Genomic DNA, 60,305 nt, shown 5'->3' with positions numbered 1-60,305 from the left:
ACAAGGCGCCTATAACGTGTTGGGCGGTGACGCTGCGCTTCATCAACTCCCTCAGAATTATTACCTTCTAGTTTCACAATATTAACAACTCCACAACTTTGAATATGATTGTAGTCCATTACTGGCAATGAAATATCCAATCTACATGAACAATGTACGAGAGACGAATAATATGTGATGAAATACGACAAATAGTGTGGTGATAAAAATGATTATTGTAGAGGTCGAAACGCATATTGTAGATGTATAGGGTTGCTAAAGTTTACGTCCAACCTAAGTATGTCGACAACATACTTAATTTCAAACAATAGCAAAATTAATAATTTATGTAATATGAATGAACCTATTTAACCAAAATATAAAACAAGCAAACAATCCGTTTATTACGACAATTAAATTAACACTACTTAAACGACAAACTTCTAATGCAAGCATTAACTCTTAAATAGCCGACTTGCAATGATCCGAAATACCGAAATAATAATAAACAAACAAGTATATGAGAAGACAAGACGATACAAGATTTTGTTTACGTCAACATGCTTATTTTCGTCCCACGAACAGGAGATTAAATTGCATTAAAGAGAGTAGTCTATGAACGGTCATTCACCAAAAGTACAATGGCCGATAACTTTCAAAATAACCTCGGACCAAACATATATACGGAATAAAACAATTAAACTTTGTCTGTAGCTGAGGAAATGAATCTTACTATTAGTATGTGTAACCAATTACATGCTATTGTGGCATAATAAGGGATGTTATTCGATATCATACGAGTTTTTAATGTTTGCAGTAAAAGAGTACATTGTTTTACAACATGTCATTTGATACAATAACGCATGGAATGGATGTCTATTTTAAACATAACATTAACGTCCATTACATTATACTAGAGATTCCAACAAGAGAGATGTACCGATACCACTTGTCGCCGATACCGATCCGACAACAACGATAAAACGCCGATATCAATATTTTAAAGCAGAAATTGCCGACAAATTATATGCTATGTAATTATTATTTCAAGTGTGCAGTCCAAACTAGTTGAAGTAACAGTTTACAAGCATTATTCATGCCACACAATTTTTCAGTTTGAAAGAGACATATTTCAGATAATGATAAATTAATATTTGAATCCTGATACGTTTTTTGGTTTAAATACATTGCACACTGACGCTAATAATATCGGTGTTCGGTTAGAAAACTCATCGGGTTTGGCTACAGTGGGGGGGGGGGGGGGGGGGGGGGTGGTAAAACAAATAAATGTTTACTCACTCTATCTAACTGATACATCGAGTTGCGTGCGCAGAATTTTATGCCATTATAACTTTGTATTTTGTATTTTACAAATCTAAAAATTACCATTTGATATATTTCCTCATAATTTCCATGTAATGTTAATAATGTCAATATAAAAAATGGGCTGCAAAAATAGCCAAATTAGTTGGGCTGATGAATGGCTAAAATCAGGTCATAATCCTATTCCCGTTTCTATTCGCGCGGTTGGGAAACAGCATTGCTCATACTTAACGAGGCTAATACCGTGAAAGGAAAAAATAATTTTCCTATCAGTATTTCGAGCTACTTTTTAAAAACATTCTGGAATTGATCAAAAAGTTACTTATCGTGGAAATATCAGTCTACATGTAGCCGATATCAATACGAATGCCGATACCAAATATTATCACCGATGCCCGATACCTTTTACCGAAAGCCTTTTAATTTAGTTTTGACCAGCACTGACTGTATAACGACATTGAAGTTTGTTTTAAGCAGAAGGTAGAACACTCATTTAATCACTCCAACCCGAAATTGAAATTAATGAAAAGCCAATATACCTCAATTAATAATGAAATAAAACAAGTAAACAATACACGATAGTAATATGAACATTCGTTAAAAAATTAATATTCGAGCCAGACGATATTATTGCAAAATGAACCTAGCAATTTTTAGCTGCCCTCAGTTAATATTTGGACGTGTTTCAACTTAAAATTATTCTAATTTGAATCGAGCATTAAAATTGGAACCAAGTTGAAGTAATAAAAACGAGACTATCAGAAGACGACCCGTAAGTTACAATTACATTATATTTTCATGGCATCGTGATTCCAGGACAAGTTCATAGATGACATCTTATTAGGGGGAAAAGGAGAACAAACGATAAGCAAGAGACTCAAGTAGAAAATGCGTGTAAACATTAACAATAAATGGTCTTTTTAAAACCAAGAGAAAAAAAAACTGTAAAATCAAAAACGATCTTGACAACAACAAAAAATGAATAAGTCGGAAACGCAAGGAGCTACAGAAAAAAATGTGGAATGGACAGACATTTTTCTTCTTTACATGTATTCCATATTTTCCTCTGCATGAAAGCAAGTAGAATACGCATTTTTATTTTTTCAAATGCTCAAAGTAGTATAATTTTGTCACAATTACAACCAACAAGGCTCATTTACGCAACGAGCGTATTTTTATTTATTTTTTGGCGCTTCAAATTTCATTAATGTGAAACGAAATGAATAAAAGCAAAGAATTTCCGTCGGCGAAATTTAAAACTATCCAACGCCAAAACTTTGTCTTTCCAAACACAGTTTAGCGCCCGAGCACATTCTGTCTCATAATCATTATTTTATCTCGGCTTTAAATTATGAATTAGTTTCCTTTTGTGTAAATTTTTCAGTGCACGCACAAGTTTAACCAGTGCTAGGCATTTGTAGCAGAGGCATTATCCAGCATATTGGGTGAATATAATCGCCTTCAGTTAACAGTTAGTTGGACGTGTTTTAACCTAAAATTAATCTAACACTATCCAACATTGAAATTAGAAACAAGTTAAAGTAATGAAAACGCGGCTATTTGAAGAACTGTATGGTAATACGACATTATAGTGGCATGCCCTTGGTATACCCAAACAAGTTTTTAAATGTCCACTTATTAGCAGAGGATTAGCTAAAATAGAAGAACAAACGATTAAGCGAGGGCTTAATTAATATGACTCGGCATGTGTGCAGTCTAAATTGGATATTTTCTGGCCTGCCAGCCTGTTTGGAACTGTTTTCTATGCGCTCAAAAATATGAATATCCAGTGTAAGCGTCAAATATGCAACATTGCAGCCTTCAACAGATTTAGCAACCAATCACAAGAAATCACATTTCTTTGCTACATTAGATACCCGACATACGGACTGCACCTTTTGAAAAGGAGTCAGAAACATCAACCATTGGAATATCAAGCGCACAAACCCAGGATAAACAGATCGAGTAATAATCAAACACAACAATTTGATAACAATCAAAAACTATATGAATGTATGTATTATTATTCCTGTATTATAATTTGTACACCCCAGCTGTTTGATTTACATTTTTTACCACCAAAACTATGTCGTGTCTGACATTAAAACTTAACGGTTCTAATGAATTTACTAATGGAGACAAAATCCGAAAAACTTTCGCTTTCAATTAATATGTTTTCAGTCAAATATTTGCACCAATAAATTGGTCTTTTTTATGAATCTGTTGTTGTGCATGGCTTTCAGACATCTGATCAAGCTTTTTGTTATGGCGGAGATATAGTGTGGGGAATCTTGTATAAATAAAACATGGTATTAGGAACAAGAATTATGCAGTTCATTTTCATCTCTTCACCACGTAGCTTAAGATTTTTGCAAAATACCATTGTGTAATAAAGCATTGTACTGCAAAAGTACTCGCAAGCTCTAATGAAAAACAAACTGATCAGTATCAATACGACAAAATTAGAAAATTCTAGAAAAATAAAGATAAGTCCTCATGTTGCGTGTTTTTAAATCTACCAATTTATTACGCTTTATCAGAGAATTTGAAGTGACCATTTCATTTCTTTCTTAAATTCGTGGAAACGTTCAGCGCTTTTTTGTTGATACGTTTGCTTGCATTTCTCCAATATTTGGCTTAACATTATTACTTTCCATCTTTACTGTTTTACTTAAGTAAGAACAATAAACATCATTGGGCACTTTCCAATGTATTTTTGTACGGCTAAGACATCCATGCGACAATGACTTAGAAATAAATTATTATTTATCAGAATTTTTTTCTATTTAAATAAAAATTCTAATTCACCAAACACAAATCTGAGTCGGGCATTTAAGTTACGACAGATTTAAATTCAATTCAATGGAAGAATTAATTTCAGAAAAAAAAACACATCCCTGAATAAGATTTTAAATTTTTGAATCATTCCTAACCCAAACCCAAGCTGAACAACTACTAATTTGTTATGCCGGGAAAGCACTTAGGTGCTCATAAAAATGTGACCCTAATATGTTTGTTGAGTAAGAGTTAATATCCTTAACGTATACGTCTCATCGTGCACTAAGTCAAAAGAGTAAATCAAAACAAAAGCAATAAGAAACTTTTGCGTCGTTTTCAAGCATGATATATGCTTGTCCGATTGTTTGTGGCCACGGTAGCACGTAATTTCTCTTTATCATATTTTCAATTCTCCGAGTTTTATGTCTGTAAGTATTTCAAAGTTAGAAATACACAGAGGTATATGTTATTACTTGAAAGAAAGTAATTTGAGCTAGCGAGCAATCGTTTTCAGCGCGTATATAAGCTAGTAATCATTACCCGCACAATAATAAACAAACATTAAATGCGCTCGCTCGAAATTACTCGCGAAAACATGCGCCCTTTGTTAATTGAATTTTCACTTTGCTTCAAAAGCAAGGTTTGGGCTTGCCAGAACGGTGACTTAATTTTTTCTTCCGTGAGAGACTTTGTTGTCGAGTCGATTTCGCTTGTATTTATCAGAGCGGTACCAAAACAAAACTTTTAAAAAAAAATAAATAAAAAATTTCTCTCATTTTCAATGCGACACGACTGAGCGAAAGGCACACGCGTATCGGGAAGCGTCTGACACAAAGCGCCCTAATCAAGTTTTCCGTTGAGATTTGGCTCAAATGGAGGGCGGGTAGATTGAGTTAAGTTAATGACAGATTTAAATTCAATCCAATGGAAGCATCAACTTCAAAAAAAACACCCGAATGCAGATTTCAAATTTTCAAATCATTCCTAACCCGAACAATATAACCCAAGCTGAACAACTATTAATTTGTTATTTTAAAGCAGCGGGGGTGTTTTCCGAAATCTCATTTTTCCAAAGAAACATTTTCAACTGTGGTAGTATACTTAAATATTTAATATACAGTGCAAACGAAATTGAGAATGAAACACAATAGCGGGGGGAAATTTGAATATTTCATTAAATCGAGCACTAATATAAAAAACTTGATTCAACAAAAAGTTGTGGTGGCTCAATGTGATTAATTTTAAAAAAATATTTAATTAATTTGATCTAATTTCGGCTGGAGGGTAAAAATTTGAATGTACCAATAATTTTTCGAACTATGTCATTATGTGAACTATATGAACTATTTCAAGTTTTGGGTTTATGAATGACAGAAAATGTAATTTGATAAATTAGATATGAATTGGATATATTAACAAAGCAGAAAAAATTATTGCATACCGGCTAAAACTGCACACCTGCCCGTGAACGTAGAGGTGTAGCCCGGGGGTGGTTTTGCGGGTCGACCCCCTCCCCTCTTTTGAAAAGAAAAAAAAAAGATTTTTCTGTATCATAGATGGCAATCTTCCGTACATTGAAACACGCGTATTCTAGCGTTCGATCGGATTCGCTAGCTGTTTCGATCTAACTTGGCTAACTAACAATTATTCCATGTCGCAATCTGTTTCTGAATATCAATAATTGTTTTTTCATTGTTTGGTCACAATTAATTTCAAACAAATTTATTTATCGCCATATTTAAACTGCATGATTGCTCTTGTCTTGTCATTGTTGTAAACTGCTTGTCTGAGGAAGTCTGATTTTGGTCAGACGAAACGTTACAGAAATATATTTGTGTTAGTGTGCACAGCAGACTCTTGAATTGCATATTATGGTATTTTATTCTTGCTACAGCATCCTTGCATTACATGCATACGGATCCACTAGCGCAAAGGCATAGAGAAAGGATTGGGAGTTAGTCTGGCGCAACCTCTACTGATCGTTATATTAGCCTTTTCGCGTGACTTCTGTATCCGAATGGATCCTGCCAAATCCGGACTCGACAACTACCACAAGAAAAGAATTTAGAAGCAATACTAAAAAGAATTCAACGCCTTTAAAAGAATCACAATAAAAGGACCCTGGCTATCAAGATCTGAGCCTAGAACACATTGATAAATGTTAAACACATTGGTAAATTCCACTAGCGCAAAGGCATAGAGAAAGGATTGGGAGTTAGTCTCGCGCAACCTCTACTGATCGCTAATTTATTAGTTGTTGAACGTGTAAGTTCTAATATCTGAGATGAACTGTAGCTACATTTGCATAATTTGTAGACGATGTGATAGAAAAGTGCCATAATATAAAACTGTGTTAATTTGAAGGACCCTCGTCGAACCCCTGGAACAGCTCCAACGAACACCAAAAATTCGATTGAACCCAGGTAAAAAAAAACTACTGTTCTAGACCAGCGTTTCCCAAACTTTTTCGGCCACGGAACTTTTACACTTTTTATCTCGCCTCGCGAAACCAAAATGAAAGAGTAAAATTGATAAAGGAAAACGGTCTAATGTAGTGGTTCCCAATGGATAATATTTTGGACATCTTGTGCGATAATTGAAATATTTGCAGCTCTTCCTGACTAGCGGGATTGAACATGATATATATATCAGTTTATACGTGACAAAATATTGCAGATATTATTTATTGATAGATATACAAGTAATTTACACGAGACGCGAGATATTCCAAACTTGGACGGCTTAAAATGTTTGTGTACCACAGGCATTGTGCGTTATATTTACCTAATATTGAAGTCCTCTAAATTAGCCACAGGGATTGTAGACATTCTACATTCATTATAAGAACATAACATATTAATACTCGAAATAAACTATGAAGAAATAGGGAATATATTTCTAGATTTGAAAACATATGGACATGAGGGGCATGGGTTCTAGGAACACTACCAATGAAGGTCTATACTGGTTATAAGGTATTTGCGGCTATAGTATATCATAGGAAATTTAATTTTAGGACACGAATTTTGGGAGAGGGGATTAACAACTACATTAATACCCTCTGGTGAAAACGGGTTCCAAGATTAATAAAAAAAATGGTATATGGTATGCAGAATGATAAGGACATGCTAGCTTTGGTACCTCATGATAAACGATTTTAGAGTCGTAATATTTGCAATAATAAAGCGTCATACATATTACATACACGCATGAATATAAGATATGAATACTTGCACTTAATAACAGCGCATGAGGAATATTGCCAGCTTCGAACACTTATCAACCTACTTCGAACACTTGGATCAATATGAATCGTATGGTTACTTGGACTACCAAAGATTGTCAGCTTCGAACACTTATCAATATGAACCGTATGGTTACTTGGACTAACAAGAATTGCCAGATTCGAACACTTATCAGTATGAACCGTATGGTTACTTGGACTACCAAGGAATGCTAGCTTCGAACACCTATCAATATGAATCGTATGGTTACTTGGACTACCAAGGATTGTCAGCTTCGAACACTTATCAATATGAATTGTATGGTTACTGGTAGTACCGAGGATTGCCAGCTTCGAACACATATCAACATGAAACGTATGGGTATTGGCTACTAGGACTACTAAGGTAAGTATAAGTCGGGTGTGTAGGATTTACGGCTACATTTGTGCAATTGGCCTAATTTATATATTATCCTTATTGAAAATTTCAGTTTGGGACACAAATTACATGGTTAACCAGTACCGAAGTTAGTAATATTCACGGTTATATTAATGTACTTGATTAAACTCACTCCAATATTACCAGTATTGAAAATTTATTGCGATCCTGGATTGGAACATGAATGGCATGGTTATTAACTGTTTACTACCAGGTGGTATAAACCAGTGATTCCCAGAGTGGGCGGTTATAATCATATTATAACTTGATAATTTAGTGAATAGTTAAATGTTTAACGATCCTACAATTTAAATATAATTATAGACGAATGGGAACACGCTGCACAGGGCAGGGTTCCAACAGCGCGGAAAATATTTAATTCAAATGGAACTCCATGAAATGCAATGAAATGAGGAAATAAAATCCATATGTTATATTTGAGAAATGCATCGATACGTGATTTTTATAAAGATGTATCTTTTTAATGAAAATCTCTCATAATTTGACAAACCATGCAAAAAAGGCAGAAGTCAGAAACCTGGATTCTTTCATTTACGAACTCGTTTGTAACAATGATACAAGTGCTATCAAAAAAAATTGCCATTCAATTAGTAAACGGGTTGAGTTGAGATTGTGGCTGACGAAAATGTCACCAAAAATTAAAGAAAAAAATACTCTCTGGAACAGTGATTTTTCAACCTTTTTTGTACCGCGGAACACTTTTTTCAATTTAAAATTGTGGCGGAACTCCAAACGAGATTTTTGAAAATAAACTATATTATGCAATTAACTGACGTCGATCATTTCGGCATGAAAATAAAATACCGAAATCAATAATATAGCTTGTCAACTTTAGCTTGGAAAGACGTGACACATTCCGATTCAGAGCTACAAATAAATGTTTTTGCAAGTTTGCTCATGAATACTATGATTACGGTAGCTAGAAACAGAAATGGTATTTTATTGTGATATTTAGGTCTGTTTCGATGATTTTCAAATATTTTATTCTGTAATTGTGGAGAGACAAACACGCAGCTCTTTCTCAACAGCTCTCCATCTCTCGCGTTTTTTTTTATACGCAACAGGAGTTCAGAAAGAAGGTCGGAGGTCGATTTGGAAATTATTAGAAACAATGAAAATTGGCAGCAAAGCGATTTTTACTGTTTAATTTCGTCATTATCGTTACTTTTTTGCCCCCTGAACGTTTTCATATTACCACCTTTGTTGTTCTTGTGCGCACGTATTAATTCTTGCCGATCGGCGGAGATCGAAGTTTCAAATTTTTGTAGAATTATATGCGTTCACATCGGCGACAGATGTTAATGACATTAAGGAGCGCTTTTAAATTCCAATTTTATTCTAACTTTTATCTTTTGCGCTGGCTTGGATCTAACTCATCGCCGTTGGCAAATTAAACGTCCCAGTTTTAAGCGAATAATATTATCGCACAAATTTATTGAGACGGTAATTGAGTTTCTTATGGTCCATACTGGTGTCAGTGTTATTTCCGGAATAAATCAATTAGATACTGTGATAAGATAAATCTGTGATTACGTGAATCCTGAATGTTGATTTAAAAGCTGAAATAAAGGCATTTCTACGTGGTCATTAGGCGAGATGACGATGAAGAGCACTTCTTTAACGATATCTTACATGCGCGACCTTTTTTCCAAAAAAAATTGCTTGGTGCTGAATTGCCCAATTGCTTTTGTGCTGATTAGAATTAATCACCTCGAATTTTAACGTTTTCTTTTCTAACAAAACAATACCGCGACCATTATCATAGGTAAAATCGTTACCGAGAAATTCACAATTTTATTTACGGAATTTGCTAATTCAACACTTCACTTGACGATTTTGATGATGTCACACCCTAATTATTACAGCAAGAAAAGCTTCAAAATGCAACGAATGTAATATACTCCGATGATGACTCCATCCATAGTCGAGTAAAATGGTCACATTTTTGAAACATTATTTGGTCAAGAATGGAATGGATCACTAAAAAAAGGAAAGAAGATAAAGTCCATTAAAAGGGAATATGGCCTGTCATTTCTTATCTGGTTACAAGTTTTTTATAACGACTTTCCAAAACTCTGACTCCCCGTTTTCAAATCGACGCTATTTATATTATTCAAATGACGTCATAATACCTCGAAAGAGCAATTTTTCGCGGAACACCTGGATGTCTCTCGCGGAACACCAGTTGAAAATCACTGCTCTGGAAGACCAATAAGCTAAAATATCTCGTTGAAAAAAACACTATATACATTTCTGCGCTTAGTCGGATTCTTTTTTTAGTATGATACTATTTTGTGGAAAAAAAACAAGTGAATTCTACGCAGAATAATCAGAACCATGTTATCAATAACGTAATACCCGTATAAATAAAACGTAAGAAATATAGACAAACCCGTGTATTTATTCTATTGCATCATATATATAGATGTATACACATAATAACCTAACATATTAGTACCTGCAATCAATGATATAGCAATAGTAAATATATTTCTAGATTCAGACAGTTATGAACATGAACGAAGTATTACCAATAGGATTTACGGCTATATTGATACGTTACAGCAGTGGTTTTCAAAGTGGTCGTCGTAATTTTTTTTTTCGCGGAATCTCTTTTGCGGCGCGTAGAAAAAGTAATAATACAAGCGTGAAAATGATACTAAACAAGAAAAGGCTGAAAACGCAAGTATGACGTAGGCTACATTGACTTTGGATCGTTCAAGAAGTAAAGCTCCGTGATTTTTGTTGCAACTGGGAATGCGATGATACAAATGCCGTTTGGGCTTATTAGATAACATGTTTCACTGGCCAAAATCTTGCTTCAACAATACATTGCTGCTTTTCTTCCCCGTTTTTGAACGGAATCGTTGTAAAAAGAAATTTGGATTTTCTCAAATAAGAATTATTCTTCATTGGTAAAAAAAAGCGTTGCGCACTCTGATCCCTTTTGCGACTTCGTATTCATGCGAATCAGGTTTTGCGACCATGGTCGTAATACGCACAAAATATCGATCTCGAGTGAGAGAGAAATGCGTGCGGCTCTCACAAATCTTACCAAGTAACAGTTGTAAAAAGACGCAAGTATTCCCATCCCATTAAATGCAATTTCACTGACTTTGGTTTAGTTTTCTTTGATCGTTTAAAAAAAACTCATTGCAAAAAAGGTCCTTTATTGGAAGGTATTAATACGGTTTCCACGAAGAGTCGCAACTTGAGCATATTTTTTGGAGGGTGTCACAATACGAAGAAGTTTGAGAACCACTGCGTTACAGTATCGCAACTGGAAACGATATTTTAGTTCGGGGCTTGCATGGCGTGGTTAACCAGTGGCAAATGGTATAGAATTCACATTGATACACTCGGTTGGAATTACTTATATAACATCGTTATTGGAAAGCTAAAGTAATTCTAGCTTGGAACACGAATGACACGGTTAACTGGTTACTACCATGGTCATAGACCATTATACTTTCAAATTACATATATAAGATTAGCCAGATTGGCCCATAAAATTAAAACAATAATCTTATGCAAGATAATAATGACTATGCTATCAATAAAAGAAGGCAATATACATATAAATATGACACAGGATATATAGACATCCTTGTATCCGCAAAACTCAGTGTGTACTCAATTTAATTCATTATAAATAGAAATGAGTTTCAATGTTTTAGAATTAATGATTTCCTCTCTATATTATTATTGATACAATGCTGTTCTAGCAGTTAGGTAGACGTTTTCGAGGGAGGATTCAAGGAGAAATCGATAAAGAAGTACTGGTACTTATATCTTGAGTAGAATTTTTTTTTCATAATTATAGTATAGCTATGAAAATATTTTTACGAATTGTGGTAAATACAATGTAACTCTTGTTATGAAAATGCTCGCCACACCTCAAAAATACTTAGCTAGCAATAAGCTACATATAACAAATATTATGTTTCATTCAAAAATACCTTGAAAATACGGGGATGGAATGTAAATATCCAAAAAATGCACGAATAAGTCCAACAAACAAAAAATAGATTTAATTAGCTACATGCCCCCTCAAAATTGTCTACGCCCCTTTTGCAAAGCGCGCCCCACCCTTTGAGAACCATTGCCCCAGTGAATAATTGCTGATACCATTAAATTTCATGCCAACGATACTAAGAAATGAACACCGGTCCGGTTCTAAAGACTTTGCCATATAAAATTATTAGCGCGCATTGGTGCCTAAACTAACAGTATTACTGCAAACACAAGGGAAAAAGTTCCTTCTCAACAATGACGAAAATTTGACAAAATTTGGAACAAAGTAATGCAAGTTTTATTCCGAATGTTAGGCGGTAATATGACAAAAACACGTTTTTTTATTGCTAAAATTCATTCTTGTCTTATTCGCTTATTAGCCAGAAAAAAAACGATAGTTGTCCGAATCATGATATTATAAAGTATTTGGGGGGTTTTCCAAAAAAAGTTCCATTTGACAGACAATTTCCATTTACGTATCGGAAGCGTTGCCACAAAATCTCAATATGGTGAGCTGGAGTGAATATTTAATTATTAGATGCAAACAGCTAATTTTCAAAGAGATGCTAAAATTGTACAATATTCTGCTTAAACATGTACAACGATACTTCAAACACTTTTACGAAAATTTCTTCCCTGGTCTATTAAGGCATAGGTTCTCAAAGTACTCCGTGGGAGAAACTTAGGCGCTCCGATTACTTAATAAAATACTGACTTGTTCAATTTTGTGACCGTCCAAAGAAGTAATAACTTTGACATCAGTAGTGTCGAAATATGACAACGAGCGCAAATTCAAATGTGACATTATATATAAGTAAGATCGCAGAGGATAAAAAGTTATCTCTCGAGTAAAATATTCAATTCATAGCCGGTGCGAGCATTCAAAATATCTTGTCATAGTAATTTATTTGTGTTCTTCGTTAGTCGAATTTTAGTCGGGAAAACTTTTACGATTATTTGATAAATGAAAAATCACTATTTGAAAATTGCACGAAATACGTCCCAAACTGCCAACTATAAGTAGACCGGAATCGTATTTTGAAGTTAATCAAATTTGATTTGATTTTTCGGCACTCAAAATTATTTTAAAGATATCGACAAAATACGAACGATTGTAATTTAAAATATTGCAAAAAAAAATGTTCGATATATTTTGCATTAATTATCTTATATATCGTCACATACAGAGAAAAAGTCGTATTGGGCTCCATCGGTAGTTTCAAAATAGACAAAAGGTACATCGCGCGAACAATTTACTGTGTTTCCATTTCAGTTCCTATATGGTATACATTTTAAAGAAATCCTAACATAACACAAATTTACAATGTCTGAAAAGCGTTTTCAATCTGCTGTGAGACTGCTAGAACAAAACTTATGGTGATATCTTCCGTTTTCGATTTTAGTTTTAATATTTTATAATGCCGGTTTTCAATTAAGAAATCAGGTTGCAAATTCACCTGGTATTAAGCCTATTAAAATGTTTAGCATTTAAATTAAGTAAAGTAATTTAACTTATTTAGGAATAGTAATAGATACCAATTTTAAAATTGATTGTGGGGATCCGTGAATAGTGGTGATGAATGTAAATTAGAAAGATTCAAAAGATTTTAATAACATACTTGCTCTTTAGACTCGAGGCAGCCACGTCTCTCAGTGATGCATAATCCGACGAATAACTCCGCATGTCTTTAGATATAATGTTGAATTGTCTTTCCCTCTTTCAAGAAGTGTTTCAGAAAGCTGAAATTTATTTAAGATAATGAAATGTAGGTAAATTTTGTATGATATTGATTTGAATTATATATAGATGTTCGAACTACGTCATTATTAAGTTTTTGATTTATAAGTTACAGAAAATGTAATTTGACAGCAGCACAGAGAAACTACGCTTATATTTTAGAGTTTAGATACATAAAAATGAAAATATTAATTTTCAGTTCATTAACAAATTATTCACAGATTTCCCCCTAAATTATAAATATTACTTTGGAATGATTTGTCAGCGTATAATATTGCAAGACATCATATAAAATATATTTATATTCATGAAGAGCACGTTGAAAATACGGCTACATATTCAAGAAATGAAAATATCAAAAATAAGGCGGTAAGATAAAATCTAACAAATTTTTCCTTTACGCCCCTCAAAAAATCAATAAATATTACTTATTTTGAATGATCTGTCAGTGTGCTATGTTGTATCTCATTATCTAAACCTTAAATAGGTAATAGTTTATTAGTGTGTTATATTTTACCTTCAAGTTCTCTATAGTCTTTCCCTCCCAGCAACTTCCTGAAAATATAGGTCAATAAACAACTTCAGCCACAGACATTGTAGACATATATATATATAAATGAGAACAGGACAGATTATTACTACGGAATAAACGATAAGGAAATAAGAATTATATTTCCAGATTCGAAAACTTATGAACATGGGACGGTATGATTACTGAGACTACTTACTAGCAACGGATATATAGGCTGACTATATTAGATTTACAATTTGGTGGGATCTCATGTATATAGTGATCTTTAAACTGGTTATCGAGCAGCGATAAATATGGCGATAAATAAATTTGTTTGAAATTAATTGTGACCAAACAATGAAAAAACAATTATTGATATTCAGAAACAGATTGCGAAATGAAAAAGTGCGATCGGTTCTCAGCATGGAATAATTGTTCCGCGGCGTGCTTGATTTCACAATAAGTTTTACTAGAACATTTATCAATGTGTTCTAGGCTCAGACCTTTCCTATCAAGATCCTATCAAGATCGGAGCCTAGAACACATTGATAAATGTTCTAGTAAAACTTATTGTGAAATCAAGCACGCCGCGGAACAATTATTCCATGTCGCAATCTGTTTCTGAATATCAATAATTGTTTTTTCATTGTTTGGTCACAATTAATTTCAAACAAATTTATTTATCGCCATATTTAAACTGCATGATTGCTCTTGTCTTGTCATTGTTGTAAACTGCTTGTCTGAGGAAGTCTGATTTTGGTCAGACGAAACGTTACAGAAATATATTTGTGTTAGTGTGCACAGCAGACTCTTGAATTGCATATTATGGTATTTTATTCTTGCTACAGCATCCTTGCATTACATGCATACGAATCCACTAGCGCAAAGGCATAGAGAAAGGATTGGGAGTTAGTCTGGCGCAACCTCTACTGATCGTTATATTAGCCTTTTCGCGTGACTTCTGTATCCGAATGGATCCTGCCAAATCCGGACTCGACAACTACCACAAGAAAAGAATTTAGAAGCAATACTAAAAAGAATTCAACGCCTTTAAAAGAATCACAATAAAAGGACCCTGGCTATCAAGATCTGAGCCTAGAACACATTGATAAATGTTAAACACATTGGTAAATTCCACTAGCGCAAAGGCATAGAGAAAGGATTGGGAGTTAGTCTCGCGCAACCTCTACTGATCGCTAATTTATTAGTTGTTGAACGTGTAAGTTCTAATATCTGAGATGAACTGTAGCTACATTTGCATAATTTGTAGACGATGTGATAGAAAAGTGCCATAATATAAAACTGTGTTAATTTGAAGGACCCTCGTCGAACCCCTGGAACAGCTCCAACGAACACCAAAAATTCGATTGAACCCAGGTAAAAAAAAACTACTGTTCTAGACCAGCGTTTCCCAAACTTTTTCAGCCACGGAACTTTTACACTTTTTATCTCGCCTCGCGAAACAAAAATGAAAGAGTAAAATTGATAAAGGAAAACGGTCTAATGTAGTGGTTCCCAATGGATAATATTTTGGACATCTTGTGCGATAATTGAAATATTTGCAGCTCTTCCTGACTAGCGGGATTGAACATGATATATATATATCAGTTTATACGTGACAAAATATTGCAGATATTATTTATTGATAGATATACAAGTAATTTACACGAGACGCGAGATATTCCAAACTTGAACGGCTTAAAATGTTTGTGTACCACAGGCATTGTGCGTTATATTTACCTAATATTGAAGTCCTCTAAATTAGCCACAGGGATTGTAGACATTCTACATTCATTATAAGAACATAACATATTAATACTCGAAATAAACTATGAAGAAATAGGGAATATATTTCTAGATTTGAAAACTTATGGACATGAGGGGCATGGGTTTTAGGAACACTACGAATGAAGGTCTATACTGGTTATAAGGTATTTGCGGCTATAGTATATCATAGGAAATTTAATTTTAGGACACGAATTTTGGGAGAGGGGAATAACAACTAAATTAATACCCTCTGGTGAAAACGGGTTCCAAGATTAATAAAAAAAATGGTATATGGTATGCAGAATGATAAGGACATGTTAGCTTTGGTACCTCATGATAAACGATTTTAGAGTCGTAATATTTGCAATAATAAAGCGTCATACATATTACATACACGCATGAATATAAGATATGAATACTTGCACTTAATAACAGCGCATTAGAAATATTGCCAGCTTCGAACACTTATCAACCTACTTCGAACACTTGGATCAATATGAACCGTATGGTTACTTGGACTATCAAGAATTGCCAGATTCGAACACTTATCAGTATGAACCGTATGGTTACTTGGACTACCAAGGAATGCTAGCTTCGAACACATGGTTACTTGGACTACCAAGGATTGTCAGCTTCGAACACTTATCAATATGAATTGTATGGTTACTGGTAGTACCGAGAATTGCCAGCTTCGAACACATATCAACATGAAACGTATGGGTATTGGCTACTAGGACTACTAAGGTAAGTATAAGTCGGGTGTGTAGGATTTACGGCTACATTTGTGCAATTGGCCTAATTTATATATTATCCTTATTGAAAATTTCAGTTTGGGACACAAATTACATGGTTAACCAGTACCGAAGTTAGTAATATTCACGGTTATATTAATGTACTTGATTAAACTCACTCCAATATTACCAGTATTGAAAATTTATTGCGATCCTGGATTGGAACATGAATGGCATGGTTATTAACTGTTTACTACCAGGTGGTATAAACCAGTGATTCCCAGAGTGGGCGGTTATAATTATATTATAACTTGATAATTTAGTGAACAGTTAATCGTTTAACGATCCTACAATTTAAATATAATTATAGACGAATGTGAACACGCTGCACAGGGCAGGGTTCCAACAGCGCAGAAAATATTTAATTCAAATGGAGCTGCATGAAATGCAATGAAATGAGGAAATAAAATCCATATGTTATATTTGAGAAATGCATCGATACGTGATTTTTATAAAGATGTATCTTTTTAATGAAAATCTCTCATAATTTGACAAACCATGCAAAAAAGGCAGAAGTCAGAAACCTGGATTCTTTCATTTACGAACTCGTTTGTAACAATGATACAAATGCTATCAAAAAAAATTGCCATTCAATTAATAAACGGGTTGAGTTGAGGTTGTGGCTGACGAAAATGTCACCAAAAATTAAAGAAAAAAATACTCTCTGGAACAGTGATTTTTCAACCTTTTTTGTACCGCGGAACACTTTTTTCAAACTAAAATTGTGGCGGAACTCCAAACGAGATTTTTGAAAATAAACTATATTATGCAATTAACTGACGTCGATCATTTCGGCATGAAAATAAAATACCGAAATCAATAATATAGCTTGTCAACTTTAGCTGGGAAAGACGTGACACATTCCGATTCGAGCTACAAATAAATGTTTTTGCAAGTTTGCTCATGAATACTATGATTACGGTAGCTAGAAACAGAAATGATATTTTATTGTGATATTTAGGTCTGTTTCGATGATTTTCAAATATTTTATCCTGTAATTGTGGAGAGACAAACACGCAGCTCTTTCTCAACAGCTCTCAATCTCTCGCGTTTTTTTATACGCAACAGGAGTTCAGAAAGAAGGTCGGAGGTCGATTTGGAAATTATTAGAAACAATGAAAATTGGCAGCAAAGCGATTTTTACTGTTTAATTTCGTCATTATCGCTACTTTTTTTGCCCCCTGAACGTTTTCATATTACCATCTTTGTTGTTCTTGTGCGCACGTATTAATTCTTGCCGATCGGCGGAGATCGAAGTTTCAAATTTTTGTAGAATTATATGCGTTCACATCGGCGACAAATGTTAATGACATTAAGGAGCGCTTTTAAATTCCAATTTTATTCTAACTTTTATCTTTTGCGCTGGCTTGGATCTAACTCATCGCCGTTGGCAAATTAAACGTCCCAGTTTTAAGCGAATAATATTATCGCATACATTTATTGAGACGGTAATTGAGTTTCTTATGGTCCATACTGGTGTCAGTGTTATTTCCGGAATAAATCAATTAGATACTGTGATAAGATAAATCTGTGATTACGTGAATCCTGAATGTTGATTTAAAAGCTGAAATAAAGGCATTTCTACGTGGTCATTAGGCGAGATGACGATGAAGAGCACTTCTTTAACGATATCTTACATGCGCGACCTTTTTTCCAAAAAAAATTGCTTGGTGCTGAATTGCCCAATTGCTTTTGTGCTGATTAGAATTAATCACCTCGAGTTTTAACGTTTTCTTTTCCAACAAAACAATACCGCGACCATTATCATAGGTAAAATCGTTACCGAGAAATTCACAATTTTATTTACGGAATTTGCTAATTCAACACTTCACTTGACGATTTTGATGATGCCACGCCCTAATTATTACAGCAAGAAAAGCTTCAAAATGCAACGAATGTAATATACTCCGATGATGACTCCATCCATAGTCGAGTATAATGGTCACATTTTTGAAACATTATTTGGTCAAGAATGGAATGGATCACTAAAAAAAGGGAAGAAGATAAAGTCCATTAAAAGGGAATATGGCCTGTCATTTCTTATCTGGTTACAAGTTTTTTATACTGACTTTCCAAAACTCTGACTCCCCGTTTTCAAATCGACGCTATTTATATTATTCAAATGACGTCATAATACCTCGAAAGAGCAATTTTTCGCGGAACACCTGGATGTCTCTCGCGGAACACCAGTTGAAAATCACTGCTCTGGAAGACCAATAAGCTAAAATATCTCTTTGAAAAAAACACTATAAACTATGATTTACCTTGTTTATTTGTTATCTGACCTCAAATGTTTTTGTAAACTGGGTGGGTATATATTAATTACTGCGAATAAAAAGTTTAGGAACCACTGATATAGACCATGATAATTTACAAATACATTTCTGCGCTTAGTCGGATTCTTTTTTTAGTATGATACTATTTTGTGGAAAAAAACAAGTGAATTCTACGCAGAATAATCAGAACCATGTTATCAATAACGTAATACCCGTATAAATAAAACGTAAGAAATATAGACAAACCCGTGTATTTATTCTATTGCATCATATATATAGATGTATACACATAATAACCTAACATATTAGTACCTGCAATCAACGATATAGCAATAGGAAATTTATTTCTAGATTCAGACAGTTATGAACATGAACGAAGTATTACCAATAGGATTTACGGCTATATTGATACGTTACAGCAGTGGTTTTCAAAGTGGTCGTCGTAATTTTTTTTTTCGCGGAATCTCTTTTGCGGCGCGTAGAAAAAGTAATAATACAAGCGTGAAAATGATACTAAACAAGAAAAGGCTAAAAACGCAAGTATGACGTAGGCTACATTGACTTTGGATCGTTCAAGAAGTAAAGCTCCGTGATTTTGTTGCAACTGGGAATGCGATGATACAAATACCGTTTGGGCTTATTAGATAACATGTTTCACTGGCCAAAATCTTGCTTCAACAATACATTGCTGCTTTTCTTCGCCGTTTTTGAACGGAATCGTTGTAAAAAGAAATTTGGATTTTCTCAAATAAGGATTATCCTTCATTGGTAAAAAAAAAGCGTTGCGCACTCTGATCCCTTTTGCGACTTCGTATCCATGCGAATCAGGTTTTGCGACCATGGTCGTATTACGCACAAAATATCGATCTCGAGTGAGAGAGAAATGCGTGCGGCTCTCACAAATCTTACCAAGTAACAGTTGTAAAAAGACGCAAGTATTCCCATCCCATTAAATGCAATTTCACTGACTTTGGTTTAGTTTTCTTTGATCGTTTAAAAAAAACTCATTGCAAAAAAGGTCCTTTATTGGAAGGTATTGATACGGTTTCCACGAAGAGTCGCAACTTGAGCATATTTTTTGGAGGGTGTCACAATACGAAGAAGTTTGAGAACCACTGCGTTACAGTATCGCCACTGGAAACGATATTTTAGTTCGGGGCTTGCATGGCGTGGTTAACCAGTGGCAAATGGTATAGAATTCACATTGATACACTCGGCTGGAATTACTTATATAACATCGTTATTGGAAAGCTAAAGTAATTCTAGCTTGGAACACGAATGACACGGTTAACTGGTTACTACCATGGTCATAGACCATTATACTTTCAAATTACATATATATGATTAGCCAGATTGGCCCATAAAATTAAATCAATAATTCTATGCAAGATAATAATGACTATGCTATCAATAAAAGAAGGCAATATACATATAAATATGACACAGGATATATAGACATCCTGGTATCCGCAAAACTCAGTGTGTACTCAATTTAATTCATTATAAATAGAAATGAGTTTCAATGTTTTAGAATTAATGATTTCCTCTCTATATTATTATTGATACAATGCTGTTCTAGCAGTTAGGTAGACGTTTTCGAGGAAGGATTCAAGGAGAAATCGATAAAGAAGTACTGGTACTTATATCTTGAGTAGAATTTTTTTTTCATAATTATAGTATAGCTATGAAAATATTTTTACGAATCGTGGTAATTACAATGTAACTCTTGTTATGAAAATGCTCGCCACACCTCAAAAATACCTAGCTAGCAATAAGCCACATATAACAAATATTATGTTTCATTCAAAAATACCTTGAAAATACGGGGATGGAATGTAAATATCCAAAAAATGCACGAATAAGTCCAACAAACAAAAAATAGATTTAATTAGCTACATGCCCCCTCAAAATTGTCTACGCCCCTTTTGCAAAGCGCGCCCCACCCTTTGAGAACCATTGCCCCAGTGAATAATTGCTGATACCATTAAATTTCATGCCAACGATACTAAGAAATGAACACCGGTCCGGTTCTAAAGACTTTGCCGTATAAAATTATTAGCGCGCATTGGTGCCTAAACTAACAGTATTACTGCAAACACAAGGGAAAAAGTTCCTTCTCAACAATGACGAAAATTTGACAAAATTTGGAACAAAGTAATGCAAGTTTTATTCCGAATGTTAGGCGGTAATATGACAAAAACACGTTTTTTTATTGCTAAAATTCATTCTTGTCTTATTCGCTTATTAGCCAGAAAAAAAAACGATAGTTGTCCGAATCATGATATTATAAAGTATTTGGGGGGTTTTCCAAAAAAAGTTCCATTTGACAGACAATTTCCATTTACGTATCGGAAGCGTTGCCACAAAATCTCAATATGGTGAGCTGGAGTGAATATTTAATTATTAGATGCAAACAGCTAATTTTCAAAGAGATGCTAAAATTGTACAATATTCTGCCTAAAACTCAGCTATTAAACATGTACAACGATACTTCAAACACTTTTACGAAAATTTCTTCCCTGGTCTATTAAGGCATAGGTTCTCAAAGTACTCCGTGGGAGAAACTTAGGCGCTCCGATTACTTAATAAAATACTGACTTGTCCAATTTTGTGACTGTCCAAAGAAGTAATAACTTTGACATCAGTAGTGTCGAAATATGACAACGAGCGCAAATTCAAATGTGGCATTATATATAGGTAAGATCGCAGAGGATAAAAAGTTATCTCTCGAGTAAAATATTCAATTCATAGCCGGTGCGAGCATTCAAAATATCTTGTCATAGTAATTTATTTGTGTTCTTCGTTACTCGAATTTTAGTCGGGAAAACTTTTACGATTATTTAATAAATGAAAAATCACTATTTGAAAATTGCACGAAATACGTCCCAAACTGCCAACTATAAGTAGACCGGAATCGTATTTTGAAGTTAATCAAATTTGATTTGTTTTTTCGGCACTCAAAATTATTTTAAAGATATCGACAAAATACGAACGATTGTAATTTAAAATATTGCAAAAAAAAATGTTCGATATATTTTGCATTAATTATCTTATATATCGTCACATACAGAGAAAAAGTCGTATTGGGCTCCATCGGTAGTTTCAAAATAGACAAAAGGTACATCGCGCGAACAATTTACTGTGTTTCCATTTCATTTCCTATATGGTATACATTTTAAAGAAATCCTAACATACCACAAATTTACAATGTCTGAAAAGCGTTTTCAATCTGCTGTGAGACTGCTAGAACAAAACTTATGGTGATATCTTCCGTTTTAGATTTTAGTTTTAATATTTTATAATGCCGGTTTTCAATTAAGAAATCAGGTTGCAAATTCACCTGGTATTAAGCCTATTAAAATGTTTAGCATTTAAATTAAGTAAAGTAATTTTAACTTATTTAGGAATAGTAATAGATACCAATTTTAAAATTGATTGTGGGGATCCGTGAATAGTGGTGATGAATGTAAATTAGAAAGATTCAAAAGATTTTAATAACATACTTGCTCTTTAGACTCGAGGCAGCCACGTCTCTCAGTGATGCATAATCGGACGAATAACTCCGCATGTCTTTAGATATAATGATGAATTGTCTTTCCCTCTTTCAAGAAGTGTTTCAGAAAGCTGAAATTTATTTGAGATAATGAAATGTAGGTAAATTTTGTATGATATTGATTTGAATTATATATAGATGTTCGAACTACGTCATTATTAAGTTTTTGGTTTATAAGTTACAGAAAATGTAATTTGACAGCAGCACAGAGAAACTACGCTTATATTTTAGAGTTTAGATACATAAAAATGAAAATATTAATTTTCAGTTCATTAACAAATTATTCACAGATTTCCCCCTAAATTATAAATATTACTTTGGAATGATTTGTCAGCGTATAATATTGCAACACATCATATAAAATATATTTATATTCATGAAGAGCACGTTGAAAATACGGCTACATATTCAAGAAATGAAAATATCAAAAATAAGGCGGTAAGATAAAATCTAACAAATTTTTCCTTTACGCCCCTCAAAAAATCAATAAATATTACTTATTTTGAATGATCTGTCAGTGTGCTATGTTGTATCTCATTATCTAAACCTTAAATAGGTAATAGTTTATTAGTGTGTTATATTTTACCTTCAAGTTCTCTATAGTCTTTCCCTCCCAGCAACTTCCTGAAAATATAGGTCAATAAACAACTTCAGCCACAGACATTGTAGACATATATATATATAAATGAGAACAGGACAGATTATTACTACGGAATAAACGATAAGGAAATAAGAATTATATTTCCAGATTCGAAAACTTATGAACATGGGACGGTATGATTACTGAGACTACTTACTAGCAACGGATATATAGGCTGACTATAGTAGATTTACAATTTGGTGGGATCTCATGTATATAGTGATCTTTAAACTGGTTATCGAGCAGCGATAAATATGGCGATAAATAAATTTGTTTGAAATTAATTGTGACCAAACAATGAAAAAACAATTATTGATATTCAGAAACAGATTGCGAAATAAAAAAATGCGATCGGTTCTCAGCATGGAATAATTGTTCCGCGGCGTGCTTGATTTCACAATAAGTTTTACTAGAACATTTATCAATGTGTTCTAGGCTCAGACCTTTCCTATCAAGATCCTATCAAGATCGGAGCCTAGAACACATTGATAAATGTTCTAGTAAAACTTATTGTGAAATCAAGCACGCCGCGGAACAATTATTCCATGTCGCAATCTGTTTCTGAATATCAATAATTGTTTTTTCATTGTTTGGTCACAATTAATTTCAAACAAATTTATTTATCGCCATATTTAAACTGCATGATTGCTCTTGTCTTGTCATTGTTGTAAACTGCTTGTCTGAGGAAGTCTGATTTTGGTCAGACGAAACGTTACAGAAATATATTTGTGTTAGTGTGCACAGCAGACTCTTGAATTGCATATTATGGTATTTTATTCTTGCTACAGCATCCTTGCATTACATGCATACGGATCCGCTAGCGCAAAGGCATAGAGAAAGGATTGGGAGTTAGTCTGGCGCAACCTCTACTGATCGTTATATTAGCCTTTTCGCGTGACTTCTGTATCCGAATGGATCCTGCCAAACTCCGGACTCGACAACTACCACAAGAAAAGAATTTAGAAGCAATACTAAAAAGAATTCAACGCCTTTAAAAGAATCACAATAAAAGGACCCTGGCTATCAAGATCTGAGCCTAGAACACATTGATAAATGTTAAACACATTGGTAAATTCCACTAGCGCAAAGGCATAGAGAAAGGATTGGGAGTTAGTCTCGCGCAACCTCTACTGATCGCTAATTTATTAGTTGTTGAACGTGTAAGTTCTAATATCTGAGATGAACTGTAGCTACATTTGCATAATTTGTAGACGATGTGATAGAAAAGTGCCATAATATAAAACTGTGTTAATTTGAAGGACCCTCGTCGAACCCCTGGAACAGCTCCAACGAACACCAAAAATTCGATTGAACCCAGGTAAAAAAAAAACTACTGTTCTAGACCAGCGTTTCCCAAACTTTTTCGGCCACGGAACTTTTACACTTTTTATCTCGCCTCGCGAAACAAAAATGAAAGAGTAAAATTGATAAAGGAAAACGGTCTAATGTAGTGGTTCCCAATGGATAATATTTTGGACATCTTGTGCGATAATTGAAATATTTGCAGCTCTTCCTGACTAGCGGGATTGAACATGATATATATATATCTGTTTATACGTGACAAAATATTGCAGATATTATTTATTGATAGATATACAAGTAATTTACACGAGACGCGAGATATACCAAACTTGAACGGCTTAAAATGTTTGTGTACCACAGGCATTGTGCGTTATATTTACCTAATATTGAAGTCCTCTAAATTAGCCACAGGGATTGTAGACATTCTACATTCATTATAAGAACATAACATATTAATACTCGAAATAAACTATGAAGAAATAGGGAATATATTTCTAGATTTGAAAACTTATGGACATGAGTTCTAGGAACACTACCAATGAAGGTCTATACTGGTTATAAGGTATTTGCGGCTATAGTATATCATAGGAAATTTAATTTTAGGACACGAATTTTGGGAGAGGGGATTAACAACTACATTAATACCCTCTGGTGAAAACGGGTTCCAAGATTAATAAAAAAAATGGTATATGGTATGCAGAATGATAAGGACATGTTAGCTTTGGTACCTCATGATAAACGATTTTAGAGTCGTAATATTTGCAATAATAAAGCGTCATACATATTACATACACGCATGAATATAAGATATGAATACTTGCACTTAATAACAGCGCATTAGGAATATTGCCAGCTTCGAACACTTATCAACCTACTTCGAACACTTGGATCAATATGAATCGTATGGTTACTTGGACTACCAAAGATTGTCAGCTTCGAACACTTATCAATATGAACCGTATGGTTACTTGGACTAACAAGAATTGCCAGATTCGAACACTTATCAGTATGAACCGTATGGTTACTTGGACTACCAAGGAATGCTAGCTTCGAACACATGGTTACTTGGACTACCAAGGATTGTCAGCTTCGAACACTTATCAATATGAATTGTATGGTTACTGGTAGTACCGAGGATTGCCAGCTTCGAACACATATCAACATGAAACGTATGGGTATTGGCTACTAGGACTACTAAGGTAAGTATAAGTCGGGTGTGTAGGATTTACGGCTACATTTGTGCAATTGGCCTAATTTATATATTATCCTTATTGAAAATTTCAGTTTGGGACACAAATTACATGGTTAACCAGTACCGAAGTTAGTAATATTCAGGGTTATATTAATGTACTTGATTAAACTCACTCCAATATTACCAGTATTGAAAATTTATTGCGATCCTGGATTGGAACATGAATGGCATGGTTATTAACTGTTTACTACCAGGTGGTATAAACCAGTGATTCCCAGAGTGGGCGGTTATAATTATATTATAACTTGATAATTTAGTGAACAGTTAATCGTTTAACGATCCTACAATTTAAATATAATTATAGACGAATGGGAACACGCTACACAGGACAGGGTTCCAACAGCGCAGAAAATATTTAATTCAAATGGAGCTCCATGACATGCAATGAAATGAGGAAATAAAATCCATATGTTATATTTGAGAAATGCATCGATACGTGATTTTTATAAAGATGTATCTTTTTAATGAAAATCTCTCATAATTTGACAAACCATGCAAAAAAGGCAGAAGTCAGAAACCTGGATTCTTTCATTTACGAACTCGTTTGTAACAATGATACAAGTGCTATCAAAAAAAAAATTGCCATTCAATTAGTAAACGGGTTGAGTTGAGATTGTGGCTGACGGAAATGTCACCAAAAATTAAAGAAAAGAATACTCTCTGGAACAGTGATTTTTCAACCTTTTTTGTACCGCGGAACACACTTTCAATTTAAAATTGTGGCGGAACTCCAAACGAGATTTTTGAAAAAAAACTATATTATGCAATTAACTGACGTCGATCATTTCGGCATGAAAATAAAATACCGAAATCAATAATATAGCTTGTCAACTTTAGCTGGGAAAGACGTGACACATTCCGATTCAGAGCTACAAATAAATGTTTTTGCAAGTTTGCTCATGAATACTATGATTACGGTAGCTAGAAACAGAAATGGTATTTTATTGTGATATTTAGGTCTGTTTCGATGATTTTCAAATATTTTATTCTGTAATTGTGGAGAGACAAACACGCAGCTCTTTCTCAACAGCTCTCAATCTCTCGCGTTTTTTTTTATACGCAACAGGAGTTCAGAAAGAAGGTCGGAGGTCGATTTGGAAATTATTAGAAACAATGAAAATTGGCAGCAAAGCGATTTTTACTGTTTAATTTCGTCATTATCGCTACTTTTTTTGCCCCCTGAACGTTTTCATATTACCACCTTTGTTGTTCTTGTGCGCACGTATTAATTCTTGCCGATCGGCGGAGATCGAAGTTTCAAATTTTTGTAGAATTATATGCGTTCACATCGGCGACAGATGTTAATGACATTAAGGAGCGCTTTTAAATTCCAATTTTATTCTAACTTTTATCTTTTGCGCTGGCTTGGATCTAACTCATCGCCGTTGGCAAATTAAACGTCCCAGTTTTAAGCGAATAATATTATCGCATACATTTATTGAGACGGTAATTGAGTTTCTTATGGTCCATACTGGTGTCAGTGTTATTTCCGGAATAAATCAATTAGATACTGTGATAGGATAAATCTGTGCTTACGTGAATCCTGAATGTTGATTTAAAAGCTGAAATAAAGGCATTTCTACGTGGTCATTAGGCGAGATGACGATGGAGAGCACTTCTTTAACGATATCTTACATGCGCGACCTTTTTTCCAAAAAAAATTGCTTGGTGCTGAATTGCCCAATTGCTTTTGTGCTGATTAGAATTAATCACCTCGAGTTTTAACGTTTTCTTTTCCAACAAAACAATACCGCGACCATTATCATAGGTAAAATCGTTACCGAGAAATTCACAATTTTATTTACGGAATTTGCTAATTCAACACTTCACTTGACGATTTTGATGATGCCACGCCCTAATTATTACAGCAAGAAAAGCTTCAAAATGCAACGAATGTAATATACTCCGATGATGACTCCATCCATAGTCGAGTATAATGGTCACATTTTTGAAACATTATTTGGTCAAGAATGGAATGGATCACTAAAAAAAGGGAAGAAGATAAAGTCCATTAAAAGGGAATATGGCCTGTCATTTCTTATCTGGTTACAAGTTTTTTATACTGACTTTCCAAAACTCTGACTCCCCGTTTTCAAATCGACGCTATTTATATTATTCAAATGACGTCATAATACCTCGAAAGAGCAATTTTTCGCGGAACACCTGGATGTCTCTCGCGGAACACCAGTTGAAAATCACTGCTCTGGAAGACCAATAAGCTAAAATATCTCGTTGAAAAAAACACTATAAACTATGATTTACCTTGTTTATTTGTTATCTGACCTCAAATGTTTTTGTAAACTGGGTGGGTATATATTAATTACTGCGAATAAAAAGTTTAGGAACCACTGATATAGACCATGATAATTTACAAATACATTTCTGCGCTTAGTCGGATTCTTTTTTTAGTATGATACTATTTTGTGGAAAAAAACAAGTGAATTCTACGCAGAATAATCAGAACCATGTTATCAATAACGTAATACCAGTATAAATAAAACGTAAGAAATATAGACAAACCCGTGTATTTATTCTATTGCATCATATATATAGATGTATACACATAATAACCTAACATATTAGTACCTGCAATCAACGATATAGCAATAGGAAATATATTTCTAGATTCAGACAGTTATGAACATGAACGAAGTATTACCAATAGGATTTACGGCTATATTGATACGTTACAGCAGTGGTTTTCAAAGTGGTCGTCGTAATTTTTTTTTTGCGGAATCTCTTTTGCGGCGCGTAGAAAAAGTAATAATACAAGCGTGAAAATGATACTAAACAAGAAAAGGCTAAAAACGCAAGTATGACGTAGTCTACATTGACTTTGGATCGTTCAAGAAGTAAAGCTCCGTGATTTTTGTTGCAACTGGGAATGCGATGATACAAATGCCGTTTGGGCTTATTAGATAACATGTTTCACTGGCCAAAATCTTGCTTCAACAATACATTGCTGCTTTTCTTCGCCGTTTTTGAACGGAATCGTTGTAAAAAGAAATTTGGATTTTCTCAAATAAGGATTATCCTTCATTGGTAAAAAAAAGCGTTGCGCACTCTGGTCCCTTTTGCGACTTCGTATCCATGCGAATCAGGTTTGGCGACCATGGTCGTAATACGCACAAAATATCGATCTCGAGTGAGAGAGAAATGCGTGCGGCTCTCACAAATCTTACCAAGTAACAGTTGTAAAAAGACGCAAGTATTCCCATCCCATTAAATGCAATTTCACTGACTTTGGTTTAGTTTTCTTTGATCGTTTAAAAAAAACTCATTGCAAAAAAGGTCCTTTATTGGAAGGTATTGATACGGTTTCCACGAAGAGTCGCAACTTGAGCATATTTTTTGGAGGGTGTCACAATACGAAGAAGTTTGAGAACCACTGCGTTACAGTATCGCCACTGGAAACGATATTTTAGTTCGGGGCTTGCATGGCGTGGTTAACCAGTGGCAAATGGTATAGAATTCACATTGATACACTCGGTTGGAATTACTTATATAACATCGTTATTGGAAAGCTAAAGTAATCCTAGCTTGGAACACGAATGACACGGTTAACTGGTTACTACCATGGTCATAGACCATTATACTTTCAAATTACATATATAAGATTAGCCAGATTGGCCCATAAAATTAAATCAATAATTCTATGCAAGATAATAATGACTATGCTATCAATAAAAGAAGGCAATATACATATAAATATGACACAGGATATATAGACATCCTTGTATCCGCAAAACTCAGTGTGTACTCAATTTAATTCATTATAAATAGAAATGAGTTTCAATGTTTTAGAATTAATGATTTCCTCTCTATATTATTATTGATACAATGCTGTTCTAGCAGTTAGGTAGACGTTTTCGAGGGAGGATTCAAGGAGAAATCGATAAAGAAGTACTGGTACTTATATCTTGAGTAGAATTTTTTTTTCATAATTATAGTATAGCTATGAAAATATTTTTACGAATCGTGGTAATTACAATGTAACTCTTGTTATGAAAATGCTCGCCACACCTCAAAAATACCTAGCTAGCAATAAGCCACATATAACAAATATTATGTTTCATTCAAAAATACCTTGAAAATACGGGGATGGAATGTAAATATCCAAAAAATGCACGAATAAGTCCAACAAACAAAAAATAGATTTAATTAGCTACATGCCCCCTCAAAATTGTCTACGCCCCTTTTGCAAAGCGCGCCCCACCCTTTGAGAACTATTGCCCCAGTGAATAATTGCTGATACCATTAAATTTCATGCCAACGATACTAAGAAATGAACACCGGTCCGGTTCTAAAGACTTTGCCATATAAAATTATTAGCGCGCATTGGTGCCTAAACTAACAGTATTACTGCAAACACAAGGGAAAAAGTTCCTTCTCAACAATGACGAAAATTTGACAAAATTTGGAACAAAGTAATGCAAGTTTTATTCCGAATGTTAGGCGGTAATATGACAAAAACACGTTTTTTTATTGCTAAAATTCATTCTTGTCTTATTCGCTTATTAGCCAGAAAAAAAAACGATAGTTGTCCGAATCATGATATTATAAAGTATTTGGGGGGTTTTCCAAAAAAAGTTCCATTTGACAGACAATTTCCATTTACGTATCGGAAGCGTTGCCACAAAATCTCAATATGGTGAGCTGGAGTGAATATTTAATTATTAGATGCAAACAGCTAATTTTCAAAGAGATGCTAAAATTGTACAATATTCTGCCTAAAACTCAGCTATGAACCTTTCCCCGAGCATCGACTTCCTTGTTTACTTTGTGACATTGGCCAATCAGCATGATGCAAAAAGTGACGTAACAATGCCCCCTTTTCGCATTCGCTCAGACACTTTTCTCACTCAGACAGATTTTCAAGCGTGGTTGTAAACATTACCTTGTTTTCGCGTTTTTGAACTCTATTCGTTAGTTTTCAGTTGTGTTTCGGAAACTTAAATATAAATCAGATAATTTAATGATTACTCTGTCTTTCTAGGAGTTTTAATTAAATTGCAGTAATGAAAATTAGTTTAGAAATAGCTGTGATAGACTAGCCTGAAATTCTTTACCGGTACTTTAAAAAAACAAATCGTTGTATGCGATGAATCATAATGATGGTTTGAAACAAATACTCCATTTTACAAGCGCCAACTCGCAAAAGCACTCATAAAATAGCCTCGGAAATTTTGCAATGGTAAAGAATAGGAAGAATTTTCCGGGGGTTAAAGGTCGGGGAAAGGTCCATTAAACATGTACAACGATACTTCAAACACTTTTACGAAAATTTCTTCCCTGGTCTATTAAGGCATAGGTTCTCAAAGTACTCCGTGGGAGAAACTTAGGCGCTCCGATTACTTAATAAAATACTGACTTGTCCAATTTTGTGACTGTTCAAAGAAATAATAACTTTGACATCAGTAGTGTCGAAATATGACAACGAGCGCAAATTCAAATGTGACATTATATATAGGTAAGATCGCAGAGGATAAAAAGTTATCTCTCGAGTAAAATATTCAATTCATAGCCGGTGCGAGCATTCAAAATATCTTGTCATAGTAATTTATTTGTGTTCTTCGTTACTCGAATTTTAGTCGGGAAAACTTTTACGATTATTTAATAAATGAAAAATCACTATTTGAAAATTGCACGAAATACGTCCCAAACTGCCAACTATAAGTAGACCGGAATCGTATTTTGAAGTTAATCAAATTTGATTTGTTTTTTCGGCACTCAAAATTATTTTAAAGATATCGACAAAATACGAACGATTGTAATTTAAAATATTGCAAAAAAAAATGTTCGATATATTTTGCATTAATTATCTTATATATCGTCACATACAGAGAAAAAGTCGTATTGGGCTCCATCGGTAGTTTCAAAATAGACAAAAGGTACATCGCGCGAACAATTTACTGTGTTTCCATTTCATTTCCTATATGGTATACATTTTAAAGAAATCCTAACATACCACAAATTTACAATGCCTGAAAAGCGTTTTCAATCTGCTGTGAGACTGCTAGAACAAAACTTATGGTGATATCTTCCGTTTTCGATTTTAGTTTTAATATTTTATAATGCCGGTTTTCAATTAAGAAATCAGGTTGCAAATTCACCTGGTATCAAGCCTATTAAAATGTTTAGCATTTAAATTAAGTAAAGTAATTTTAACTTATTTAGGAATAGTAATAGATACCAATTCTAAAATTGATTGTGGGGATCCGTGAATAGTGGTGATGAATGTAAATTAGAAAGATTCAAAAGATTTTAATAACATACTTGCTCTTTAGACTCGAGGCAGCCACGTCTCTCAGTGATGCATAATCGGACGAATAACTCCGCATGTCTTTAGATATAATGATGAATTGTCTTTCCCTCTTTCAAGAAGTGTTTCAGAAATCTGAAATTTATTTAAGATAATGAAATGTAGGTAAATTTTGTATGATATTGATTTGAATTATATATAGATGTTCGAACTACGTCATTATTAAGTTTTTGGTTTATAAGTTACAGAAAATGTAATTTGACAGCAGCACAGAGAAACTACGCTTATATTTTAGAGTTTAGATACATAAAAATGAAAATATTAATTTTCAGTTCATTAACAAATTATTCACAGATTTCCCCCTAAATTATAAATATTACTTTGGAATGATTTGTCAGCGTATAATATTGCAACACATCATATAAAATATATTTATATTCATGAAGAGCACGTTGAAAATACGGCTACATATTCAAGAAATGAAAATATCAAAAATAAGGCGGTAAGATAAAATCTAACAAATTTTTCCCTTACGCCCCTCAAAAAATCAATAAATATTACTTATTTTGAATGATCTGTCAGTGTGCTATGTTGTATCTCATTATCTAAATCTTAAATAGGTAATAGTTTATTAGTGTGTTATATTTTGACTTCAAGTTCTCTATAGTCTTTCCCTCCCAGCAACTTCCTGAAAATATAGGTCAATAAACAACTTCAGCCACAGACATTGTAGACATATATATATATAAATAAGAACAGGACAGATTATTACTACGGAATAAACGATAAGGAAATAAGAATTATATTTCCAGATTCGAAAACTTATGAACATGGGACGGTATGATTACTGAGACTACTTACTAGCAACGGATATATAGGCTGACTATAGTAGATTTACAATTTGGTGGGATCTCATGAATATAGTGATCTTTAAACTGGTTATCGAGCAGCGATAAATATGGCGATAAATAAATTTGTTTGAAATTAATTGTGACCAAACAATGAAAAAACAATTATTGATATTCAGAAACAGATTGCGAAATAAAAAAATGCGATCGGTTCTCAGCATGGAATAATTGTTCCGCGGCGTGCTTGATTTCACAATAAGTTTTACTAGAACATTTATCAATGTGTTCTAGGCTCAGACCTTTCCTATCAAGATCCTATCAAGATCGGAGCCTAGAACACATTGATAAATGTTCTAGTAAAACTTATTGTGAAATCAAGCACGCCGCGGAACAACTATTCCATGTCGCAATCTGTTTCTGAATATCAATAATTGTTTTTTCATTGTTTGGTCACAATTAATTTCAAACAAATTTATTTATCGCCATATTTAAACTGCATGATTGCTCTTGTCTTGTCATTGTTGTAAACTGCTTGTCTGAGGAAGTCTGATTTTGGTCAGACGAAACGTTACAGAAATATATTTGTGTTAGTGTGCACAGCAGACTCTTGAATTGCATATTATGGTATTTTATTCTTGCTACAGCATCCTTGCATTACATGCATACGGATCCACTAGCGCAAAGGCATAGAGAAAGGATTGGGAGTTAGTCTGGCGCAACCTCTACTGATCGTTATATTAGCCTTTTCGCGTGACTTCTGTATCCGAATGGATCCTGCCAAATCCGGACTCGACAACTACCACAAGAAAAGAATTTAGAAGCAATACTAAAAAGAATTCAACGCCTTTAAAAGAATCACAATAAAAGGACCCTGGCTATCAAGATCTGAGCCTAGAACACATTGATAAATGTTAAACACATTGGTAAATTCCACTAGCGCAAAGGCATAGAGAAAGGATTGGGAGTTAGTCTCGCGCAACCTCTACTGATCGCTAATTTATTAGTTGTTGAACGTGTAAGTTCTAATATCTGAGATGAACTGTAGCTACATTTGCATAATTTGTAGACGATGTGATAGAAAAGTGCCATAATATAAAACTGTGTTAATTTGAAGGACCCTCGTCGAACCCCTGGAACAGCTCCAACGAACACCAAAAATTCGATTGAACCCAGGTAAAAAAAAAACTACTGTTCTAGACCAGCGTTTCCCAAACTTTTTCGGCCACGGAACTTTTACACTTTTTATCTCGCCTCGCGAAACAAAAATGAAAGAGTAAAATTGATAAAGGAAAACGGTCTAATGTAGTGGTTCCCAATGGATAATATTTTGGACATCTTGTGCGATAATTGAAATATTTGAAGCTCTTCCTGACTAGCGTAATTGAACATGATATATATATATCAGTTTATACGTGACAAAATATTGCAGATATTATTTATTGATAGATATACAAGTAATTTACACGAGACGCGAGATATACCAAACTTGAACGGCTTAAAATGTTTGTGTACCACAGGCATTGTGCGTTATATTTACCTAATATTGAAGTCCTCTAAATTAGCCACAGGGATTGTAGACATTCTACATTCATTATAAGAACATAACATATTAATACTCGAAATAAACTATGAAGAAATAGGGAATATATTTCTAGATTTGAAAACTTATGGACATGAGTTCTAGGAACACTACCAATGAAGGTCTATACTGGTTATAAGGTATTTGCGGCTATAGTATATCATAGGAAATTTAATTTTAGGACACGAATTTTGGGAGAGGGGATTAACAACTACATTAATACCCTCTGGTGAAAACGGGTTCCAAGATTAATAAAAAAAATGGTATATGGTATGCAGAATGATAAGGACATGTTAGCTTTGGTACCCCATGATAAACGATTTTAGAGTCGTAATATTTGCAATAATAAAGCGTCATACATATTACATACACGCATGAATATAAGATATGAATACTTGCACTTAATAACAGCGCATTAGGAATATTGCCAGCTTCGAACACTTATCAACCTACTACGAACACTTGGATCAATATGAATCGTATGGTTACTTGGACTACCAAAGATTGTCAGCTTCGAACACTTATCAATATGAACCGTATGGTTACTTGGACTAACAAGAATTGCCAGATTCGAACACTTATCAGTATGAACCGTATGGTTACTTGGACTACCAAGGAATGCTAGCTTCGAACACCTATCAATATGAATCATATGGTTACTTGGACTACCAAGGATTGTCAGCTTCGAACACTTATCAATATGAATTGTATGGTTACTGGTAGTACCGAGGATTGCCAGCTTCGAACACATATCAACATGAAACGTATGGGTATTGGCTACTAGGTGTGTAGGATTTACGGCTACATTTGTGCAATTGGCCTAATTTATATATTATCCTTATTGAAAATTTCAGTTTGGGACACAAATTACATGGTTAACCAGTACCGAAGTTAGTAATATTCACGGTTATATTAATGTACTTGATTAAACTCACTCCAATATTACCAGTATTGAAAATTTATTGCGATCCTGGATTGGAACATGAATGGCATGGTTATTAACTGTTTACTACCAGGTGGTATAAACCAGTGATTCCCAGAGTGGGCGGTTATAATTATATTATAACTTGATAATTTAGTGAACAGTTAATCGTTTAACGATCCTACAATTTAAATATAATTATAGACGAATGGGAACACGCTGCACAGGGCAGGGTTCCAACAGCGCAGAAAATATTTAATTCAAATGGAGCTCCATGAAATGCAATGAAATGAGGAAATAAAATCCATATGTTATATTTGAGAAATGCATCGATACGTGATTTTTATAAAGATGTATCTTTTTAATGAAAATCTCTCATAATTTGACAAACCATGCAAAAAAGGCAGAAGTCAGAAACCTGGATTCTTTCATTTACGAACTCGTTTGTAACAATGATACAAGTGCTATCAAAAAAAAATTGCCATTCAATTAGTAAACGGGTTGAGTTGAGATTGTGGCTGACGAAAATGTCACCAAAAATTAAAGAAAAAAATACTCTCTGGAACAGTGATTTTTCAACCTTTTTTGTACCGCGGAACACTTTTTTCAATTTAAAATTGTGGCGGAACTCCAAACGAGATTTTTGAAAAAAAACTATATTATGCAATTAACTGACGTCGATCATTTCGGCATGAAAATAAAATACCGAAATCAATAAGATAGCTTGTCAACTTTAGCTGGGAAAGACGTGACACATTCCGATTCAGAGCTACAAATAAATGTTTTTGCAAGTTTGCTCATGAATACTATGATTACGGTAGCTAGAAACAGAAATGGTATTTTATTGTGATATTTAGGTCTGTTTCGATGATTTTCAAATATTTTATTCTGTAATTGTGGAGAGACAAACACGCAGCTCTTTCTCAACAGCTCTCAATCTCTCGCGCTTTTTTTATACGCAACAGGAGTTCAGAAAGAAGGTCGGAGGTCGATTTGGAAATTATTAGAAACAATGAAAATTGGCAGCAAAGCGATTTTTACTGTTTAATTTCGTCATTATCGCTACTTTTTTGCCCCCTGAACGTTTTCATATTACCACCTTTGTTGTTCTTGTGCGCACGTATTAATTCTTGCCGATCGGCGGAGATCGAAGTTTCAAATTTTTGTAGAATTATATGCGTTCACATCGGCGACAGATGTTAATGACATTAAGGAGCGCTTTTAAATTCCAATTTTATTCTAACTTTTATTTTTTGCGCTGGCTTGGATCTAACTCATCGACGTTGGCAAACTAAACGTCCCAGTTTTAAGCGAATAATATTATCGCATACATTTATTGAGACGGTAATTGAGTTTCTTATGGTCCATACTGGTGTCAGTGTTATTTCCGGAATAAATCAATTAGATACTGTGATAAGATAAATCTGTGATTACGTGAATCCTGAATGTTGATTTAAAAGCTGAAATAAAGGCATTTCTACGTGGTCATTAGGCGAGATGACGATGAAGAGCACTTCTTTAACGATATCTTACATGCGCGACCTTTTTTCCAAAAAAAATTGCTTGGTGCTGAATTGCCCAATTGCTTTTGTGCTGATTAGGATTAATCACCTCGAGTTTTAACGTTTTCTTTTCCAACAAAACAATACCGCGACCATTATCATAGGTAAAATCGTTACCGAGAAATTCACAATTTTATTTACAGAATTTGCTAATTCAACACTTCACTTGACGATTTTGATGATGCCACGCCCTAATTATTACAGCAAGAAAAGCTTCAAAATGCAACGAATGTAATATACTCCGATGATGACTCCATCCATAGTCGAGTATAATGGTCACATTTTTGAAACATTATTTGGTCAAGAATGGAATGGATCACTAAAAAAAGGGAAGAAGATAAAGTCCATTAAAAGGGAATATGGCCTGTCATTTCTTATCTGGTTACAAGTTTTTTATACTGACTTTCCAAAACTCTGACTCCCCGTTTTCAAATCGACGCTATTTATATTATTCAAATGACGTCATAATACCTCGAAAGAGCAATTTTTCGCGGAACACCTGGATGTCTCTCGCGGAACACCAGTTGAAAATCACTGCTCTGGAAGACCAATAAGCTAAAATATCTCGTTGAAAAAAACGCTATAAACTATGATATACCTTGTTTATTTGTTATCTGACCTCAAATGTTTTTGTAAACTGGGTGGGTATATATTACTGCGAATGAAAAGTTTAGGAACCACTGATATAGACCATGATAATTTACAAATACATTTCTGTGCTTAGTCGGATTCTTTTTTTAGTATGATACTATTTTGTGGAAAAAAAAACAAGTGAATTCTACGCAGAATAATCAGAACCATGTTATCAATAACGTAATACCCGTATAAATAAAACGTAAGAAATATAGACAAACCCGTGTATTTATTCTATTGCATTATATATATAGATGTATACACATAATAACCTAACATATTAGTACCTGCAATGAACGATATAGCAATAGGAAATATATTTCTAGATTCAGACAGTTATGAACATGAACGAAGTATTACCAATAGGATTTACGGCTATATTGATACGTTACAGCAGTGGTGTAATGAACCAACGCAACTTAGTCTTTTCGGCATCGGTAAAGCGATTCAGACGGCAGAGAAACAACAAAAAGTCGGGATTTCCCATGTTCATTCTCCGCGAGATCCATTTTCTATTACAAAATCTTGATGTTCTGTTACCGCTTTTATCGTTATATATCTGTCCGGACTTGGCCTTGTTTTCACAATGCCTCGCACTATTTCGGCCAAATATGTCTTTACAATATCTTTAAGTCTTTACCAAATGCGGCAACTTATTTTGATTTATCGTCGACTCAAATACCACCGGCACTCGACCAAACTTGTGTCAATCTTAGCCGATAGGATTGTCGACTTGAGTTAGAAAAGTAAATTAATATTTTCGAGAGTGCAAAATAAATGTCACCAAATACATTGTTTTGCGATATAACTTTGTATTTTCGGAGAAGGCATGTCATATAAGTACGGTATTTAAATTATGCGCAAATAATTAATATTTGATCTAAATTTATCGCAAATAATGTTATAACATTTAGGCCGCGAAATGATTTAATGTAAAATGAAGCATGGTAATCGGAATATCGTCAACAAGTCGGCATCAATAATTATTATAAAATGCTAACTAGGTAGTAAAGTCGGATAATGTAAAAAACGGTACAATAACAAATCTTCGTTGCGAGGCAAGCGCAAGTATAATCAAACGAGAGAATACGCTCGTCGCTGATTTATAAATTAGAAACCCGGAATTTTTATTTAATACGAAACTCGTATTAATACGTTAATACGATTTTAAAAAAGTCAACTATCGTTTCATAAATTTATTACCACTTACCAGTGTTGGTAATGATAAAATTGATCGCATAAAATTGGGTGATAAAGTTGATAAAGGTAAATCAAAGCTAACACAAAAGATAAAAATCAGAATAAAATTAATTTGAATTCACTCCTTGATATTTGTCTTTAGCATCTGTCGCCGGCGTGTAGTACTGGCGGAAATATGAAAACCAAACTGTCCCAACTGTCGATGTCCCATTCGGAATAGAAGTGGATTAAATTGGTTGTTATGATAGGTTTAAAAGTGTGAATAAAATATCGCAATTACGGGGTCATTACGTAATCGATTTGGCCGTAATTACGGAATTGATTTTTGTCAATTACGTGCAAGCCTAAGTCCGGTCCGGTTCTAAAGACTTTGCCATATAAAATTATTAGCGCGCATTGGTGCCTAAACTAACAGTATTACTGCAAACACAAGGGAAAAAGTTCCTTCTCAACAATGACGAAAATTTGACAAAATTTGGAACAAAGTAATGCAAGTTTTATTCCGAATATTAGGCGGTAATATGACAAAAACACGGTTTTTTATTGCTAAAATTCATTCTTGTCTTATTCGCTTATTAGCCAGAAAAAAAAACGATAGTTGTCCGAATCATGATATTATAAAGTATTTGGGGGGGGGGGGGTTGACTTGACATTTGACTTTGACATTTGACAGACAATTTCCATTTACGTATCGGAAGCGTTGCCACAAAATCTCAATATGGTGAGCTGGAGTGAATATTTAATTATTAGATGCAAACAGCTAATTTTCAAAGAGATGCTAAAATTGTACAATATTCTGCCTAAAACTCAGCTATTAAACATGTACAACGATACTTCAAACACTTTTACGAAAATTTCTTCCCTGGTCTATTAAAGGCATAGGTTCTCAAAGTAGAAACTTACAACAAAGAGAAACTTAGGCGCTCCGATTACTTAATAAAATACTGACTTGTCCAATTTTGTGACTGTCCAAAGAAGTAATAACTTTGACATCAGTAGTGTCGAAATATGACAACGAGCGCAAATTCAAATGTGACATTATATATAAGTAAGATCGCAGAGGATAAAAAGTTATCTCTCGAGTAAAATATTCAATTCATAGCCGGTGCGAGCATTCAAAATATCTTGTCATAGTAATTTATTTGTGTTCTTCGTTACTCGAATTTTAGTCGGGAAAACTTTTACGATTATTTAATAAATGAAAAATCACTATTTGAAAAATGCACGAAATACGTCCCAAACTGCCAACTATAAGTAGACCGGAATCGTATTTTGAAGTTAATCAAATTTGATTTGTTTTTTCGGCACTCAAAATTATTTTAAAGATATCGACAAAATACGAACGATTGTAATTTAAAATATTGCAAAAAAAAATGTTCGATATATTTTGCATTAATTATCTTATATATCGTCACATACAGAGAAAAAGTCGTATTGGGCTCCATCGGTAGTTTCAAAATAGACAAAAGGTACATCGCGCGAACAATTTACTGTGTTTCCATTTCAGTTCCTATATGGTATACATTTTAAAGAAATCCTAACATAACACAAATTTACAATGTCTGAAAAGCGTTTTCAATCTGCTGTGAGACTGCTAGAACAAAACTTATGGTGATATCTTCCGTTTTAGATTTTAGTTTTAATATTTTATAATGCCGGTTTTCAATTAAGAAATTAGGTTGCAAATTCACCTGGTATTAAGCCTATTAAAATGTTTAGCATTTAAATTAAGTAAAGTAATTTTAACTTATTTAGGAATAGTAATAGATACCAATTTTAAAATTGATTGTGGGGATCCGTGAATAGTGGTGATGAATGTAAATTAGAAAGATTCAAAAGATTTTAATAACATACTTGCTCTTTAGACTCGAGGCAGCCACGTCTCTCAGTGATGCATAATCGGACGAATAACCACGCATGTCTTTAGATATAATGATGAATTGTCTTTCCCTCTTTCAAGAAGTGTTTCAGAAAGCTGAAATTTATATGAGATAATGAAATGTAGGTAAATTTTGTATGATATTGATTTGAATTATATATAGATGTTCGAACTACGTCATTATTAAGTTTTTGGTTTATAAGTTACAGAAAATGTAATTTGACAGGAGCACAGAGAAACTACGCTTATACTTTAGAGTTTAGATACATAAAAATGAAAATATTAATTTTCAGTTCATTAACAAATTATTCACAGTTTTTCCCCTAAATTATAAATATTACTTTGGAATGATTTGTCAGCGTATAATATTGCAACACATCATATAAAATATATTTATATTCATGAAGAGCACGTTGAAAATATGGCTACATATTCAAGAAATGAAAATATCAAAAATAAGGCGGTAAGATAAAATCTAACAAATTTTTCCTTTACGTCCCTCAAAAAATCAATAAATATTACTTATTTTGAATGATCTGTCAGTGTGCTATGTTGTATCTCATTATCTAAATCTTAAATAGTTAATAGTTTATTAGTGTGTTATATTTTACCTTCAAGTTCTCTATAGTCTTTCCCTCCCAGCAACTTCCTGAAAATATAGGTCAATAAATAACTTCAGCCACAGACATTGTAGACATATATTTATATATATATATAAATAAGAACAGGACAGATTATTACTACGGAATAAACGATAAGGAAATAAGAATTATATTTCCAGATTCGAAAACTTATGAACATGGGACGGTATGATTACTGAGACTACTTACTAGCAACGGATATATAGGCTGACTATAGTAGATTTACAATTTGGTGGGATCTCATGTATATAGTGATCTTTAAACTGGTTATCGAGCAGCGACACCCAAGTTTTTAATATCTAATTAAAAAAGTAAGAATTCCAGAGATTTGAAACTACTATATCTTATATTGACGGTGTGTGCCGTATAAACGATTCAACTAACACCATTCAGTAGAGATTATAAACGAGAGTTTATATGAATTAAGCTCTTCACACGTGATTAGGCATAACACTACGTGACCTGCACCAACAATAGGGAAAATATGACATATATTTCCATGTCTCTAAATTTAAACAGTCATGAACATATGAATACTTAGCACTTTTACCAAGGGAATATGGACCAAAAAAAGTTTACACTTGGTTGAATATAATTTACACAGTATCGTTTTTGAAAATTTTAGTTGGGATACGAGTTCTTTAAGGTGTAAGATTAACGGCTATCTTAATACACTTAGTATGACTCACTCTTATAATATCATTATTGGAAATTTGGGGCGATTTCAGTTTGAAGTATAGTTGGGAACATCAATTACATGGTTATCAACTGTTTACTACCAGAGCGTGCAGGTCACGATGAGCTACAGTTAAATTTAAGAAATTAGTCTTGATTACCATTACCATTCGTGGCAAAAACGCTCATCAGATTAATAAAAAAGGCCAGGACTACGATTTCAACAAATTAGGCATATTAGTGTGTAATTAGGCATATTAGTGTGTATATATGATAAACAACAAGGTAAACAATAAGTTTTAATATTTGCATGGTTATTAAGTTGGGGTTGTGTTTTAACCGAATTGCACTCAACGAGGCATAGTTCAAATCCTTTCAGTATCTCTGCAGATATACACTGCTGGATTAACTTATAGTATCACTTTAAAAAAATTCACTGTTTGTAGTAATCACAACGTGACGCCCTATTGCGATGAAACGCCTTTTATTTATGCTGACCCAATGAACTTTACCTAAACTGACATTACAAGATAGTAATTGGTCTTTCGGTTTGAACGATTAAACGAAACAACAGCAGATGGGACAACACAGCAGTTAGCCCCTGAACGTGCAGCGCTATACTGACTACGCCATTAATCACCGGATATTGCTACAGTTAATTTGTAGTACAGAATAGTTAATTTCGCGATTATACTCAAAATATTAAAAGTAATAATTTGTCTGTCGATTTCCCGAAAAAAAATACAACATATTATTTATTTATAGACATGTAAATTGAAAGATTTCAAATGATATGATTACATACTTGCTCTTCAGACTTGATAGGCCTCCATCTCACTCAGTGATGGAAATCTGACACTTGACGAATTTCTTTTGGTGCAATGATAAATTGTTTTGTCGACTTTCAAGCAGTGTTTTAAAACGCTGAAAATCAATATATAGACCGTGATTTTGTGTAAGTCAATTCTAAATTTGAATTAAACTAAATTTCATGGAGCCAACTATGCCATTTTCAGGTAGTTAATTCCCACAAATTTTATTTGACAGAGACACTACAAAGCTATGCTTATGCTAAAGATACAAAAAACCAACTATGTAATTCAATTGAGGTCATTTTCAACTATGTCGCTGATTTCACCAAAATTACATCCTTCAGTTAAATGATATGTTAGTGTATCATATTGTACCTCATTTTGTATTGTTAAAGTGAGACTCTTTTCTGAATATTTTCTTCTAAAAATATACGTAAGTTTTAATAAAATACGTAACGGGTAAATTTCGACATTTAATTTCATAAAATTTAAAATTTAGAAAATTTAGACGAATAGACGAATAAAATTTATTCAGCGATTGACATTAAATTTCAAATATAAACTCTATAACATATCAGGTGTAGTCTTCAAACTGCACAAATTGCAAATATTACAATAACAATAAAATACTCAATGAATTTATTTAACTCTTTCATGGAGTATATGACTAATTAATTACCTCTGATCAGTAATTTGTAGCATTATCACATTGTTCACGGTAGAGATCGCAAACTGGGGATCGCTATTCAGCAGGGAAGCGCGCAACGAATTTTAGGGGTCGCAAAGAGTACACCAATTTGATACAAGATACTATATTCATAGTACTTTTTTGGACTTCTGCTTCGAAACACAATTATTAAAGCTTGTGCAAAATCTAAATCTTACAATTTCGATAGAATGCACAGGATCAAAAAAGCGGCATAACAATGTTCGGACCTCCTGAAGTATGCGCACCAAGATGGCGCACAACCTGAACTCAGGTCGTGTACCTGGTTAAGGTTCAGGTTATGCGACATTTTGGTGCGCATACATCAGGAGCACCCAATGTTGGCTCGCATCGAACTATTTAGCATTTTAAACCCAGTAGTATCTGACTTTTTTGGAATTTTGAATCGAAATACAATTAAACTTGTGAAAATATAAATCTTACAATTTCGAGAGAAAACACATGATCAGATAAGTGGCATAACAATGCTGACTCTGATCGCAAGACCAGAGACGCGGTGCGCTCGCATCGAATATTTTAGCATTTTGAACAAAAACAGTGGTATACAGGAATCAATAGGCGTCGGAAGTCAAATAAAATGTTCAAATAATATTTACTTGTAATATTCCTCGTCCGTTAGTTCGTGTCTTTGAATCTTTAACCTTCAATATTTCTTCATCTGAAAAAAGTTAAGATATTAATAAATAAACTGTCGCAGAAATGTAGCTAGCATAATCAATGGACAGTGGGACTGAATCTATCGGATCTTTTGCACAAAGCTCCCGCCACGTTTTAAAATGACATATTAGTAATTATCCATTTGGGGTTAGGAATGATTTAAAAATTTGAATTTCCAGTGCAATCTGCATTCCTAACTTAAACTGGATAATTACTAATTCTCTTATTTTGAACGTTGGTAGGGTCTTTGTACAAAGATCCAATCCATACACAATAATATATTAAAGTAAAAAGGCTATGGCGAATCTCTATTAAACCATGGATTTTGCGCTGCATTTGCGAAAGTTTTGAAAGTAATGCATTACATTCATGTTAAGCGTACCATGTTGAATGCAGCTTACGTAGTTACGTAGATCAATGTGTTACGTTTGAGTTTCTTCAGGATAAGCTTATGTATTGTCATATAGATTTGAAGTTTGGCCTATTTGTGAGAAAACGATGGAACCCGCTGTTAGTGAGTTGGATGCAGAAGAGAATCATCCATCAATCTAGACTTCTGTATTAGTTAATAAGTCCAATTCGTATAGGCCCGAAAACCTCTAATTTACCACTTATACAATAGTAAATTGAAAGCAATATAATAGCAATGAAAACAATGGGTATAAAGAACATTTAGCTCACCTGAATATTGTTTCGAACTCGCTGTCCTAACCCAACAGTCAGCCTATCCATACATCCTACACAAAATCAAATCTTATCCTATCACGAACATTTGTGACTGACTGAAAGCGATGTCGCTTGTGGCTTCCCGCGCAAAAATATCTGACGAAAAAAGCTATCTGATTGTTGGTAATCAAATGTTTTTACCTGATTACTTTAATTACTCCAGGTTGTCGTTAAGAGCCGACCACGCTTCTGGCGCGTGATCTCAAAGTTGCAGAATGCAAATGGCGGTTGGATTTGCTTTATTCATAGTTTAATACCTAGTTCACAGTAATATTCTCAGGATCTTTTGTAACAAGCCCCGCCCAAAACAACACCCCGCCAACGCTCGAATTAAATAAAAATAGTACTTATTTAGTTAAGGTGAGGGATGCAGATTCAGCCGGAAATTCAAATTTTCGAATCGTTCAAACCCAAAACCCTAACTGCATAATTACTCATTTTTTATTTTAAAACTTGACAGGGGTGTTTAGCTCAGATCACACATTTTTGCATCAGTGACGGGAGCTTAGTGCAAAGAATCCAGCAATTCCATTACATTTGTCTGTTTACATTTGTCGAGTAAACGCGCACATGAATGCCATCAAAAATGTAACCGTCCTACAACTCAATGAAAGAATAACGGCGTGTACAGGTTCAGCGTTATATCAATGCATTCTCTGCATTGGCGTACAAATCTTAGCTCATTAACTGGCGCGTAGCCAAGAATCCTTTTAAGTTTTCTTACTATAACGTGCGGGCGATGTCGTTAAAAGGGAGGTCATAATGTGACGCTGTTTCGATGCCTACTATATAGTAATTTCTTCGCCCAAATCAAACGGCGGAGACATAACATCAGCAACAGGATTAATCACGGTTCTATGTGAAGTAAATAATTGACTGCTCAAGACAAGAGCATACCGACGACAACAACTGATGATATATAGATCAACTATTCGAGACCATTCAAATATTTGGTGTTATGGAGCTCGTGAAGAGGTGGAATGTTATTGACGTAGCCCCACAATAAGAACGTAACAAAAACAAATTGTTACTTACCGATCAATATTGATGGGTGAATTGAAATTACTCTATTTAATATCTCGGATGTATTTGCTGCTGCTTAAATTTTATTAATGCCATTTTGAGTAGACGAATAGATCGCGGAGACCTTAGGTCCGTTTGAAGCACTTTGAGTCTGTCTCTAGATTAGACCTCTTGGTAAAGAACGATCATGATACAGGTATGTAAGGCCGTAAAGAACAATCCTGAGATTTCAACACCCAGGGGAAGGGTATACACGTATTATAATGTATTTAGTATCTATGTCAGCCAGTGCACTGCAGCTGACTACGTTTGCGTTGAGTGGCGCATCGTGCTAAGCCCTAGGAATGCGCTTGATTTCTAACCTAAGACTACCTCGCTTAGATTCACAGGTTCAAATCCCGTAGGGGATAATTTAGTACCAGAGGATTGCTGGCGGCTTCCTCCCGCCACCCCTACCCCAAGCCACAGAACACTTGCACTTTTTAGGTCGCTTCGCGGAACACCAAAAATGAAATTGATAAAGAAAAATGATGCAATGCAGCGAGTTGCTAAATGCGCCGCGAATACCTAAAATATGATTGGATATTTTTGTTTTGTTTTTTAATTTAAATGCTGGGTATATGAATTAATAAATTATTTCACCTTTCTATGTCGATTACTTTTCATTACGTAGTGTGTGCCTTTAATGTTACGTAACAATGGAGTACTTTTATTTATCTGCTCAATCTATTATTATTTATCCACTGAATCGAGTTTAGCAAACATAAGTAATTTTTTCCGCGTTTTAAAGTGTAACCAGGCAGAGGTGGAGGAAGAAAAGTTGAACTTTTGCCATTATCCTTTAGGTATACATGTTTACCTACAGCAAAACCAAAGCTGTAAACTTGATATTGAACTTGACAATCAAAATGCTAGGCCAACGGTTAACGAAAATGCCATCACCCGCAAAAAGTTTGTCAGCTTTAGGCCGACGGTGACGCGATATTCAACAGTCGTTAGTTGGGCGACAACTTTAGGATCTTAGGTAGGATCTTCTTGATTGACATGGCGACCAATTTAGCCCTAAGCGAACGCCATATAAAAAAGATGTTTTCTTGTAGGCTTTCCCACTACCGGAGGAAAAAATCTCATTATGTATAATTTTTGCAGCCATAGATTCAACATTTACATAAAGTCATCAGCTCCACGAAACTAGGGCTCAACGTCTCAACTTCATAACTTTGGCCGCGAGTAGGGCTAGCCTAAATTTTACTGGTTGGCAAAATTGGCCCGACTTCGCTCAGTTGGATGATTCGTGTCAACCATAACATCGACTGATGGATTTCATTAATCATCTTGCACAATTTCATTGAACATTTGAAGGCTCTTTCCCAACTTTCCAAGCTAAGGAAGAACGCAAGAGAATCGATTCCGGCTCATTACAAGTTGAAGCAGTGAGGAAAGCTTACTTGTGCTTTTGTGGGTTTCGCTTTGGGTAGGATCTTCATATAAGCGCGACTGGACTGAGGTCTGAACTCTGGATCTCCAGTTGGATAATGTATATTTAATACACTGACTTGTAAAGATCCATTTGTACACTCAGTGTCCAATGAAAGGATGAGCTGAAAAAGCCTAACTTGGTAACATCACACGCACTCACTCAGAAATACAGGATACCGATATCTGAGCAAAGTTACCGGCCAACACACTAAACTGCCAAGAAAGACTATAAAAATACATGATATACTCGACATAGTCGACCACATGTTGGAAGTACAGTAAGTTGATATCGCGCAATCCAACTCGTAATCCATTTAGATTCGCCAATATTATAAAACTTACGACACTTGCATAAATATAATTTTGTGTCTCCAGTATTAGATTTTCTACATGTAGCCTACTATTCAAACAACTGAACTATCGCACTATTGGATTCCTCGGGCCCCTTAAATGTTCCACTGGGATTATGCTTCACCAAAAAAAAAAAAATCAAAACCACTGGGTTGCATCAATAAATGATTCCATGTTTGATAACTTGACTAACTGGACAGCATAACCGATTTTTAATCGCATAACCCACACGAACTGGTAACCTGACAAAAGGGCGTGGTACTCAGGTTTGATTACGCAGTCATTTCGGCTTTCATCACCCCACCAGATTGTGTGTGGAAATGCTTTTTATTAAATTTTATATTTTATTCTTTTTTGGAACTTCATCGCTTTTGGCAGAATCCAAAAATCAAAAATACCTTAGAAGAGTGAGTAATTTGATACATAACATTATCACATTGCACCAAAACTTGTAGGGTCACTTTTTTGCCAGTACAGCCATAGACCACTTGTAACACTATCACCCTTGTGTGGTGCATACCATATATGTACACACACTTTAAACTTGACCATTTCCCCGTTTTATAGTATATATGTGGTATCATCACTCAATGGTATTGTACTTACATCCAAATTCTTAAACTTATTACTATATTTACATGCAGTGTGTTTCATGTTGTGTTGTGTCTGTATTTATATAGATGTTGTTTTGTTATACAAACTCCTTTGTACACACAGTTTTGGATACTCCACCCTTACCTCTGTTACCAAACCCACCCACCCTCTTTGCACAACTGTCTGTATAAAGGACCATATTATACGTATTTGATGTACCGTAATATAATTCATACATATCAAAAAGGGGGTATGACGCACATTCGTGTTTTAGGCCAGTATGATCTTGTGCATACATACCGTATTCAGTATTTATAATTACTAATTCTTTTATACTGCTTTTACGAGACGAATAAACATACATACATACACCGGACCAATATGTGGATCTTATCCCTTTCTTACAAACTTTTAGTAATAATACACAATAAACATATATAACCGCACGAACAAACGCAGCATGTTAATTACCGAATTTGCCTCGACGAAAATCTGCCTATAAGTAATATTTTGACGGCGGTGTCCTCGTCAGTCACCGTAGCGCAGGGGTAGCGACTAGGTGCCGCTGAGCGTAAGTCTTTGGAGGATGAATTGATAGTAAGCCCCAAAACAGCCAAATATCAATGAATAGCTCTAGAATAGCGCAAAATAGTATTGAAAACGACGTTCTTACCACTTTGTGTCTAACTTTAAATGACATGAAATCGTTTGTTTCAAAATTTCGGATCTTAGGGCAAAAAATAAACACACTCGCTACCACTCAAAATTAAAAAAAAAAGATTGCACAAGAAATTCCAATTTTCAAATCATTCCTAACACTACCAATTTTTAAACGATGCGGACCGTTTGCGTGTAAAGCGAACGTGATGACCACTACACTACAGAAACGCATACGCCGGAGGGTCATATTAAAATGAACAATACTCTTGGGAGACTTCTATATAGGGAAACGTATACACCCGTGGTTCGTGAAATCGGCTTGAAACCGCCCTGATGTCTTTCCGTAGTGTAGTAGTCATCGCGTTTGCAAACGGCCTTTCCAAAGTGAGAAACATGTTTTCCTGTTAGCATTTCGCTCTAGCCTAAAATCTTTGACGGATCTCGTTCATCGCCGTAAGAAATGGTGCATATTATGAACTTATGTATCATTTTTAAAGTATAAATTAACCCTTCGTGGTAGATTTTTACTTCCTCATAATATCTCGAAATACTTTTTTAAGATGAAATGAATATTTGCTCGAACAATCGATAATAACCGAATGTATTTTTATAATAATTATCACACATTTAAGAAAAATGGGTTTGATAGGCTGAAATGAATCAGTTGTTAAAAACATCTCAAATACAATGAGTAATTAAAGTTTAACTTCAGTGGGAAGTATTGCGGTAAACTTATAAATGAAAATAGTTGTCAAATCACCGACTTTTTTTTAAATTCTAGATAAGTAATTTTATCCGTTGCTTAAACGTGGAGATAATGAAGATAGACATTTCGAATGTCAAGTTGCTCAATTTAAAGCGTAAAAGTGTGGAATCGAGTAATATATGAACCGATTAAAATGAACAGGAGACGGATTAAAATATGCAGTGGATCTTGAGAAGACTTCGAAGTTTTTTAAAAACCCAAATAACACGCATATGTAGTTACCACACACCCTGCCTCTATACACGGCTGTTGTGAATTAAGTATTTTAGGTTCAAAGCCTGCTTGGTCTAGCAGTATATTCCTACCAAGCCGCAAGTTTCAGATTTTTACGTAAGAGTTACAGTTTCCGTGAAGCCTCGTTCTGAGTGGAAATACGAAACACCGTGAGAAAATGACCGCGGAGACTTATCATAACTACATTCTCATTCGTCACATATACAAATCGTTACGTTGTAAACGATCCATCCAACGTGAATCTAGACCGCTAGGGTTAATATCTAACTTTTAAGTGTTTCCTCTTTCATGTCATTTATTTTGCCGTCATATCCATTGTGCAAGGCTGGCTGCATTCTGCGTTATTGGACACGTTAGTGGACATAACGATCGTTTTGTTATTATGTTGTTGTTGTACTTGTTCTTTGTAGCAGAAAAAAACTCTTTGATTACTGGACTAATCAATTTGAAACTAAACTTTTCGCTAGAACGCTATTACTTTTATTTATTTCAAGTATCCCGGTGTGCTGTATGGGATTCGTTTCTTCGTGTGATATGACGTCATCACAATTTTGCCACTATGTTGCGCTATGTGCTCATAAATTTGAGCATAACTCTCTTGTTTATCGCCATTTGATTGTTCACAGCGTACTCAATTATAAATTTTTACCCACTGTCTAATGAACACAATTGCTACGACACCGTCACTCCCACCACTTCAAGGCAAACCATATGCTTATTTTGTCTCATATTCTTTTGAATGATGTATAGGACTGAAACAAGTGCAGAAACGAAACATTTAGTGAACTTGCAAACAGCTGTGAAGATTATATCTCATATTCGGTAAACAAATGTTTAGAATTCGAAGTTTTATAAGATTTTCATATTCAGCAAACGAATAATTCAAATTTTACAATTGCGGTAAATTTTGAATTCGACAAACAAACATTTCAAAATCTAAGTTTTGTGATGAAGTTTTTATTTTGTGTTGCAATCCTAACCAATTACAATTCTTATTTCTACGCCGTGATTATCTTGTTAAAACGTGTAAAAACAATAAAAAACCGTCAAAAAGCACTAGAAACCTTGCTAAAAAGTGCAAAAATTTATCAGAAGTTCGCTCAACTTCATTTGTCTCTTGTAACTTTGCTCAGAGATCATTGTTCTATATTTTTGAGTGCTTTCAGTAAATTTGCTTATACAAACACACACACTTTGCTCTGATTGCATATAGAAGGAATGCACAAACTTCATGTGCGGCGAGCACCCTAATCATCATACACGAGTAGCAGACGTAAATTAACTCTTCGCTATATTTATCTCGGGAACTGAATGCCAAGCCCTGTATTATCCCCAAGATTAACAACTGAATAAAAAAAATATGGCTATGTACTGATTTATATTCTTCGAGTAAAGTTGTAAATTGATGATGTTTTAGCCTTTTTTGATATAATTCGTACACTTTACCACAATTTTCACATTACTTGAATTTCGAATACAATTTATTGGAATGGTCGTGATCACAAATGTACTGATTGACTCGACATGGTTTGCAATACGCTAATCATTGTTATCAGATTTCCTATTTCCAGAGGTAAATAGTATCTTGTGCTACTATAATAGAAACCAGTCGAACTTTACATATATTACTGCGATTTTGAGGAAAATCCATAACATGCACTGCGATTAATACTTCAGCCTTCTCCTCTTATGGAATTAGTTTGAAACGAGCACGCCAAAACCTGACAAAAATAGCACGTGGTGACTCAGTATTCTAAATTACCAAAATTATGTTGAAACCAATGCACCCATCGTAAATATTCATAACGGTCGGTTGTAAAATAGCAAATATGCAATTTATATATATGTATTCCTATTTTATCGATTTGATCGACAACACGGGGTTATTTTCGCTGTACCTCGGCGACGGTAATATTTGGGCCACATTATGCTGTCGCACAAAAAGTTTGGACTTTATTTTCTTTAGGAGCAAAAAGTGTGAAACTTTTTGTGATTCTGGTTCTTGTCGACAGTTTCTAGGCCCAGCTATCTATCTTGTAGTTGTTTTTGCTAAGTTGGGGCTACAAATATATATCATGATTTCTCTTTTTAGACCCGGTTATCTTTTGACAAGATTTTGAGGATTAACAGGAAATTTTTTTCGCTATCGTATTGTATTCCAATAATTCGCTGGAAACATATCTGGAACTTGGAGTACTGTTATAGTAAATTTCACCCTAAATGTGCAAACTTGCAGACTGGACCTATTACGTCATATATAGTATGTATCTGCTTAGTCAGGAGCGATGAGAAGTCGGTTTTAGTTATCGATTCAAATAAAGAATAAATTCAGTCGGATCTTGCTCGCCTTACCGTACTTGGTAAGGATTTCCCATAATTAATCGAATTGGTGGGGATATTACTTCAAGTGTGCAAAGTATTTCACTATCTAATTATGGCAGCCATGAGAATATATGGAGCAAACATAATAATCCTCTCCAGCGTGACAGAATAGAGTCTTTTCGTGATATTATTAGGAGTGTTTATAGAGTTTCTTTTCAGGGTTTTGCAGATATATCAATTCAATGGACCATATATAAAAACTTTATTATGTTGTTTTGTTCTGCCAGCTAATATTTAGTAAGTTGCATATTAATAGTTTTATTTGAACTCCTGGATATGAATCACTGTTTGCCACAACTTGTGAATGAAGTTGCCAAAGTTCAATTCGTTACTTGAAGGTGAATATAATTTATTGAACAACTATCATAATGTCAAATATTCATTAGTTTCATAGACACCCGATTAATTTTTGTTTTGAGCATTAAAGAATAAGTTTTTCAAACCAATCAATTCTGTACATTCTAGCATTGCTCAATCAGAAAATTAACTAATAATACATATTACATATGATAACAATTTTTGATTTGGCAACATATTCCATATTCTTAACAACATGCTTGACTATTGCCGACTTTATTTATATTTTGCTTGAAAGCTAACAAAAAAGCGGCGACGTCGTCCCATAAACTGGTACCTATCTATATCGATAAATGAATATGAAACATTCAGTACTCCAGAAGTATGTGAACCAAGATGGCGGACACCGGAACATTGTATGTGTACAACGTTAGGGTTAGGCCATAATTTCAGGAACAAATAATACGGGACTCACTTGGGTATTCCCCGACCTTGTAATAGAACTAAGGAAAATTAGAATACAATTATGGCCTAATCCTAACCTGGTACACATACTACGTACCGGTGTCCGCCATCTTGGTTCACATATTTCTGGAGCGCCAAACATTCATACCGGTACATTATTATATTTTCCCAAACCAAATCAACAAAATCATTTTTTTGCTGAAGATGCATTTTAGATCAAATAACGTTAGCGTGGTTTTCCTAATCGCAGATGTGGTGAATTACGATGCTAACAAGAAAACAGACAAAAAACAAAGCGCTTTGCTTCCATTTTGAGGGTTTAATAAATGAAAGACGTTAAAGCGGTTCAATAAATGATTGAAGGAATATGTGCTTCATTGTACAGTATATAAGATAATTCTGAGTCATTCAAAAACATGTGGAAGGAAAGATGGTATTTGGAGAATGAAGAATTCGGTGAGGATAAAACTAGTAAATATCGCAAGAAAAATCATATGGTTGATCTGAAAAAAGAAGTTGTTCAGCAAATATCGGAAAAAAGACATATTGGCCGAATATCCACAAACCGTTGGTATGATTGGAAAGTTATTTATCAGCCAAACCCCTCTTGTGCACTATAAAAGTTTATCTATTACCATTCATGAATATAAGTGATATAGCATTGTAAGTTGCCCTCTAAGTGAGTGTTGATTCTGAGTATGCCAACAAAACTACAATCGAAATCGGTGCGAGCCTGGTAAAATATGTTGGTGATCGACAAGGAATGTCTTTTTTTAACATCTGTATCTAATTCTCAAACTCAAAATTTATGTACCTATACATGTACCTTATGCTTTATGAGGAAGTGAATAAGCGATTGGTGTGAAACTAAAAGTAAATGAGAAATAAATTTACTCTTACATTCTCTCTTAAAGATACTCAGGTTATTTTCTAATATGTAATATCGCCCCTCTTTTCTAAGTTTCTGATAATGCATCTTTCAATTGGTTTTTAAATTCTTTAAAATTTCGGCACGAAACACGCGCACCAATTTTTGATCTACATATTGATTTTCCCTTATCTTAAAAATGAAACTGGATTCTGAAACCATGCCCATTTTGGCAAATGAATATAGGTTATTTTTATTCATTTTGTAAAAATTGTTCGAAATACCTTCATAACGTTTCTGGACTTTGAATCTCTGACAACGAAATACTAGAAAAAGTGTGGTGCGTGATATATAGCGGTCATCGTGATATTTATTCTTGATTACTGGGTACTTTTACTAGGATTTTTCCGCATTGTTGTAAACACATAATATTAATTTATTCATTTATTATTATTATTCATTTAGTAAAAATTGTTCGAAATACCTTCATAACGTTTCTGGACTTTGAATCGCTGACAACGAAATACTAGAAAAAGTGTGGTGCGTGATATATAGCGGTCATCGTGATATTTATTCTTGATTACTGTGTACTTTTACTAGGATTTTTCCGCATTGTTGTAAACACATAATATTAATTACATTAACTGGCGTAACTATTTTCCGACTATTAAATAAGCAAATCAGTTAATGGCCTATACACTGTGGACTAATTTGGACGCATCCCACTCAGATATATATATTGCCTGAAATTGAAATTCAGATTAAAAAGATTTACTTAGCTCTTGAAATTTTTCTAACGAACTGGAACTCTGGCATATTTAAAAGCTCATGTTATTCTTTTAGCGACAGCATTCCTAATTAAACAAATGGGGTACAATTTGTTGCTGAGACTTGTGGCAACGCAGGAATTAGGACACGTCTATGTACGGAAAGTCTGAATTGCTCCTGACGATGCCGAGTTATTTCGTTTTCCACCCCCATTCCCTCTGTTCTCCCGTTTTAAATATATAATTATGCAACTTACGGTCATCAGAACACGAAATATTGCATTTATTAGGAAAAGTTTCCGGTAATGGTAAAAGTTTTCTGGAAATGGTAACTATATTTGAAAGAATATATTTTATTTCAAAGAACGGGTAATTATTCAGGTGATGGTTCGATTTAATGGTGGGAGGTACCAAAATACAACGTGTAGTTTTAACTTGCTCATATAAATACTTTCAATTGTTAATACAATAAATTATCGCAAAACAACTTAATAATTATGGCGATTTCAAGACCCTCAACATCATGAATCGATATTTTCTAGTTCTTTTGCCTAAAAGTGATGTAAAGCACGTGTAATGCACTTATTATAGACAAATACATTTGAATACAACAAAAAACGACACCGAACGCACAAAATTGAGATAATCGATGAAACCCTATAGTAACTTCGATATGCGATAATTAGTTTTCTAACCCCATTTATTTGCGAATTTAATGCGTCTCTGAAATACCAAGTGATTGGTATTGACATCATTGGTTTTCATCAAATATATCAAAAGTGATGGCCGAAAAAAACGATAAAAAAATAAATTTAAAATCCAATTTTTTCGAATTTTATTGATGATAACATTTTTTGCTTTCTTATGTTGAAATATATCCGAATATACTAAAAAATTTAATCCAAATGCACTAGAACAAATTTTCCATTTTGGGGTCCGAGGTCATATAGGTAATTGAAACCACTCCCTTAAGATATAATTATAAAATTCTCACATCGACTAATGCAAAAAAAAAATTAAGTTTGACTGAAAATTCGCTCATTTATATATATGTGTTTGAAGTTTAACTCACGACTTCGTAACTTTCAGCAATAAGTCATTTAACAGATAATCCAATTTATGAAATTATGGAAATTTTGTCATGTGGTATTCAAAACTCCACTATGAACAACTTTCAAAATATCGCTATTAGATCTTTTTTCAGGTTACACTTTGACCTCAATAAAATAGTCTATTCTATTTTTGAAATTGCAATTACTTCGCAAAATATAATTTTGTAGACGATGAGATTTTAGTTCTGAACAATTCCTGAACAATACTTTTCAGTATGTATACTGTCAATTTATTATTTTTCCATGTGTGTCATCTATTACGAGTATAAAAATAATTAAATGAGTAGTCTCATATTTTCATGTGCATGGTCTAATATCGTCTGTTACACGAGAAACTCATTTGTGATTAGGCAACCGAGAGCACTTCAGTTCGAAAGCGCAGTCGGAGTCAGATGTCGTTACGCACGACGAAACTTGATACGAAAGTATATTCGGGGTTTGGGAACAAACGAACATTTTACAGGGAACTAATCCGTGCCAAACTTGGCAAGAAGGTCTGTCACAATGTCTACAAAACCCACAAAAGTGATCAGGCCAAAGGAAGAGGTTTATTTTTTGCAAAATCGGGTTTTTGGGTTTCGGATGCGAGTACCCGTCAATCTAGTCACACTCGAGTGATTTCAATGTTTACAGGACATTGAGCTCTGTTTCCGGGCAGGGCATTTTGCAGACTATATTTTTACAAATATATTCAACAGGTGGGCAGTGGCTTACAAGCAAAGCATTTAGGGGAAGCGTGAACGTTTTTAATGAAGGACTATGATTAAATAGCCAGCTCGCGGTGTCGACCATATCCAATGATGTTCCTCATTCCCGAAAATAGGCTAAATAACGTAGTCCCTCGGAATTGGGCGACGACGATTGGGCACCAACTCCACTATATTTAAAACGAACTGTATTACTTGCATGAAATTGTCATACCATTTTTTATTGAAAACCGCTAAAAATAACGCTGTGAGTGGCTCACCATATGCCACAGAAAACGAGTAGCCCAACTGCAGCAAAAAATAACATGTGACCGAAATGCAGCAAATAGATGTATATATATAACTCTATCACGGTAGTTAAACGGACCTGCCATAATTGCAGTGCTGAAGCGGACGTCGTTCCTGTGTCCGTATCATTGTTTTTAAATACGTGATCGGAGAGCGCGAGAGCCGTTAACAACGACAGAGAAAAAGAGTCAACACAATCCTATTGATAACAGATATAAAAATTTTGTCCGCTTGATTCGTCCACCTAATTCAGACAACCAAATGTTTTAGCCTATTTCGACACTAAACCGGACCCCTCTTATATGTCGCTCTGGATGTCTACATAAATGATGTTGCTTGTATAAATAACTTTTCAGTTCATAACAAACACTTATTTATTTACGCAAATTGTTAATAATAGCAAATTGTTTATTTGACGTCCATAAATGTAAACGGGTATTAATAATAGTACTATAAATTTAGCGTATGACCTCGCTTCAATTTCCGATGGATTCGAACCATTTAGCAATATTTATTACAGAGAATAACATTTATTTTAAATATTAAGTCTTTCGTAGCCTACAAGGGGGATGCACTGTGTTTGGTGTTGGAAATAATCTTCCATGTCAAAAAATACTCAAAATGCAACGTGAAGGTAGACAAAGCGAAACAAATTGATCAAAATACACAAAAGACAAAGTACACAGAGCATATCACAAATGTTCGCCTATTCCGCTATGGTGCAACATATAGATTAAACAGATGCTATGTTGTGAATGTCAAGATATCAATACCAAGTCAAAATTATGGCATTCCAATAATATTGATAAACAATGCGCAAAATATTTCTAAAAAATCCGCATATCTATATAGCTAGTTATCAAGCGTTTATCAAAATTTTGAAATGCCAATCATATTGAGAAAACAATACACAAAATATATTTCAAACGTATCACCAATATGATTGCTTAATTTGAAATATTATTTTGAAAAGAAAGTGTGGTATATAATAGTAAAATAAAATATGAAAGTGCTAATAATATTGAGAAACAATAAAAAAAAAATATCTACGCAGAATGTACCGCAGAATGAAATTCGGAAATGCAAATCATATTGAAAAAATATCACACAAACTTTATCTCAAATGTCCACCTATCCGGCCTTTCAAGTTATACAAAAAATAGAAAAGGGAATTCTGGTATGTCATTAATGAATACAAACATCACACAAATTGGATTTCAAATGTTCATCTATCCGGTCACTCAAATGTGGCACGTAATTGAAAAATGAACACCAGCCACATTAAGAAACATTACACAACATATATATATCTCAAATAGCCACGTATCCGACCACCTAAGAATGGCATACAACAATTGAAAGAAAATTATTATTTCATATTGCGAAACATTACACGAAATATATCTCAAATGTCCACCTATCCGACCACCTAAGTGTGGCACACAACCAATTAAAATGAAAACTCCGAAATCATATTGAAAAACATTGTACAGAATATATTTCTAATGTCCACCTATTTGGCCATTCAAGTGTGTCATACATCAATTAAAATGAAAATTCTGAAATCATATTGAGAAACATTATACAAAATATATCTCAAATGTCCACCTATCCGGCCACCTAAGTGTGGCATACAATAATAGAAAGAAAATTCTTAAATCATATTGAGAAACATTACACGAAATATATCTCAAATGTCCACCTATCCGACCACCTGGCAAAAAAATTGAAATGAAAATTCCGAAATTTAATATATTTTGTTTTAACTGTTACGCGCATCGTCTTCTCACTGAATTTCGCTAGCAACTGAAACTGAGTGAGACACATAGTACTTGAGCGCGGGAAACAAGCGGCACAATGGGATGAAAGGTATTGCTGGGCGCCTGACAGGGCAGCTACCACGGGCTTTAATTTTGCTCACAAAACGATTCGTTGATTCAAAATGACGCAAATTACGCGTTCATCGCCCTAATCAAATGAGTGGACTGGATTCCCAAATTTCAGCCAATCTGCTAATGACGGAGAATTAAGACCGGAAATCGTGTTTTATTATTCGAGTCGGCGCTGATTTAAATATTTCATGTCGGCTGTTATGATTTCATTTTTGCTTATAAATGAATACCGCCAACTTAAACTGAACGATGTTGTCATCAACTACGTCAGAATAACAATAAAATCCGCAATAGATACCAAATAATGTTTAAGAGCTATTTTATACGCTTTAAATTGCAAGAAATGGAATAAAATTTATCCTTGTGCTCGGTCACTGAGGATGAGAACGAAAAATTACGACACAATTTCTTTTTAGATTTATTGCCGAGACCGCACAAACTATTTCGACTAAATTAAAATATACGACATATCATAATTGTAAAATATTTTCAATCGAAGACGAATTGGACATCCCTACTTCAAGCTCTGCGTTGAATCAACCTAAAAATTTCTCGCAAACACCCACTTCGGCTTGATATTTACTTTAGGATAGGATAGGATTTACATATTTATCCCGGGGGAGAGGAAAGCCGATAAGACGGCTTATTCATATGGCGAACCACGGCCTCTCGTCCGGTTACCATTCCAAGTCGGGTATGGGATTAGATTTACTGTATTGTTTGTTTTCGGAAGCATGGACTTGGTGGTGGAGGAAGCCGTAACCGACCAGCGGTTACGTGAACCACCCAACGACGGCGAGGAGTCCAGCAATCCTCTCGCACATAACCATCCCTGCATGGGATTCGAACCTGCGAACCCACGCAGAGTGGTTAGAGGTGCGGTGGCGAGCGTATTCCTAACGCTTAGCCCGTTGAGCCACACCGCCGCGCCTACATTGATTGCATGACTTAGTAAAGCCAAGTTATCAAAAATGCGATAAACAGTATGGCAATATCGTCTCGGCAAATATGTGACCTTGAAGGGTCGTATCGCTACCACGAAGTCATTTACGGGAAACTTAACATTCTTATTTTTTATAAACGTATGTTTTTGGTTTGGCAAAAGCAATAAATTGTTTCTCCCTGCAGTAAGTTGAACAAGTGTGGGAAATTTATTAACAATGCCCCGACTATCCATCGTTATGTAAATTACGACACCGGTAGGCTTACGTTTCAACGTTACCGGTGCGCAACGGACAGAGGAACAATGCATCAGTGCGATACAGTGACATAAGCCTAGTGGATCTAACTTTTAGGTCACACATTTAACTCTTTGGAAAGACCTCTCCATAAAACTCATTCTATCGTGAAACCGAAAACATGGTCTGTTGGTGCACGTGTAAAGAATGTGGCCAGATCAGGACCATGGTTAACTACTTATTCGAATTCAACCCGCATCAAAAAGCTGAAAAGGGGGACATATCATTGACGTCCTTATCACTAAATCGCATTCACTACTACCTGATTAGTCAAATATCACTTTCCGGATTTCGAATTCTAGGTAATTATAAGCGAATTATTGCACGTTCATGGGAAGTTAGGCGACCCCGGAAAATCTTCAGGCGACTCCGCTCGATACCAAAGCCTATATATACTATGTGCATTATTTATTTGAATTGGACAACACTAAAAAGCTGAAGGAAGAAACGGA

General features: G+C 34.4%; 1 long non-coding RNA gene across 1 annotated transcript; it reads right to left on the bottom strand.

The window, feature by feature from the left end:
• Window positions 1-13,413: 13,413 nt before the first annotated feature.
• On the bottom strand, window positions 13,414-31,995 carry LOC144429586 (uncharacterized). Its single transcript, XR_013478883.1, has 3 exons — window positions 31,884-31,995; window positions 22,364-22,484; window positions 13,414-13,517 (listed from the first exon to the last, which is right to left on the bottom strand). It is a non-coding gene; the product is annotated as an uncharacterized LOC144429586 (long non-coding RNA).
• Window positions 31,996-60,305: the final 28,310 nt, after the last annotated feature.

This window comes from Styela clava, chromosome 11 (genome assembly GCF_964204865.1).
Source record: "Styela clava chromosome 11, kaStyClav1.hap1.2, whole genome shotgun sequence".
NCBI classification, from domain to species: domain Eukaryota; kingdom Metazoa; phylum Chordata; class Ascidiacea; order Stolidobranchia; family Styelidae; genus Styela; species Styela clava.
The sequence above is the reverse complement of the archived record's forward strand: the minus strand, read 5'-3'. Positions and strand labels throughout refer to the sequence as shown.